The sequence below is a fragment of the Sapajus apella genome, unplaced genomic scaffold, assembly GCF_009761245.1.
Source record: "Sapajus apella isolate SASKATOON/1434 unplaced genomic scaffold, GSC_monkey_1.0 scaffold12, whole genome shotgun sequence".
Classification (NCBI taxonomy): Eukaryota; Metazoa; Chordata; class Mammalia; order Primates; family Cebidae; genus Sapajus; species Sapajus apella.
Genome location: NW_022436952.1, coordinates 652752 through 723044, shown reverse-complemented (window position 1 = coordinate 723044; position 70293 = coordinate 652752). Strand labels below are relative to the sequence as shown.

General features: G+C 47.6%; 4 protein-coding genes across 11 annotated transcripts in view; 1 reads left to right on the top strand and 3 right to left on the bottom strand.

Annotated features, from left to right (window-relative positions):
- Positions 1–24641: 24641 nt before the first annotated feature.
- On the bottom strand, positions 24642–31779 carry SOST (sclerostin). The gene is made up of 2 exons (XM_032279486.1): positions 29418–31779; positions 24642–26674 (listed from the first exon to the last, which is right to left on the bottom strand). Exons 1-2 carry the CDS (start codon positions 29635–29637, stop codon positions 26253–26255), a joined length of 642 nt encoding a protein of 213 aa, XP_032135377.1. The 5' UTR covers positions 29638–31779; the 3' UTR covers positions 24642–26252.
- Positions 31780–37171: 5392 nt separating this feature from the next.
- Positions 37172–50927, bottom strand: DUSP3 (dual specificity phosphatase 3). Of its 2 annotated transcripts, none has more exons than XM_032279483.1 (3): positions 50682–50907; positions 47203–47429; positions 37172–37471 (listed from the first exon to the last, which is right to left on the bottom strand). In XM_032279483.1, exons 1-3 carry the CDS (start codon positions 50804–50806, stop codon positions 37371–37373), a joined length of 453 nt encoding a protein of 150 aa, XP_032135374.1. In that variant the 5' UTR covers positions 50807–50907; the 3' UTR covers positions 37172–37370. The 2 variants fall into 2 exon arrangements, with proteins under 2 accessions (XP_032135374.1, XP_032135375.1); XM_032279484.1 differs by lacking the exon at positions 37172–37471 and adding an exon at positions 37556–40983 and having other exon boundaries at positions 50682–50927.
- Positions 50919–57191, top strand: CFAP97D1 (CFAP97 domain containing 1). The gene is made up of 6 exons (XM_032279485.1): positions 50919–52459; positions 53007–53077; positions 53663–53781; positions 55408–55531; positions 56208–56264; positions 56749–57191. Exons 1-5 carry the CDS (start codon positions 52336–52338, stop codon positions 56262–56264), a joined length of 495 nt encoding a protein of 164 aa, XP_032135376.1. The 5' UTR covers positions 50919–52335; the 3' UTR covers positions 56749–57191.
- A 12930-nt stretch (positions 57192–70121) lies between these two features.
- Positions 70122–70293, bottom strand: part of MPP3 (membrane palmitoylated protein 3) — a 40033-nt gene continuing 39861 nt past the window's right edge. For all 7 annotated transcript variants that reach the window (XM_032279476.1, XM_032279482.1, XM_032279481.1 and 4 more), the window contains one exon: positions 70122–70293. This exon is cut by the window's right edge and continues 271 nt beyond it. The gene's annotated coding sequence lies outside the window, so the exon portion shown is untranslated.

Sequence of the window (70293 nt, the reverse complement as noted above, 5' to 3'; positions counted from 1 at the left end):
TCTGGAAGTATCTTAGGGAAGTAAAGGAAGGGAATTAAGACTCATCAACAACAGACGCCATTCCTCGCCCTGCCCATCCTTATTCATTTATTCAACAAGGGGTCTTTGAGCAGCTACGAGGTGCCAGGCCCTGTTTTAAGATTCTGGGACATGGACACAGGACTGGCCCTAGTGGTTCTCTTAGTCCAGCTAGGTACAAACATTGAACAATGATTAATGCACATACTTGGAATGAAAAACTTGGAGTGTTCTGAGAGTGGGTAGAGACCTACTTAATCCTCATAATATCCTTCTGAGGTGGGAACCATCCTTTCTATTTTGCAGGGGAATACGGGGGCTCAGAGGGGTTAAGTGACCTTCCCAGGGTCACCCAGTGGGGGAGACACCAGATTGCAAAGAAGCAGCCCCCACCTGCCCAGTGCAGCCAGGAAAGCACAGGTACAAATGCCCAGCTCAGCAGGAGAGTGCTCGGGCTAACGGGTCCGGTGGGGTCAGCAGCCTCAGACTGGCAACCTCTGAGGGAACAGGATTAACCCCTGGAAAGCCAGGGTAGCTTGTTAATCCAGCAAACCTGCTCTTCCCAAGAAAAAATGGACTTCAACTGGGAAGGGATGATGGGGCTCCAATCATCCACCAGTCCCGGGGCAGCCACACTCACCATCTGTAAAATGAGGGCAGAAATAGAGGGGGAGGTGTGATAACCACCCCGAGGCAGTGGCTGGGACCCCTAACCCACTCCTTGATTCTGAGTCCCAAGGGCCAATGGAGGGGCATCGGGAGGTGAGACAGGACAGGCAGACAAACCCCTCCAAGAGATGTCAGAAGTGGGTTTCAGACCTTGGGGTGTGGAAGAAGCACCTGGAGAATAGGTTAAAATGCTGATGTGTGGCCCCCACCCTGAGAAATTTGGGTTCACTTGGTCTGGAGTGAAGCCCAGGCATCTGTGGGTTTTGTTTTTTGTTTTTGTTTTCGGGCAACAGGCTGGAGTGCACTGGTGCGCCCTCCGCTCACTGCAACCTCTGCCTCCTGGGTCCAAGCGATTCTCCCATCTTAGCCTTCTGAGTAGCTGGGATTACAGGCACCCACTACTACACCTGGCTAATTTTTGTATTTATAGTAGACACAGAGTTTCACCGTGTTAGCCATGCTGATCTCGAACTCTGAGACTCAAGTGATCTGTCAGCCTCGGCCTTCCAAAGTGCCGTGATGACAGGCATGAGCCACTGTGCTCAGCCAAAAATATTTATCTTTAGATGAGCTTTTAATGGAGTTCTTCAAATACTCAAAAAAGCAGGGAAAACTAGGATGCTAGAAGATGAAATAGGTGATTAGGCAAATAAATCATCAGGGAAATTGGCCCCAGGCTCATGGTCTTGTTCCCCGCATTGCTGGGCAATTTACTTGTCAATTCCAAGCTTCAGTTTCCCCACCTGAAAAACTGAGCTAATAAAATTGATTTCTCCGAATGCGGTGGCTCGTGCCTGCAATCTCAGCACTGTGGGAGGCTGACGTGGGTGGATCACCTGAGGTCAGGAGTTTAAGACCAGCCTGGCCAATGTGATAAAACTGCATCTCTACTAAAAAAAAAATACAAAAAATTAGCTGGTTATAGTGGCACGTGCCTATAGTCTCAGCTACTTGGGAGGCTGAGGCAGGAGAATTGCTTGAACTTGAGAGGCGGAGGTTGCAGTGAGCCAAGACTGCACTACTGCACTCCAACCTGGGCGACAGAGTGAGACTCTGCTTCGAAAAAAAAATGGATTTCACAGTGTAGTTATGAGGACGTTGTAAGAGGGTATGAGCTATGTGCCAGGTGGGTGGTAAACGTTCAATGGATGCTACTTTCCTTCCTTCCGGAGCATTTGGACCACATGGAGACCTCCCTGCTCTTGGCTTTGGCTTTAAGGAGCTTGTGGTCACTGAGAGGATTTCACACTGGAAGTACATGCATTCGAAATGGACACCTAAGTGTATGTTTTCTGGTGTAAACTATATGTCGACTCTAACTTTAGCCCAAGGGAGCTTTATGATTTGTCTCCTTTTCGTGAAAGCTATAATAGAGGAAGAGAAAACCCTGCCTCGTACATTCCAATTCCTAAATACACAATTTATAATTTTCTGGGATATTATTTACGTTTATTTTAGTTCTAGATACACACCATCCCTGTGGGGTGCTTATTTAAGTTTCGGGTGGGCTCTGGAAACGCCCGGAATGCCTTAGAAGGAGGGAAGAAGATTCTTTTCATTCATTAAACAGCAGGGCCTGGGGTCTTTGCAGGTTCTAGGGCTTAGAAGTTCCCTCAACACCAACTGAAAAGTCCCAGGGCGGGAGCTGAGCTCACACCAAGTTCTACTTCTCACGTCTGCAGCTTTGACAGTTGGACTTCTTTCTAGCTCTCTCATTCTCTGCTCATACTGAGGCCAACAGAGAGACAGGTTGGACCATGGTCTGGCCGGGGGCTCCAGCCTCCTCTTTTTTACTCAGTGGTCATCGGACCAGCAGCCCATACCTGGCACCCAGGTATGAAAAGAGACCTCTGGCTTTCACCAGGCTCTTGGAGGGTCAGGGACCTCCAAAAAGATAAAACCACTGGTCAGCTAGTCACCATCTACCTCCTTCCCACCCATTCCTTGCTCTCAAGCCCTGTTCTTACGAAGGCCTTCCCTGGCATTCAATGGTGGGTCCCCAAGGAAGGCCCCAGGCTTGCTGAGCATCCTTCAAGGAAGACTTCAGGCCCTGGCCCTGCAGTGAGTGCTGTTGTTAGCAGCAGATGGGCTGAGTGAGGCAGCGGGATGGAGTTCTTCTTTTTTATTCTGGTTGCAAATTATAAACTCCCAAATGCTGGCATTCCGTACTGAGGTTCACAAACTTTAGTATGGAAAACAGTCAAGTGTAATTTTAAAAGCACCCCAGGAGATGCTGATGCAGGTGGACACTTGAAGAAATACTGGTTGATAAAAAGTTCCTTTTTTTTTTTGAGATGGAGTTTCACTCTGTGGCCCAGGCTGGAGTGCAGTGGGGCCATCTCATCTCGCTGCAAACTCTACCTCCTGGGTTCAAGCAATTCTCCTGCCTCAGCCTCCCGAATAGCTGGGATTACAGGCGTGCGCCACCATACCCAGCTAATTATTGCATTTTTAGTAGAGATGGGGTTTTGCCATGATGTCCAGGCTAGTCTCGAACTCCTGACCTCAGGTGATCCATCCACCTCAGCCTCCTGAAGCGCTGGGATTACAGACATCAGCCACTGTGCCCACCAGTGATTTATAGTTTCTAGAAAGCTGTTCCAAGTTATTGGCTGTTTTTGAACTGTTCAAGTTTAAAAAAAAAGTAGGCACCCTTTAAGAAGGCCAATTGTGAAGTAGAAGTCCCATTCCAAGGAGGGCAGGCCTGTAGTGGCAGCTAATAAATACTTTTGTAGCCCTACTGTGCGCCAGATACTGTTCTAAACACACATAAACATTAAACCTCTCAACAGCTCCAAATGCCAGGACACCAGTTCCTCTATTCAGGAAAGGCCATCTGGACCCTTCAGGAGGCCAACAGGGAGAGGACAGAGTCCCGTAGGTGAAAAGGAGGAACGAGCGGCTGGAGAGGAATGGGGAGCATTAGAGGTCACAAAATGTGGTAGACAGAATAATGCCCCCCAGAAGATGTTCACATCCACATCCCCACAACCTGTGAATGTTACCTTACCTTATGTGGCAAAAGGGACTTTGCAGGTGTCATTAAGAATCCTGAGATGTGAAGATCATTTTGGATTATCCAGAATAATCCAGGTGGATTGGAGGGACCCAGTGTCATCACATTTAATGGTCCTTAGATGTGGAACAGAGGGCTAGAAAGGTGAGGCAAGGGGGTGCCATGAGAGAAGATGGAAGGGGACACAAGCCAAGGAATACAGGCCACTTCTGGGATCTGGAAAAAGCGAGGATACGTCGTCTGTCTAGATAGGAACACAGCCTTGCTGGAATCTGGCTTTTAGCCCCCTGAGGCCCGTCTTAATACTTGTGACCTTTAGAGCTGTAAGGTCGTAAATTTGTGTTGCTTTAAGCCTCTCGGTTCGTGATAATTTGTTGCAGCAGCCATAGAAAACTAGTAGAAGGAAGAAAAGGAGCATTAAGAGAGATTTCCCACTTTGCTTTGAAAAGTGCATGTAAATAAATGGGAAAACAGGGAGAAGATGGCCCAGAGTAGAACGGGGGAGAAAGTCTTCTTCTATGACTAAGGAAGAGTGAGGCTTCCAAATGGCCCTCAGGAAGGAGTTTGTGCCATGATGCTTTTCTATTATTTTTTTTTTTTTTTTTTTGGGACGGAGTTTCACTCTTGTTACCCAGGCTGGAGTGCAATGGCGCGATCTCGGCTCACCGCAACCTCCGCCCACCGCAACCTCCGCCTCCTGGGTTCAGGCAATTCTCCTGCCTCAGCCTCCTGAGTAGCTGGGATTACAGGCACGTGCCACCATGCCTAGCTAATTTTTTGTATTTTTAGTAGAGACGGGGTTTCACCATGTTGACCAGGATGGTCTCGATCTCTTGACCTCGTGATCCACCCGCCTCGGCCTCCCAAAGTGCTGGGATTACAGGCTTGAGCCACCGCGCCCGGCAACCATGATGCTTTTCAAGAGAGAGTAGAGATCAATCAATCTCTGTGCTATGTTCTCACACAAAATATTTGTGAGGGAAGGGTTGTGGTGAGTCACTTGTATTTTTAAAATACCTGCCACTCCCAGTTTTCCAGATAGCTGAGGAAAGGCTGGGGTTCAAATCCCATAAAAAACCAATATCAGGTCGGGCGCAGTGACTCAAGCCTGTAATCCCAGCACTTTGGGAGGCCGAGGCGGGTGGATCATGAGGTCAAGAGATCGAGACCATCCTGGTCAACATGGTGAAACCCCGTCTCTACTAAAAAATACAAAAAATCAGCTGGGCATGGTGGCGCGTGCCTGTAATCCCAGCTACTCAGGAGGCTGAGGCAGGAGAATTGCCTGAACCCAGGAGGCGGAGGTTGCGGTGAGCCGAGATCGCGCCATTGCACTCCAGCCTGGGTGACAAGACCGAAACTCCGTCTCAAAAAGAAAAAAAAACAATATCATTCAATTGGTACATGCTCCAAAATGTACATAAAACATCTAGGAGGACTTCATAACTTCAAAATTAAGAGCAATCAACTGCTAATGCACTGAGTGCTTATTTTTTGCCAGCCACTGTACCAGGCATGCTGCTTCATTTAAATTTTGCAGGGACCTTTGACTAGGTCCCACCTTGATTTCCATTCTGCAGATGAAAAGCATCACATTGGGATGCAGCCAAGGCTGTTGGTTGCCCTTCAGCCTTCGTGATTTGATATGGTTTGGCTCTGTGTCTCCACCCAAATCTCATCCTGAATTTCACTCCCATAATTCCCATGTGCTGTGGGAGAGACCACCTGGTAGGAGATAATTGAATCACGGGGGCAGTTTCCCCATACTGTTCTCGTGGTAGTGAGTAAGTCTCACGAGATCTGATGGTTTTATCAGGGGTTTCCGCTTTGGCGTCTTCCTCATTCTCTCTTTGCCTGCTGCCATTCACGTAAGACGGGACCTGCTTCTTTGCCTTCTGCCATGTTTGTGAGGCTTCCCCAGCCACGTAGAACTGTAAGTCCAATTAAACCTCTTTCTTTTGTAAAATGCCCAGTGTTGGATATGTCTTAATTAGCAGCATGAAAACAGACTAATATATCCTTCTTCCTCTTTGCTAAAATACCCTTTTGATAGTGATCATGAATTGGCCTTTGTGTGCAGTGAGTGTTGACTGGTCTGCCAATGCCTTGCCTTTCCAGCTATGATTGGTTTTAAAAAATATAAATGTGAAGGCCCCACCTCAGAACCGTTAAATACAAAGCTCTGGTATGGGCCCAGGTGTGTTCTTAAAAGTTCTCAGGTGATTCTAATGTTGCAGCCAGGGATGAGACCATTTATCCAAGGCAATCTGGATAATTCCTTTCACCTTAGCCAGGGGTTAGCCTGCGAACTATTCTGACTAAGGAGGCATGAAGTTTTCTGTTTCTGGCTGTTGTCATCTGCAGATGGCAGCGAGGAACCTGGGATCTGAAGATGCTGCTGAGCTGCCTGAGTAGGTCACCTGGATCCACGCTATTTCACACTATTTCTAGACTTGTTATATGATGAATAAATGTCCTCTTGATTTAAGACAGGGGTTGGCAAACTATGACCCAGGAGCCAAATCTGGCCCACTGCTTGATTTTGTAAATAAAGTTTTATTGGAATACAGCCATGCCCATTTGTTTATGTATTGCCTACATATTGTTTAGTGCTACAATGGCAAGGATGAGTAGTCATGACAGAGACCTTACGACCTGCAAAGCCTCAAATATTTACCCTCTGGCCCTTTTCCCTTTACAGAAAAAGTTTGCCAACTCCTGGTTTAAGGGTCTTTTTGTGGGCCTTTCTATTACTTGCAGTCGAGGGTACCTGTTAGTTTTGGAGTTTAGCTTCCCCAAGGTGCCATTGTTAGTGATGGCAGGTTTGCCCTCTTCAAGCCATTTTTTCATGAGAGAATAATTACAGAATAATCTTGCAGGGATTTCAATAATATCAGCCAACCTACTGCCCACGGGAATGCCAGATGATAGTGTGGGATCACATAGGTTGGGGCTTCAGACAGGCCTGGATTTATGTCCTGGTTTTATCATATAGAACCAATTGTCTTTGAAAAGTGACTTAATCTTCTAGTCCTCAACTTTCTCATCTGAAATGAGGACAGTTATATCTACACAAAGGATGGGTATCCTCATGGAGGCAATTCCAGACAAAGGAATCAGTGCAAGCAAAGGAAGTGAGGTGAAAAAACTCTCGGTCCACATGGAGAGGAGCAAGCTGCTCTACCTGACCTAAGCCAAAAACGTAGAAAAGAGGTCGCGGGCACACTGTAGTAAAGATAGGCTGGCACTTATTGCATAATAATTTGTCTGGTTGCCTTGGGTTTCTGAGAGGGAGCTTCTAAACACTTGGAATTTCCCAAGTGATAGGAATGTCTTTGTTATTCATAGCCACTGGAACCATACCTGAGTTTAGACTAACAATGTGTGTCGTCGTTGACCCCTAGATAGTTTCAGGGTGGGAACTAGCTATTAGGAACCAACCAGATGATAGAGGGTTGGGGTTTTGAGCCAGATGATATCAGTCTGACATCCAGGGAGGGAAGGAGGCTAGAGATTGAGCTTAATCACATGGCCAATTATTTGATCAATCATGCCTCATGATGAAACCCCAGTAAAAATTCTGGACATCAAAGCTCCTGGTGGGTGAACACTGATGTGCTAGGAGGGTGATGCATACTGACTCCATGGGGGGAAGATATGGAAGCTCTGTGTCTGGGATCGTCCCAGATCTCACCTTATGGATCTCTTCATTTGGCTGGTACTGATTTGTACCCTTGATAATAAAACTATAATGGTAGGTATAGCACTTTGCTGAGTTCTGTGAGTCATTGTAGCAAATTATCAAATATGAGGGGGTTGTGGGAACCCCCAAATTTGTAGTGCAGATGGCCTGGGAACCCCCATACTATGTGGGGTGTCTGAAGTGAGGGCAGTCTGCTGATGCCTATGTCCTTAACCTGTGGAGTCTGTACTAAGTCCAAGTAGTTGACAATGCACAAGTATATATTGCCGTATTGCAGAGCTGGATTCATGAATGCCTGTTTCCAGACTTGGATTTAATTTGGTTGGTGGTGGGAAGCCATAGGTTTATGAGCAGATGAATGACAGTATTGGTAACTGAGATTCTGGAAGAATAATTAGGCAGAGATTACGGCCAGCTAGAGCTCTCCCTGAGTCACAGGATCCCTTGGTCATGCACTTTCAACTTTGACATGAGATGCTGGTCACCGAAGATGCATCCTTTCAAAAATAAACAGCAGCTATAAGACAACTCACATATACTGGTAGAGTTGGAGCCATCCCAGGGCAGGCCAGGCCAAGGAGCTACAGGAAATCCTCACTTCTGGGGGCAGAAGGTCAGTTGCTGCTTCCTGGCCCACACCCTCTGCAGATACTAGAGCTCATGGAAGAGTCCTGGATGCATACACAGCCCAAGGCTTTGCTTTATAGCATAAGGGTATGGAAGCAGAATCTGGGTACAGCTTCCTCTTGGAGGCTTGGGGAACCTGGTGACATTCAGGAGCCCCCTTTTTTAAAACCTTTTGTACCTTCCAGTTTGCTACTTTCCAGCAACAGCTAGCCATTGGGGCATTGTATTTCAGCCTTTCTGGGGCATCCCCTGGAAGACAGGCACTGGCACTGCCTGCTGTCTCTCCCTGGATCTGATTTAGCCTTCACTGAAACCCTGCCCAAGGTGATGACTTAATCTCTGGGATGAGTGAATGCAGCCAAATGTGCAGATGGATTTTGCAAGAGAAAAGCTCAAATCTATTTTGTGGCTGCAGATACACATTCTGACTTTACCACATCCGTGGTCATTCCAATCACAAACACAAAGGATGCTATAAATTCTTTCCATGAAAAAGAATTTCCACCGGATTTTTTGTCATCATTCATTTCATGATAAGTCAGTCAAAACAGCCAGTCTGGCATTGATATCAAGGACCCCAGAGTAGTATCCTTAACTTACTGATGGCTTTAGGTCTTGTTAGTTGCAAAGTTTCTTTCCAGGAATTCTGTTTTCTCATCGACTTCGATGAGAAACAAAATTGAGAGAGATGCTAGCGAAAAAATTTAATTGCACTCAAAGAAGTAGCAGTCTTTTTTCTTTCGTATACATCATACATCAAGCAAAATCATTTTCTGAGAACTAGTTCCAGATTACGTTCAAAATCATGGGTTGTGTGTTTTATTTCTTTTCTTATTGAGATGTAATTCACATACCATAAAATTCCTTTTGTAAGTTTGGGGAACCTGGTGACATTCAGGAGTATACAGTTCAGTGGTTTTGGTATATTCAAAAGACTCTACAACCATCACCACTATCTAATTCCAGAACATTTTTATGACACAAAAAAAGAAATTTTGTACTCATTAGCAGTCACTCTCTACTCCTGCTGTCTTACTTTCCCTGACAACAACTAATCTCCCTTCCAATGTACTTGCCTAGTCTGGATGTTTCATATAAATGGAGTAATACAATCTGTGGCCTTTTGGTCTGGCTTCTTTCACTTAGCGTGTTTTCAAGGTTCATCCATGTGGTGGGATGTATCAGCTTCATTTCATCTCATGGCTGCATAATAACCTATTGTATGTGATGCAGGGCAGGTGAATCCCAAAGTGGGACTTAGCCCATGAGTGTTATTGGCTTTGCCCAGGGAAGAATTCAAGGGCAAGCAAGAGGTAGAAACCAGCTTTATTGAAACAGCAGTGTTACAGCTCCGTGACTGCTCCTGCAGGACAGGGCTACCCCACAGGCAAAGGGTAGCAGCTCAGGGCAGTTTTGCAGTCATATTTATACCGACGTTTAATTACGTATAGATTAAGGGGTGGTTTATGCAGAAATTTCCGGGGAAGTGGTAGTAACGTTTGGGTCGGCAGGTCATTGCCATGGAAAGGAGCGGTAACTCCCAAGTGTTGTTATGGCAATGGTAAACTGACAGGGCACACTGGTGGGCATGTCTTTTGGAAAGCTGCTTCTGCCCCTTCCTTGTTTTAGCTAGTTCTCAATTTGGTCTGGTGTCTGACCTTCGTCTCTGGAGTCAAGTCTCACTTCCTACCTCATATGGATATACCATCATGTGTAATCCATTTGTCAATTAATAGATATTGGATTGTTTCCCATTTTTGGCTATTGTGAATAATGCTGCTATGAACATTCATGTGCAAGTTTTTGAATTGACATATTTTCAAATCTCTTGGGTATATACCTAGGGGTGGAATTGACAGGTCATATAGTAAAGTCTATGTTTAACCTACTAAACTAGAATATCTGGGATTAGGGCCTGTTTTAACAACTCTCCAAGTGATTCTGTGATCACCAGAATTTGGGAAGCGCTGCCCTAGAGTAAGGGGCAGCAAAGAGCCCTATAGTAAATATTGGGGTTTGCAGACCAAGAGACAGAACTGAGGATGTTAGGTAGGTAGGTACTTACTTAATAAGCGTGTAAACACATATCCAAAAATTTTATTAAAAAATTTAAAACTATAATTATAATAATTGGTAACAGCGTTGGTTGGTTGTTGGTTTTTGGTTTTTTGAGACAGGGTCTCACTCTGTCTCCCAGACTCAAATGCATGGCTCACTACAGCCTTGACCTCCTGGGCTCAGGTGATCCTCCCAAGTAGCTTGGAGCTGCAGGCATGCACTAGCACACCCAGCTACTTTTTAAATTTTTTGTAGAGATAAGGTCTCACTATGTTGCCCAGGCTGGTCTCGAACTCCTGGGCTCATGCGACCCTCCCACCTCAGCCTCCCAAAGTGCTGGGATTACAGACGTTAGTCACTGTTTCCAGCCAGAAACGGTTTTTTGTAACGCAGGTTTACTAATTAGAAGAATGTGTTTCATTTTGTTTTGCTTTTTGCAGGTTTGGGAGGGCAACATTTTACTTAATTGAGATTCAAAGTTGGTGTTCCCTGTCATCAAATCAATCGTAGATAGTAATCTGTAAAAACCACTCTTCCAGCTGGGCATGGTGGCTCATGACTATAATCCCAGCACTTTGGGAGGCAGAGGTGGGCGGATCACCTGAGGTTGGGAGTTCGAGACCAGCCTGACCAACATGGAGAAACCCTGTCTCTACTAAAAATACAAAATTAGCCAAGCGTGGTGGTGCAGGCCTGTAATCCTATCTACTCGAGAGGCTGAGCAGGAGAATCGCTTGAACCCAGGAGGCAGAGATTGCAGTGAGCCAAGACAGCACCATTGTACTCCAACATGGGCAACAAGAGTAAAATATATATATATGTATATTCTTGTCTTATGGGCTGTAAAATAACAAGTCATGGACCAGATTTGGCCTGTGGCTCTACTGTGTCAACTAGTTCCGGTGCATAGCAGCCCCCGAGGTTTTAGCAGGGTGGTCAGTGAAGAGCTGTGGCTTCTGCCTCCATCTCAATTTTTCTTTGAGCAAATCACCTCTCTCCTGACAGTCCTGTTGGGGCTGTCAGTTGTGGGGTTCTGGCACCTCCCATCCCAGCCCCAGCTAGAACAGGCAGGCCCACAGGAATCTGAATCTGGAGGGAGTTCTCAGGGGTGGAGCGTAGAGGCTGCAGGAGCCTTCCGATGGCAGGGCCCTGAACTAAGTCCTGCCCTGAGAATCACACTGTTATGCCTAGGCCTTGTGGGATTCCTGAGAATTGTACCCCACCTGCCCTGCTCTGACATCTACTCAGCTTTAGCCATATCCATTTATCGATTCAGCTCAGCAACATCTACTCATGACACTTAAATCCTGCAAGTGTACTTGAAGTGGCCCCAGAGGTTAAAGATGTGGACGTTCTCCCTCCAGCATCAGCACCCCTGCCCCACAGCCTGGGGATTCTCTGTTCTGCCTGCTATTAATCACTTCTATATTGCATACTTATATGTGCCAAAAATAGGATCCTCTCTTGCCCTGTTTGGGTCATGAAATTGTCAAGTGGTACCTATCTTCTAGAAAGCAATCCAGCAGTATATGAGAAGAGCCGCAGAAATGTGCCGCCTTGGGAAAAAGAAATAATCCTAAGTACAGAAAAATGTATTTGAGCAAAGCATTCATGGCCACATTCTGCCTTTCCCTGTTCAGATATGGATTAAAGCTGAATCTACTGCCAGCAAGTACCCACCTCCACTTATTTGAGATGCAGAGGGTTCCCCGCCCTTTCCATTTTGTTGCCTTCCAGAAACAGCTCCCACCATGTCCCATAATCTCTGTTTCCCTTGATCTCTCTCTCTTTCTCCCTGTCTAACCTTCTTCTTTTAGAAAATAAGCTTTATCCACTTTGGTTAGTAGCCAGCAAATCTGGATTGTTCCCCATGACCCTTGTGCCCGAGGTAGATAGAACCACCTACTCCACATCCGCCCATCCTCTGAGTGGAAGATAATCTGCTTCTCTGCTTAGAGTGGATTCTCGATGTATCACTCTAATGATTTATGAGGTTAAAAGGCTCCCTCTTCAGTAGGGATTAGGTTAAAAGGTTCCTCTTCAGTAGGGATGAGCATAGAGAGGGGAAAGAGACTGACAGGGCCAGAGAATCTCATCCACCACATTTACAATAGTGAAAATATTAGAAGCCACCAGATGTTCCAAATACCCTCTTCTACTAGCCAAGGGGGCTGACCCAAAGCAGGATCCCAGGAACTAGGGTTGAGTGGGTGGGGGAGGTACTTCGGGCAAGAAGACATCAGATCTGAGGATGGGTGCTACAATCAGCCTGAGAAGGTAGGCCAAGGGCCAGTTATAGGGAAGCAGTCTGGACAGCCTGTTTTCTTTTGTCTTTAATTGGGTGCAGACACAAGGGGAGTATGAAGAGCCACTGGCTCGGGTCTCAATGGGTCTCAGATGTGGACTTCTGCTATTTTTTTCTTCAAACGCAATCACATATTTAGTCCCGGAGAGTGACTCTGACAAGACCAAAAGAGAACATTTGTCATTTGGCCTTGACCTTTTCTCCACATCTGGACAGCTGGTATCACCTGTGGTACCTTATGAATTTCTACATTTCTTGTGAGTTTCATAACAATGTTATGCCACATTACTAGGTGAAAGGAACATTAATTGTTCAGTGTAAACATTAAAATAGCTGTCATCTTTTTAAAATTTTAATCTATTTATTTGTTTCGAGACTGGGTTATGAGACTGGCTAATGTTCGTAAATTGGGTAGAGATGGGGTTTTACCATGTTGCCAAGGCTGGTCCTGAACTCTTGGGCTCAAGGGGTGCCCCTTGGCCTCCCAAAGTGCTGGGATTACAGGTGTGAGCCACCACACCCGGTCTAAAATAGCTGACAATCTTTATAACCCTCTTGAGGCATATTTACATTTTATAGTATGCAAGGAAGCTGGAAAATTGATGGTAATTCAGGTTCTTTTCAGTATTTGAGAAGGCATCTAAATCGTCAGATCTAGGGGTGGTTGGTGGTGAGTGTGATATACAAATTACATCAAAAAGTCTGGAGCAGGCAGAAGAATGCAGGAAGAGGTCAGGGAGTGAGGGACTGGATTGAGAGGGCCAAGATTTAGGGTCTGAACAGGGTTGACTTCAGGGTGTGGGAGTCTGGCCCCAGGTAAAACAGTGTCATTGTGTGGGTCAGAAGACAACAGAGGATTTTTAAGGAAATGATGGCCCATCATCTCAGTGGACCAGGCAGCCTTTGGAAATGATGGTCACAAAGACTCTGTGGCAACATAGAAAATGTGAATAGTGGCTGGGCGCAGTGGCTCACACCTGTAATCCCAGCATTTTGGGAGGCTGAAATGGGTGGATCACCTGATGTCGGGAGTTCAAGACCAGCCTGGCCAGCATGGTTGAAACCCCATCTCTACTAAAAATACAAAAATTAGCCAGGTGTGATGGCAGGCATCTATAATCCCAGCTACTCTGGAAGCTGAGGCAGGAGAATCACTTGAGCCTGGGAGATGGAGGTTGCAGTGAGCTGAGATCACGCCACTGCACTCCAGCCTTAGCAACAGAGCGAGACTCCATCTCAAAAAAAAATTTTTTTAAATGCTAATGATGTCATACAGAATACAGAACTTTATGGACTTATGGTACACACACACACACACACATACACACACGAAACAAGACTGGAAGGGGTTACACCTAAATGTAAGCAGCACTTGTATTCATGGGGTGGAGTGACGTTGTGGGTTTATTTTCTCTCTATTTTTGAATAAAACAATGGCCCAGTTTAGGAGATAACTGAGTCAGCGTCTCATCCAGCAGCTCCCAGGGCCCCTGGGAGAAGCCACCTCCCACCACCTGGCCAAGAAGATCTAGAGGCTGAGAGACTCCCCCTCCCCCTCCTGGGGTCCTGAATCTAAAGCCACATTCCTTGGGTGACCAGGCAGGGATTGGGGCAGATGTTGAAATTGGCAAGGCCCCGCTTTGGGGTAGACAGCCTGCCGTGGCTCCTATCCTAGCGCCAGCTCCTCTGCTGCCATCCCATCCCCACCCGACACATCCCCACTTCCCCAGCCAACCGGGCCCAAGGTGCCCTCACTGATGTGTTGAGGAAGCATCTGCTTCTCTCCAGCTCCTCAGGAGACCCACATGGGTGGTTTCCTGTGACAGGCTGCTGTGGCACATGCTCTGAGCCCCTCCAGAGCCCACCCACCATGGCTTAGCTCTTCCTACCCAGGACCTCTTCAGGGCTTCTCAGCATTCCAGAAAGACAAGGAGATTTTTTTGGGTCCAAGGCATTGCTGGGCCTCTCTGTCCCAGCCAGGCCCTTGTCAGGCTCCGTGCCTCAACTCTACTGCCTTCTCTCTGGTCCTCTCTGTCACCCTTCAGAGACATTTAAATCCCACAGTCCAGGCTTCAGGGCCTCCGATAAAAGCAGAATATGACCTCTAGGGACTTATAAATATGTTGACAGTAAGTATTATTAAGAAGCTATGTGGCCGGGTACAGTGGCTCACACCTATAATCCCAGCACTTTGGGAGGCTGAGGCGGGCGGATCATGAGGTCAGGAGGTAGAGACCATCCTGGCCAACACAGTGAAATCCCATCTCTACTAAAAATACAAAAATTAGCCGGGCATGGTGGCACATGCCCGTAGTCCCTACTCAGGAGACTGAGGCAGGAGAATCGCTTCAACCTGGAAGGTGGAGATTGCAGTGAGCGAAGATTACGCCACTGCCTTCCAGACTGGGCAACACAGTGAGACTTCATCTCAAAAAAAAAAAATGTAAAAATTATTTCTTTTTCTGTAAAAGAGATAGAATTTTATCTACAAAAGAGACAGACCTTCTAATCTAACTAGACACTAAGGTAAAAATGAAAAGAGTTAGACTTAAACTCTTAAAAACAAAAAAGATTCAGCCCTGTCAGAGTCAGCCTGATGTGGTGGACAAATTGCTCATGAATTACTCATGATATTTGCTAAAAAATGCAGGTTCCTGGGAGTCTCTGAGGCTACTCTGGCTTGAGAGGCTGCCTGATTAAAAAAAAAAAAAAAAGCAGCTTCCTGAGCCCAGCTCCAGAGCTACCACACCAAAATCTTGGGGAGATGAGGACTGGGAGTCTGAATGTAACATGTTCCCTAGGTGATCTGAAGCACACTGCACTGGTGGTTTAGTGGGTTCCATGCCAGGAGAGTGTCGCACCTTCCCTGGGAGCCTGCCTTCCCAGTACTAGCTGCCGGGAGGCTGGCCAGCACAGACACAGGCCTCCTTCGCAAGAGATCCCCAGACCCGGGAAGGAGGAAGGTGCAGTGGGTAACGGGAGTTGCAATATGACCTGGCGAGGAGGAAGGTGCAGTGGGTAACGGGAGTTGCAATATGACCTGGCGAGGAGGAAGGTGCAGTGGGTAACGGGAGTTGCAATATGAGTTTGTGTCCAGTTCTCTGTGAGCACACAGGAGAGGGGAAGTCTCAGGGCATGAGTCTCTAGGGCCAGATCATGAGGGCTCAGTAGAGTTGACCAGCTAAAGAAGGGAGCAAAGGTATCCCAAATTGAGGGCATAGCATGGGCAGAGGCACAATGTGGAGCTGTAAACAGTTTAGGGCCAGGGCACAGTGGAGAGTAGAGGGAGGAGGCCAGAGAGATGAGTGGGGCTGGTCCTTCTGCTGGTTTGTGTTTCATCCATTTGGCTAATCTGGGAATAATACTTCCCAGAATCCCCTTCTCCAAAGGGGTCTGGGGTAGATTTGGTCAAAAGAGGAGCTTGCATGAGATTTGGAAAATAAACGTAAAGCAGCACCATGACTCTCAGAGGGTTGTCAGGGTCACATGCTGTGGGTGGATCACAAGGTCAGGAGTTCAAGACCAGCCTGACCAACATGGTGAAACCCCGCCTCTACTAGAAATACAAAAATTAGCTGGGGTGGTGGCAGGTGTCTGTAATCCCAGCTACTCAGGAGGCTGGGGCAGGAGAATCACTTGAACCCGAGAGGCAGAGTTTGCAGTGAGCTGAGATCGTGCCACAGCACTCCAGCCTGGATGATAGAGCAAGACTCTGTCTCAAAACAAAGCAAAACAAACAAAAAACTAATGAAGTTGTGACTATTAGAAAAAAGGGAAATAAAGTGATTGAGGAAAGGAAAGTAACTTGTGCGTAAAGAAGCAAAGAACAAGCAACCGAAAGGCTCAAAACATTTTTCCAGGCCTGGGGGATGAGGTGGAGAGAGTCTGTTATACCCACTCCAGGAGGAGGGCTGCCTGGGACTAAAGCTGGTGTTTATGATCCAGTATTTCACTGGCATTCTTAGTGGTGGTGGTAGCGGTAGCAGAGCAAGTGTGCCAAGGCCCACTGGCCCCTTGCTGGTTCACTCAGTTGCCAACGTATGCTGAGCACCTGCTGCAGGCCAGGCTCTGTGGTCTCAGATCTCGAACAAGCCAGCTCAGTCCCTGCCTCACAGAGCTTGCAATTGGGCAGCAGAGGCAGACCTGATATGAGACAAATATAAAATGACAACTGGTGACAAGGGTTGGGAAAAAGAATAGTGGGATCCTGTTTCAGATGGGGTGGTCAGGGAAGGCCTCTGAGGAGGTGACGTTTGAGCCGAAATCAGATGGATGGCAGAGAATGTAAGAAGAGTGTCCCCAGTGGAGCGAACAGCATTGTCATCGTCGGGAGCCAGTACTTTCGAGGAACTAGCGGACAGGCAGGGTGGGTGGAGGGTGGGAGCCAGGGCCGGGCTGGGGGTATGAGGACATTGACAAGGGACCAGCTGGAGAGGGGCGGGGCTGACCGTGCAGGAATTGGTATCTTTCAGTAAAGGCACAACCAAATGATTCTTCAGGGTCCTTGTTCCCCCAGGTTTCAGTGGCATTTTAAAGGTGCTGTCATAAAAGGCCGGGGAGTCTGTTTCCACCACCCCATCTCATTTAAGAAGGGGGCATCCAGGGCATCGTTGAACAGGTGACCTAGAAGCTGTTCCTTGGTCCAGTTCCTGCAAATTGCCCCGCAGCATTTTTAGAAAATGTTCCCTTTTAGATTCGATTTATCTTAGCCAAATTGACCAGGGAAAATAAGTCCCTACAAATAGCAATCACTGGCAAACAAGGAGAGTTATTATCTTAAATTGAGGCTGGTTTCTAAGGAAAAAAATAAAGACCACCAAATGCCACAGGGCCACCCACCCCCCGCACCCTGATCCCCAGCCCATACGTGAGGATGATGGCTCCATCGCCCTCCCTGTAAGTGCCAGGCTGAACACCGGCCTCTGTGCAAAGGGAAGGAAACAAACAGAGGAAGGAAGGCAAGAGATTAGAGAAGCTGACAGATGTAAATAGCCTCTCAGGAGCCACACTGTCCCGGCATTTCTCCCCAGGGAGCCTTTTGTACCAAGGAATCTGGTTGTCTGAATGAAACATGATATCATTTATTTCTTTAGTCAGAGCTGAGCTGTTTTCTTCAAACAGGGAAATAACGCCACAACACCAAATTGTTGGCCAAATGACAGAGATATCTGTAACGTGGGCGCTTCATATTGTCCAGGGTAAACAACCACGGACTTGGTTCCTTGGGAAGGGCCCTGTTGCCCCCATGGTTGCAAAGCTACAGAGGGACTTGAATGAAAGAAATGCTTTGGAAAAGTTGTCCCAAAGCCCTTGCCTGCCGCCGAGCTGGGAGGAAGCTGGGCATTTCATTCCTGCTGCTCAAATCATGCTCTGGCAGCCAAATGTCCATTAATTCAACAAATATTTATGGAGCCCAGATTCTGGCCAAGCCCTGTGCAAAAGCACTGAGGCTACAGATGTGCAAAGGCCCGGATCCTGTCCCCGGCAGCCTCATAGTCCAGAGGAGACAGCTAACTTCAGCCTGTGTGGCAACCTTGTAACGCAGCCTGGATATGGCATGGTGGTCAGCTCTATGGGGAAGGCAGTCTCCTCAAAAGGAGACTCGAAGGGGAATTTCCTGGCCAGAGGAGCTGGAGGAAGGGATCCTAGGCAGACTGAGGAAAACGTGCAAAAGCAAAGAGGCTTGAAACCCCCGGGAGATTCGGAAATTAAGAGAAATATGATATTGCAGAGAACAAAGTGCTAAGAAAGTCACCTGTCCAGTGGCTGGACAGGTAGGCAGATACCAGATCATGTACCTGTAAGCTAAGGAGTTCAGAGTTGAGCTTTTAGGTGATAAATTCCATGGAGGAATTGGAGCAGGGAAGTGGCATGATTAGACTTTTATATTAGAACACTCATTCATCTCTGTCCTGAAGAAACTCTACCATATGTCATATCAGGAGACAAACACAGGCATCTTCCTTAGTGCATTGCTTTTGATGGTGAAAACACTGGAAACAAACCAAATGTCCATCAGTAGAAAAATAGATAAGCAGGCCAGGCATGGTGGCTCATGCCTGTAATCCCAATACTTTGGGAGGCTGAGGCAGGCAATCGCCTGAGGTCAGGAGTTTGAGACCAGCCTGGCCAACACGGTGAAACCCTATCTCTACTAAAAATATAAAAAATTAGCTAGGTCTGGTGGAGCACGCCTGTAGTTCCAGCTACTTGGGAGGCAGAGGCAGGAGAATTGCTTGAACTCCGGGGGCAGAAGTTGTTTGAGCCTAGATTACACTACTGTACTCCAGCCTAGGCAATAGAGTGAGACTCTGTCTCAAAAAACGAAAAAATAGATAAGCAAATAGTGGAATAGTCACAAATTATAATACCATTCATTCAAGATTTTAAAATAATCCTATGTGGCTAGATCTTAAAAGCATAATTTTGGGTAAGAAATAAGGTGAATTTCAGAATATGTGTGGTGTGATAAAATGCATGTGAAATTTAAAAACACACATTTGTATATTGATTATAAATAATATATGTAGGACCCTATAAAAGCATGGATTGTTGTCTTTGGAAATGAAGGGAAAGGCATGGAAAGAGAGAAAGGCAAAGAGAACTTTAGAATTTTTCTATTGATTTTATATAAAAAAGAAATACTAGTGGGGCATGGTGGCTTCCACCTATAATCCCAGCACTTTGGGAGGCCAAGGCAGGAGGATCACTTGAGCTGATGAGTTCAAGACCAGTCTGAGAAACATAGTGAGACCTCACCTCTAATACAAATAAAAAACATTGGCCAGGTGTGGTGGTGTACACCTGTAGTCTCAACTTCTTGGGAGGCTGAGATGGGCGGATCAGTTGAGCCCAGGAGATAGAGGCTGCAGTGAGCTATGATCATGCCACTGCACTGCAGCCTGGACAACAGAGTGAAACCCTGTCTAAAAAATAAATAGATGGAACCAAAATGTTAACGTATTCAATTTCCTGTATTTAAAATATATTTTGAACTTTGCTTTTTTAAAAAAAACAGAGAAAGCAAGTCCATCTGACAGTGGCAGGGCAGATGGAAGGGAGGGGACTGGGGAAAGGGGCCCCAAGCCAGTCTCTGTCCCCACACAGCTTCTCCTGGGCGGAGGAGAGCTGGAGGCGGATCTTGGGGACCTAGACCTAGACCTCACCTTCTTGGGCTGCTTTTGGCCTCTGGGCAGAGCAGAGGCGTGGTCCTGGCATCTTGTCTGGTGTCCCTGGAAGATACGGGGCTCTGCCTTGATCCGAACCGGCACCATTCTAACTCGGGATGTCAGTACCATTTTTGGACACCTGCCAACCAAGGGGTAGAAACAGGCGGCTTTTAGAATACCTAGGAAAGCTTGACATTGTATTTTCAGAGTAAAGATGGTGTGAATGTGTGAGCGTGCACATGTGAGCACATGTGCAAATCCAGGACCGTAATGAAAGAGAATCTTCCCCAAGGGGGTTTGCAGTGGATGCTGTGACTAATACATTCACTGATGAAGATGCTCTTCCACAGTTCAGACAAGTAAGAACGAATTATGAATCTTTCCAGAAGGAATTCATTTCTAGACCCCTCCTTACCCTTCAGATCTCCATCGCCTGCCCTAGAGTCTTAGCTGAATAGCATGAACCTGTATCCATCCACATATATTTATACATCTGGCTTAGAGCCACAACAGGGAAGAATGTACAGCAGGAAAGTACTTGCACTTTCTCAGGCCGAGATAGTCCTTTGCCTCCATCCAGCCTGGATCTTACAGGCATCCATTAAAGAAAACTGCAGGCATTTCTGCACCTACATAGGAATTGTGTCACATCTGTATGTGCTAGAAGGAGTTCAAGGGCATCAATATTCCTATTGTAATACATCTGCCCAGTGCTAGCAGCCTTACTTAAACCTATCAAGAGCCTAAGGAATAAAGATATGCACCAGCCTGGGCAACAAGGTGACGCCCCGTCTCTACAAAAAATACGAAAATTAGCGAGGCATGGTGGCAACTGCCTGTAGGCTACTCTGGAGGCTGAGACAGAAGGATGGCTTGAGCCTGGGAGGCAGAGGATGCAGTGAGCTGTGATCGCTGCACTGCACTCCAGTCTGGGTGACAGAGCAACACCCTGTCTCAAAAAAATAAAAATGTGCATAGCTACATAACAATATGCAAATATTCTTCTTTAGGGCCACTTGGTCTTTAACGTAGAGAGCCAAGAGAACATACAGAGACTCATTCTCTCTCTTTTCATCACACACACACGCACACACACACACCCGTCTCCACTATAATTATAATTACTATGTTGGCTTCCAGATCAGGGTTTAGAGCCTTGGCATAGAGACGCCTGAAAGGCACCCAAGGCAATTAGTGGTGTCCCTCCTCCACCCCCTACATACCTTCAGGGGCTTTGCACTTGCTGCTCCCCCTCCCAGAGCACACACCCCCAGATCCTGTGTGGCTGACTCTCCCATCACATTTAAGTCTTAGCTCAAATGCCACCTCCTCAGAAATGCCTCGCCTGGCTGCCTCCAGGGCTGTCTATATGCTCACCAGCTTTATTTTTCTTTAGGAAACTTTCCATCCCCAGGCATTGTGCTAAACGTTTATTTGTTATCCATCCATGCCGGCACTCACCCCTTGCCGGCGCTCACTGTGAGCTCCATGAGGCTCCAAGATTACAGCCACATGCCCAGAGCTAGGGTGGTGACTAGCTCACAGCTGGCATCCAGTCAGTAGCAATGGAATGAATGAATGATCACCCTCCCTTCCTCTCCATCCCCGCCCTCTCCTTTCTCTCACTTCCTCTCCCGCCACATCTCCCCTGCTTCCGCCTTAAGTCTGCTGGCAGAACCAGCCTCAGGAAGTTGTCAGGCAGGGGAGGTATGTGCTCTGTGCCTCTCTCCTTCCATCTCTCTTTCCTGCCTCCCTTATGGGTACCTATCTCTCCTACCTGCAGCTGCCCACTCCAGCTCTGGCCTTCTTGGTGGGCAGAAGCTTAGGCACCCCAGACAATCGTAGAGAAATTGGGCATTGGAGGGTAGCAGTAGGAAAGGATTCAGTACATGTCAAGGAATGATGAATTGAATCTTTCCCACCCACGCATAACCATGCTCTTGCAGAGCTTGGGTTCCATCTTTAAAGCAGAACGCCATTCCCAGCACCCTTTAGCACGCATGACTCAGGAGTTGGTGCTGCCACTATGGGGACTCAGCCCCTCTCTTCTCATGATTAATTACCTAGGTTCTTCCTGCAGTGATTTGCAGTATCTATTTTATTTTATTTTATTTTATTTTTTTTGAGATGACGTCTTACTCTGTCGCCCTGGCTGGAGAACAATGGCATGATCTCAGCTCACTGCAACCTCCACCTCCCAGGTTCAAGCAATTCTTCTGTCTCAGCCTCCCAGTACCTGGGATCACAGGCATGCACCACCATGCCCTGCTAATTTTTGTAGTTTTAGTAAAGATGGGGTTTCGCCATGTTGGCCAGGCTGGTCTTGAACTCCTGACCTCATGTGATCCACCTGCCTCAGCCTCCCAAAGCGCTGGGATTACAGGTGTGAGCCACTGCTCCCAGCCAACTGTATCTGGCTCTACCCCCAGTCTCGCTTGTGTAATCAGCTTAGACAGAGAGAGTTGCTATGTGCCAGCCCCATGCATGCACCACCTCCCCCACCCGACCCCACCCCACCCGGCGTGCTCTCCTCTTGCTTCCTCTCCTTCTGCTGTCTCTCCTTACTGCCCTTCCATATCCTAGGCAGCCTTCAAAGCTCCCTTCTCACTTCCCAGGGCCCCACAGATGCCCTCCATCCCCTCTGGTCTCTCCATTCTGGTGGCAAAACATCACATACTCCACACTGATACCTCTTTCACTCATTTCCCACTTGACTCCCCAGCAAGATTATAAACTGCTTGAGAGTGGGAGCTTTGTCTTATCCTCAGAGAGCTAGTGTGTGTGTGTGGCGGTGGGGGGTGATAGTAGGGGGGAGGAGTTGGGGGGTACCTATTTCCTTCTATCCTTCTGTCTTACTCTCAGACTATTAATACAAGCCCTGAGTCTGGCTGTACCCCTGGAACAGGTGCCCCGCCCCCTACAACAAAATGCTGCCCCTCCCAGCTAGGTCTGTTGTTTGTTCCTTTTCTGATTGGCGCCAGGCTCATAGACCCCATATAAGTAGAATATAACTTTCCATAAATAACCTCTAACCTGACCTACAATTTAGCCTTTGGGTTTTTTTTCCCCCTGGTGGTAATGGGATTGCAGCCTGGGCTGATCCATCCTGTACCTTCAGGTTTCAGAAAGCAGACCCCAGGTCTGGGCATGGCTTGGAATTCCTGGTCCCCCCATGTTGCCTTGTACACGGCGAGTACTCGGACTCTCTTCCACCTTTCTACATGAGCAGCCGTGCACTTGCAGTCTTTGCTTGGGCTGTGCCTTCTCTACCCGGAAAATCTCTAAGCAGCAGCCGCTTGGTGAATCCTTCCCTAACCACTATCCCTCATCCCCTCCACAGAGCAAATTACTCCTGTCTTGAGTTCACATAACACTTCATACAGAACAGTGTGACCTGATTATTGCCCATGCACCCACCAGGATCTGAGCAGCTCAAGTGAGGGGCAGGGCCAGGTACTGAGCCCAAGTGTGGCTGTGGGCGAAATACTGAACCCCTTGGTGCTTCAGTCTCCTCAGATTCAAACACCAACCTGGGGCTGGGCGCAGTGGCTCATGCCTGTAATTCCAACACTTTGGGAGGCTCAGATGGGTGGAACACTTGAGGTCAGGAGTTTGAGACCAGCCTGGCCAACATGGAGAAACCTGTCTCTACTAAAAATACAAAAATTAGCCAGTTGTGACACTATACACCTGTAATCCCAGCTACTTGGGAGGCTGAGGCAGGAGAATCACTTGAACCTGGGAAGGCAGAAGTTGCAGTGAGCCGAGATCATGCCACTGCACTCCACAGTGAGGCTCTTTCTCAAAAAAAAAAAAAAAAACAACAAACCTGACCCAGAGCCTGTGTCCCCACCCACTCGACTGCACTGCCTCTCAGGGCTGGAAGATGTCTCTGCTTCCTACCTGCCCTCATATTCCAAGGCCTGAGACACTCATGATGCATGGAATTTCTGCAGGTGCTCCCTGAGGCCTCCTCGGGGGCTGGAGCCACAGGAAGGAACTGGCCACTGATACCCACTCATACCTACCAAAGACTTGATGATGATGATGAATTCAAGTAGCTTATTGGGAGTTAAACAGTCAAGTCATGAGGAGGGACCTCAGCTTTCTTTGGGAAGTGGGTTCCCCAAGGTAGGCTGGACTTAATTTAAAGCTTTCCAGCTGACCAGCCCATCTTAGGGCAACTAAAGAGTGACTTTGAAGTTACTCTTTATCTGATGATGCTAACTCAGCTAGCATCCAGCACTATGAGACACTCTGGGGAGGTGAGACTTTGAGAGAAGTTCAGGACGCTGGCCCTGCTTTTGAAGATCCTACGTTTTCACCCGAGAGGCATAAAATCCATACTTGGAGGAAGACGAAGCTGCCTTTGAGTTGGTCCTGAATCGTACTTGGCTTCATGTTATCTATGCCAGTGCTAAGCAGGGGTTGGCCAGGCTGGTCCTCCGTGAATGATTGTCAAATGGAAAACAGAATTAGGAACCAAAGTCCTGGTGTGGACAAAAGGGGCTGGAACCTCAGAGGAGAGAGGATCATGGGAGATGGAAAATCTCCGGAACATTGGGGGACAAGGTAACAAGTAATGTGAATCCTGAAGAAAGAGGATTAGTTATTGGGGGTGCTGAGTGTAGATGGCGAACTAAGGAAGCAGGGACCTGCATGACCATTTGGAGTTGGTAGGAAGCTTGGCAGAGCAGGAGGTGGGAGTCAAGCAGGAAAGGCCTCCGTGTCAGACTGGGAAACCTGCACTTGATCCTGGGCAAGGGAGAGCTATTGAAGGCTCTTGAGCAGGGGAGTGATACAAAGAGAACAGCATTTTTGGAAGCCAGCATGGAGGGCAGGCTGCTAAAAGGAGACAAGGCTGAGGTTATGACAATGCCCTGGGTGACGAAATGAGGTCTGGGTTTGGAAAGGAAGGGACAAACATGACTTTTCAAAGGAAGACATAATTGCCACAAGGGCCACCAGAGAGCCGTCAAAGGTGTGTCCAAGGTTTGAGCCCTAGTGACCAACAGAAGGGTGTCAACTTTGACATAAATGACATTGTGTGTGGTCAACAAAATGAGACCACATCCGTTCGGTCATGATTCATCGTCTTTATTAACAATGTCTCTGGCCTGGAAGAAAAGACTGTTATTTCATAAGCAATATTAACATTGCCATTCTCTACAAGAAAAACTTTTGCATAAATAACTTAAGTGAGAAAATAAATATGTAACTTAACTCTTTAAAAACCACTACTTTCATTCTTGTGGACAAGTCCCACGTGGAAGGATTATAAGAACCGACCAGTCCTGCAGGCTTTCGTACGGCATGTGCTTCTGTTTAAAACATTTTTTAAAAAAACAAAAACTACACAGAAAGTAAGAGGTTGTCTGGAAATGATTTTCAAAAAGATTTTTGGGTGGCAGCTATTATGCTCTGCAGTCGCTCAGCATATGTACAGCACCTGTGATTTTTCTCCCAATAATATTCTTTTAGTGTAAGAAATGCCGTCACATGTAAGAGGAGGAGGGAGCTATTTTCTAGGCAGAAATGTGTCTGTGAGCGGTGGGCAGAAGGTGGCATCTCAGAAGGGATGTGCTGGTCTGGGAGGGTGTGATGGCTGCTCTCTCGGGCCTGCTAGACCACTGTCCTGGGACCTTGAACTTCTCTTCAGAAGGTGACAGTAAAATATGGCTGTGGGTCGGGGCAGGGATGCTGCTCTTTGAGAAGTTGCGGGGGGGATGTGATTTCTATTCCTCCCACCACCTTCAGGACCCTCTCCTTCTCTACCCCAGTGGATGATGTTATTCCTTTGAGATGGAGGGGTGGAGGTAGCCAAACATCTGGGGAGGCCAGGCTGGGAAGCAACATAGCTTCTTCCAGGGGTTTGTCAGCCATAAATATGTCAGCCAGAAATAGACTCTTTACTCTTTTTTTTTTTTTTTTTTTTCTGTTTGTTTTTCATCTTTGGCTGTCAGATGAGAGCATCACAACTCTGAATTCTGAATCCTGGAAGTGACATTGGCATTGAGTCAATGCAACCTCATTCATTTATTCTCTCTCTCTCTCTCATCTCTGCCCATTCAAAAGGCACTGGAGTGCTTGGACTCATATGCCAGTAGACCCCTCGAGATCCTAAACACACCTGCACCCTCATTTTACAAAGTGGAAATCGAGGTCCCAAATGAGAATTGTGGAGTTCAAGGTTACACAGCAAGTTAGTGGCAGAGCCAGGACTAGAAACCACATCTACAGATGCCCCTAGTCTTGTGCTCTGGGCACGCCACAGGCTTTCTGATGGGCAGTGAGGTGCAGGGGGAATCCTATCCAACTTTCTTAACCAGTCCCTGGACTTGTCACACTCCCATACGGCTCCCTTAAACCCCCAGGGCCGTGAAAACGCTTCCATTTCTGCCTCCTCTGAAGTGGGACCAGCAAAGGTAGGCGACCCCGGAGGCGGGGCTGCGTGGCTCAGTGTCTGTGACTCTCAACTCCCTCCCCTACCCCGCGGGACCCCTCAGCTGGCCGGCCGAGGTGGGCCTTGCCGGTGCCCGGGATGCCACAAGGCCTGGAAGGTCTGGGCCCCCTGCCCTGGGTTGCAGGCATTTACAATGAAATATAAACAATCGAACCACGCGCAGAGGACAGAAACGTGGGGCACAGGGCCGGGTCGCCCGCCACAGGGTGGGGTGCGGGTGGACTCTAGTAGGCGTTCTCCAGCTCAGCCTGGTTGGCTTTGGTGCCCCGGGCGCGGGGCCGAGGCTTCCGGCCCTTCTGCGGCCTCGCGGCCTCGGGCCCGAAGTCCTTGAGCTCTGACTGGTTGTGGAAGCGGGTGAGGCGCTTGCACTTGCACGAGGCCACTAGGCGCACCTTGCGCGCGCGCGGGGCCGCACCGCCGGGACACAGCAGCTGCACGCGCTGCGCGCGGTAGCGATCGGGGATGCAGCGAAAGTCAGGCCCGCTCGGGCGCCACCACTTGCCACGGCCGATGGCGTTGGGCAGCAGGCGCGCGGGGCCGCACTGGCCGGAGCACACCAGCTCGGTGACCGGCTTGGCGCTGCGGCACGGCCCGTCGGTCACGTAGCGGGTGAAGTGCAGCTCGCGGCAGCTGTACTCGGACGCGTCTGCGGAGAGAGACACGCGTGAGGGTGGCCGCCCACCCGGCCACCACCACCCTGGCCCGGCCCGGCCCCCTCCACCCCAGTCCTGCTTTTGCAAAGCCTGCCTCTCCCGGTCTCCAGAGGCTTTTGCCCCTGGACACCTGTTGCATGAATGTCCCAGATCCTCTAGAGCTGGTGGAAAGCTCTCCTGCACACCCTGTCTCCTCAGAGCCAAATGACTGCTGGGGTGCAAACACCAGAGCTCCATCGCTCACTGCAGGTGTCATCTTGGGCAAGTTCCTTAACCCCTCTCTTCCACTCTGTAAAATGGGCCGTCCCAAGCATTGTGAGTTAATCCATTAGGCAGGCAATGCAGAGAATACCACTTGGCACATACAGCTGGAAGCATCAGCTGTTATGATGTATTATTATTACTATTATTTTTCTCCTCGGGATCCTCTTATGATTTAAGCCACACTTATGCCGCAGGGACCCTGGCCTGGGCAGCGTAAGTAAGTACCCGCCACACCTTCTCCCTGGGTCTGGTTTTCCCCAAATTCCTTTTCCAGCCACTTGGGAGGGGTGAACAGGAGATGGAGAAAGGAGTAGAGGTTAATTGAAGGTAATAAATCAGGGCAGCTGCTGTGGAGGTGACAGAAGGGGAGGTGATCAGGACAGGAATTCATTAGACTTGAAAGGAATCAAAGGCACAGTGTCCAACCCCCTTATTATCAATGAGAATACTGAGGCCCAGCCACAGAAAAGAACGTGCCCAGAAGGCAGGGCTGCACAATCCAGACCTCACTTCCCTGGGGTTGCAGCACCTTTTGGCTCCCATAAGAGGGGAGGCTCTGTGTTGGAGCACCAGTTGGAAGCTGGGCTGGGGGTCGGAGCCGAGGGCTGCTTTTTACTCTAAGGCCTGAGCTCTGACCAAAACCTACAGGTTCAGCTGCCACATACATTTACCCAGCTGTCTGCTGGGCACATTTCTTGCTCTGTATTATTTGGATGGGCACCTCATGGTGATACTCCCTGTGCAGGCGGAGATTGGGTTCAGAGGAATGACCTCATCCCCTGCGCACACCTTGACCGTGTCTCTTACGGTGGACTTAGATGTGTGGGAGCTTTTTAAATAGCTGGTCCTTGTGTGAGTACCAGTCCACCCCCAGAGGTTTCATAGGGATAGTTGCAATGTGACACGGAAGAATGAAAAATAGTCTTCAGACCAAACCAGAGAGGGGGCAGAGAAGGCCACCCCCACCCTACCCCCACTCTGGAGAGCAAGCACAGCAGGGGAGATGTGGCCGCTGCCATTGTCTGGGGTTGCTTTCTGGTTTGTGGGCTGGTTTGCATCCTCACCTCTGTAGGGCTGGGATGTGTATTGGGGGGGCATTTGCCCAGGGAAGGGGGCATTTGGGAGCTTTCCAAGAATAGTGCCCCTAGGTCAGTCACTTCCTCTGCAGATTGTGACTTTGTTTTGAGCATGTGGCTTCCTCAGGGGCTGTGGTCCCTCACAGGAGCCCAGTAAGGTGGACAGCTTGTGTTTGGGTTCCCTACAGCCCTTCAGGCAGTCACTGGAGCCCAGCTGGCCTTGCCTGGAAAGGGGGCTGTGGGAGGAGGCACCTTTGTCCTCCATTTCAAAGGCACAGGGTCCTGGCTGGCCTCCCAGGTGGTGGCCCTTTTTAGCACTCCATAACCCCAACAGGTTGTGAGGCAGGGAAGGCTGGGGTGCAGGAGCCTGGGCAGTCGGCTTCTCTGCCACCTGGATAATGGCCAGAGTGCAGTGAAGCCCTTAGTCTGAAGTGTCACTCCCGTCCCCACCCACGGCCCTGTGATCCCTGCCAACCATAGAAGCAAACGTGCACACTGTGCAGGCCTGACCAGGAGCCTAGGGTCTCCTTTCCTTCTCCCTCCCCTGGAATGAGGGAAGGCTGGGACTGGGGTGGCCACTGAGGACAGATGTGCCTACTCTGGCACAGAGGATGCTATGTGCCCTCTAGGACCTGGACACAGCTGCACCCATGTCAGAGGCTAAACCTGTGCCGACAGTGCCCATTCCTTCAAACGCCAGCTCCGTGGGCAGGCCATGGGCAATGCACACTGCAGGGGTGCCTCTCTGGCCTTCCTCTTGCACTGCCTTGTGGGGATCTGTCCCCAACACCCCCCCCCACACACACACCAGGACTGTCTTGCAGTTGAATCAAACCAGGTTCAAACCTCAGCTCTTCTCCTCACTACCAAGTTACTGAGTGCCTAGAGCCTGTTTCTTTCCCTTCGAGCTGGGGGCTCACCTCCTGGGGTTCCATGACGTGGATCTGTGTGGTGGGGACAGCCACAGGCAGCATAGTGTCTGGCACCCCACAGGCGCTGTTCTGTGGATGGGAGGCTCCCTCACCTAGTTCCCTCCCCAGTGGTACCAGCAATTGGATGTGGTTCATATATTCCCAGGAGGAGATTCTTTGAAACCTTTTCTGAGCCCCTGAGCCTGTTCTGATGCCCTGATGCCATACCCTCACCACCCCAGCCTCCTCCCTGCCCTGGGCTCTCACTGACAGACTCCACCTGGCCTCGTGCCCCTGCACCTGAATTCGAAGGCTGCACCAGAGCCATCCTTCCCCTGCCTCCAGTCAAAGCTGTTCTTCCACCAGTGCTGGCAGAGGCCAGCGGTCTTCTCTGGGTCTACCCCAGTCTTCAAAGCCTCCCAAAAAGAAGTTTCTAAAACCTCCCCAGGACCCTTTTACTAAGAATTCCCTCCTCCACCCCATACCTTTGGTCTCAAAAGGGTGGTGGGGAGGCCGCCCTCCGTTCTCCGCCCGGTTCATGGTCTTGTTGTTCTCCAGCTCTGGTGGAGGCTCGGGGTACTCTCCCAGCTCAGGGATGATTTCCGTGGCATCGTTCTTGAAGGCCTGCCACCCCTGGCCCTCCACCACGCGGAAGGCTGTGTGCACCAGCAGGCAAACGAGACACAGGGCTAGAGGGAACTGCATGGTGCCAGCCAGAGGAGGGCACGCAGCCTTCCAGTAGCACAGGCTCTGGTCCCCAGCCGAGACACGGTCGCCTTTTTAAAGCCCCCCTCTGCCTCATGCCAGCCAATGAGGACAGGCTGGGGCAGGGCTGGTCCCCTGTTTCCCTCAGCCCCGGGGGGCGGGGGGGGGAGAGAAAGGGGTGTGCTCAGAGCAAACCCTCCCTAAAGACTTCTCCTCTAGCTCAGCAAACTTCCAAATTGCTACTGGCACTCCCAGGTGACCCAGAGAGAGGGGGCGTGTGAGGCTTGGCCCAAGCCTGCTCTCCGGCACCTCCCACGTGCTGGCGGCTGTGGTTTTCAGATATCAAAATGAGCTCCGGCTTTTAATTGTCCCTGGGCCCTCGGGCATTCTCAAAACAAACTGTGGACCCATTCAACAAAGAAGTATGCAGTTCCGAGTGCTTTGCAGGGCTGAGCCCAGCCTATTCCATTTCTCAAGCCAAGTTCATTTGTCACCCCACCAACAAATGGCCCAAGGGGTGTCTGTTTGACCCCCATAGACCCAGCCAGAGGCAGAAAGATGCTTTTTAAGAAATCCCATTGGCCCCAACTCCACGAGTCTCAGCATTGACTGTCCTGACCAAGGAAGCCCCTCTCTTGGCATTTTCTAGAAGGCAAGAGAGAGAACTAGAGGGCCAGAGTAAGGGTGGCCACTTGGGAGAGGGGACAGGACTCTGGTTACAAGTGGAGGATGTGCTGGTCATTCAGGCTCCCATGATGCGGCTCACAGAGGAAATCCCAGCTCATGCTCCTCGGGGATTCTGTGTACCGTGACAGGCACTTCCGAGCCAGGACACTCACTGTGGCTCGCAGTGGGATGGGCTGAAGACAGTCATTTCCCAACCAGGCTGTGGGTGCGAGCAGATAACACCAAATTCCTTTCCTCAGCAAAAGCTATGGCCAGCATTTCTAGTGCTGACATTTTTTTTTCTCGCCTTGTAGCCGCTTACATTTTTCAAAAACAGTTTGAGTCCTACATGGAAAGTTTCATTGGTGCATACCACAGGTTGTGTTCCATGAAGCCATCCCAGGACCAACGAGTCACAAAGAAGCTAAGAGAAATTGCCACCTTGGCTCTGCATAGAATGAAGGGCACAGGGCTGCGGGGCAGGTAGAGGCAGTGGGGAGAAAGGTTCACACCTGAGGTGCAAGAAGAGAAAGGAGGGTTGGAGGAGGCCTTCATTGAAGACAGATTGTTTGAGGATGAGCAGCTCCTGGGAAGAGACTGCCCAGATCCTCCTGGTATTTTAACTGGGCAATGAATCGGTTTCATTGATTCATTGAAATCACCTGCAGACCCTCTGCAAGGCCTTTGCCACCTGCCTCAGCTTGCAAGTGGCTGTGTCCATCTGCAGCTGACTGTCCTTTCCATCATCCATCACCCGACACATGAATGCAGCTGCTCTGACAGTTTTACAAGCCAGACAGAAGCCCCCTCAGGAAGGGCCCTCTCTGATACCTGCTTCCTAAGTCAGTTTCCTTTGGGGCAGATGAAAACAGCTGTGGCCATTGTTGGGGGTGATCTATCTCTCCCAGCAGAGCCGGTAGTGTTGTGAGAAGCTGGCCCTCCACACCCCCTCTCCTTGTCTGACCATCCAGCCTCCTTTTCCCTTGCTCTGGAATGTGCACTGTTAACCCTCTCGTGGCCAGACAACTGCCTTCTTGCAATGGACTTGGGAGAGAGCAGTTCTGATGCCTGGGTTCCTTGAGCAGATAGGATGGGTGCTTATAGCCCCACCTGCTGTTGGGAGCAGCTGGACCATTTGCATTAGAGACAGCAGGATCTATCCCTGGAACACGTCTGCCACCTGCTGGAAACAAAAGGAAGGGCGATTCTTCAGTCATAAGGATGGTAAGGCCCAGGACTGGGCATGATTTCCTTTCCTTATTTTATTTGGAAGTGAACTAATATTAAATGAAAAAAGAAGACTCCAGTGGAGTCTTTGAACCTCTAAATGACCTCCACCCCTCTGAATGGCTCAGCAAGAACCTGCTGTGATATCTTGTGCCTTTTCGTTTAACGTGAAGTCATCGACAGCCGTTCGGTCTTAGTCCACAAACTTGGCATTGTTCACAGTATTCCCTGGAATTATTTAGCTGATTCCTATTGTGAATAGTTTGGGTTATTTCCAGTTTTTTCTTATTTTCAGCAAGGCTACTATGAGCATCCTTGTATGGTTTATTTTTTATTTTTTGAGACAGACTCTCGCTCTGTCACCTAAGCTGGGATGCAATGGCACAATCTCAGCTCACTGCAACCTCCACCTCCTGGGCTCAAGGATTCTCTTGCCTTAGCTTCCCAAGTAGCTGAGACTACAGGGGCGCACCACCACACCCAGCTAATTTTTGTATTTTTAGTAGAGACACGGTTTCGCCATGTTGGCCAGGCTGGTCTTGAACTGCTGACTTCAGGTGATCCGCCTGCCTCTGCCTCACAAAGTGCTGGGATTACAGGCGTGAGCCACCGTGCCCAGCCTCAGTAACTTTTTAAATTAAAATTTTAAATTTGAATATAATTGTATGTTTTAAATATAAGAAATAAATACAAACCTGGGCAGCATGGTGAGACCTAATCTCTACAAAAAATGTAAAAATTAGCTAGGCATGGGGTCACATACCTGTGGTCCCAGCTACTCAGGAGGCTGAGGTGAGAGGATCACTTGAGGTTGAGGTTGAGGCTGCAGTGAGCCACAATTGTGCCACTGCACTCCAGCCTGGATAACAGAGTGAGACCCTGTCTCAAAAAAGAAAGAAAGAATACAGACTCCATGTATTCATATCCAGTTTTCCTCAACAATAATGCCTCACAAAACTACAGGACAATATCACAACTAGGATATTGACATTGACACAATTTGCCAATCTTATCCACATCTCCCACAGTGTTACCTGGACTCTGTGCATGCACACGCATTCACATGTGTGTATACTTAGTTCTTATGCAATCTTGTCACGTGTAAATTTGGGGATCCACCAATATAAACCACAGCTCTGTGACCACAAGTCTTTCTCTGTTACCCATCTCCCTCCCTCCCACAACTAACCCCTGGCAACTACTAATCTAATCGCCATTTCTGTCATTTTTTTTCACTTCAAAAATGATACATATATGCGCCCACGCACAGTGGCTCACGCCTGTAATCCCAGCACTTTGGGAGACTGAGGCAGGTGAATCACTTGAGGTCAGGAGTTCAAGACCAGCCTGGCCAACATGGCGCAAAACCCTGTCTCTACTAAAAATACAAAAATTAGCTTGGTGTGGTGGCACGCACCTGTAGTCCCAGCTACTTGGGAAGCTAAGGCAAGAGAATCGCTTGAACCCAGGAGGCAGAGGTTGCAGTGAGCTGAGACTGAGCCACTGCACTCTACCCTGGGTGACAGAGTGAGACTGTTAAAAAAAAAAAAAAAAGTTATATAAATGGAATAAATTTGCATGTAGCCTTTGGGGATTTTTTTTTACTCAGCATAATTTCCTAGAGGGTTATCCAAGTTGTACATATCAGTAACATGTTCCTTTTTTTCCTTTTTTTGGCTGAGTAGTATTCCACAAAGTAAAACAAAACAAAACAAGAAAACTTTAGATTTATTTCTAGAAGTGAATGCTGTGTCTGAGGGAGTGAAGAGTTGGTGGGTCTGATGAGGGTATTGCAGGGCTGTTTTCCAGAAAACCCAGCCAGGTCCCCGCCCTCACCCACAAAACAGAGGCCCCCATAGGTGGCACTTTGCTGAGTCTGCCGTCAGTCAGTACCACACACTGGGTGGAATAAGCAACAGAAGCCGTCTCAGAGCTGGAGGTTAAGAGTGCGAGTTCAAGATGCTGGCAGAGTTGGCTCCTTCGAGGACAGTGAGGAAGGCCTTGCACTTGCCTTCCGCTGGCTGCTGAGAAGCTTTGGCATTCACTGGCTTGCAGAAGCGTTACCCCCAATCTCTGTTTTCATCTTCACATGGCATTCTCTGTGTATTTGAATTTTCCCCTTTTTCTAAGGACGCCAGGCAGATTAGGCCCAGCCTAATGACCTCATCTTAACAAATCACATCTGTAACAGCCCTGTTTCCAAATAAAGTCACATTCTCAGGTACTGTGCCTTATGACTTCAATACATGCATTTGGGAGAAATGCAGTTCAACCCATAAATCAGACTATTGATACTGGGTTTGGGCTGTTGACTTTTTTTTTTTTTTTTTTTTAACAGAGTCTCATTCTGTCACCCAGGCTGGAGTGCAGTGGCCTGATCACGGCTCACGCAACTTCCTCCTCCTGGGTTCATGCAATTCTCCCTGCCCCAGCCTCCCAAGTAGCTGGGACTACAGGCTCCCACTACCACGCCCGGCTAATTTTTGTACTTTTTTTTAGTAGAAACAGGGTTTCGCCATGTTGGCCAGGCTGATCTTGAACTCCTAACCTCAGATGATCCACCTGCCTTGGCCTCCTGAAGTGCTGGGCTTACGGGTGGGAGCCACTGCACTCAGCCGATTTTTAAAAAAATTGAATAGTTGCACCTCAATTTCTAGAAAAGCTGTTTTTCCATGTGATGATTTACTATCTTTTGTTTCTATCAAGTTGCTTCTTCCTATGTTCACTTGCCAAACATTTAATAAATCAAGGGAGACATGCACTCCCTCTCCAGGAGCTCGCATATCGGGGAAGAAATAAAATCTGCATCCAAACCACACTATGAGGTGGAAGTTGGTCAATGCCACTGAAAAAAGGTTCAGATGCTTTTTTCTAAAAGGACTTTATTTTTTTTCTGGAGCAGTTTTAGCTTCATAGCAAAATTGAGGGGACAGTACAGCGACTTCTCACGTACCTCCTGTGCTCACACATGTACAGCCACCCCCATTATTGACATCCCGCCACCAGAGTGGCGCATTTGCTGATTGATCAACCTATGTGACACATCATTATCCTCTGAAGTCCGTGGTTTACATCCCAGCATTAGTGTTATATGTCCTGTGGCTTTGGACAAATGTATAATGAATGACATACACCTACCATTACAGTGTCACACGGATGGTCGGTATTTTCATTGTCCAAAATATGTGCTCTGCCTGTTCATCCCTCCCCAACTTTCCCCAACCCCTGGCAACCACTGATCTTCTTCCTGTACCTTCCTTTCTGCTTTTTCTAGGATGTCATATAGAGTTGGAATCATACCTACACACGGTCTTTTCAGATTGGTGTCTTTCACTTAGTAAAAGGCATTTGAGGCTCCTCTATGTCCTTTCATGGCATCAACAGCTTATTTCTTTTTAGCACTGAGTAATAGTCCAACCTTTTGGCATACCACGGTTTCTCTAGTCTGTCACCTTCTGAAGGACATCTTAGTTGCTTTCAAGTTCTGGCAATTATGAATAAAGGTGGTATAAACATTTTGTGCAGGGTTTATTTTTTGTTTTTTGTTTTGTTTGAAGACGGAGTCTCGCTGTGTCTCCCAGGCTGGAGTGCAGTGCCACAATCTGTTTACTGCAACCTCCGCCTCCTGGGTTCCAGTGATTCTTCCTGCCTCGGCTTCCTAAGCAGGTGGGGTTACAGGTGACCACCACCACACTTGGCTAATTTTTGTATTTTTAGTAGAGAAGGGGTTTCCCCATGTTGGCCAGGCTGGTCTCAAACCTCAAATGATCTGCCCACCTCAGCCTCCCAAAGTGCTGGGATTACAAGCGTGAGCCATCACGCCTGGCTGTGTGCACGTTTTTGTATAGACATAAGTTTTCAAATCATTTGGATAAATACCTAGGAGCATGACTGCTGGATTGTGCAGTAAAAGTATGTTTCGTTTTGCAGGAAACTAACCTGCAAACTGTCCTCCAAAGGGGCTGTACTATTCTGCGTTCCCCACTAAAACAAAGAGTTCCTGCGGTTCCACATCTTCACCAGACGCATTTTTTTATAAAGACAATTTTCTTATGGGTCTTCAAAGGAGAGAACAGTCTTTCTCCCCTGGGGGGGGGTCTGGGATCCTCATGGTAAGATGTGGTGGCATGTGGACCAGACTTTGAAAGACAGGCCAAATTTGGAAAGTGTATGATGCTCCTTTGACTTCTTGGGATTATAGAATCTTTGATCTGGAAGGAACCTCAAAGGTCATCTGGTTTCATTCTCTACTCAGTTCTGGAGGAGGCCCTCATCTCTAATTAATGGAAACTGAGGATTCTCTTTACTGGCTGCATTTTAAAACAGATTTTGCTCCCACTGGTAGGTGATAAAAAGGAAATATCTGGATTGGGAAGGCAAACTTCTGCTTTTAGGCAGTAGCCTGCATTGAAGGATGTCCAAATCACCTTGTCTTTATTTGCATATCCATACATAATGGAATGCTATGTAACTGTTAAGATGAATGGGGTAGAACTATAAAAACAATAACTAAAATATAAGCTAAGCAAAACAACGAAGCACAGGTATCTCTGTATACACACGTGTATGCACGTGTGTATGCTTATATATGCTTGAGATTTTTCTGGAAAGATACTTATGAGAGAGAAATTGAAGGTTTGGAACAAGTGACTTTCCCTTATAAGCCTTTTGCATTAAGTGTATTACTATGTACATACAGTATTATTTGTAACAAAAATGGTTTTAAAAACACTTTTACCTGTTTTATATTTTAGTGCTCTAAGATTTCACATAGAACCATAAAGATTACGTTGTCAGAGGTCTGACAGTGAGTGAGTCCAGTCGCTTCATGTGATAGATGGGAGCGGGAACCTCGAGGGGCTTTCTCTGCACAGACTTCTTCTGTCTGAGGGAAAAGGCACCCACTTTCTCTACGATTTTTTATTCAAAGGAACATAGCATCAATAGTAGAATTTAAGGCATCTGGGGGAAGGGGCTATGTGTGGGGACTGCACATTTGCAGGATCACTCAAATCCCAAAATGCCACCGAGTCATCACGTGAGGCTACCTTGAGATGAACACCCCAGCCCCCTGCTTTCTTAGGAGGACAAATTTTTTTTTTTGAGATTTTCAGTCGTTGCCCAGGCTGGAATTCAATGGTGTGATCTCAGCTCACTGCAACCTCCGCTTCCTGGGTTCAAGCGATTCTCCTGCCTCAGCCTCCCAAATAGCTGGAATTCCAGGCATGTGCCACCATGCCTGGCTAATTTTTTGTATCTTTAGTAGAAACGGGGTTTCTTAGGCTGGTCTTGAATTCCCAACCTCAGGTGAACCACCCTCCTCAGCCTCCCAAAGTGCTGGCATTACTGGCATGAGCCACCGCACCTGGCCGGGAGCACAGAGCTTACCTCTCTCATGCAGGTGGGCCATTCTACCTAAGAATATTCCTAAAAGAACATTTCTGGTACTGGACAGATGTTCATCAATATCTGCTGCATAAACAGGACCATCATGGAACCTGTAACTAACTCAGGATGCAGCTATGTTTTAGATGATTGTTTTTAAAAAGTTAGAAAAAGCAAATATAAAAGCTAAGCACACATACAAAAAACTAAGCCTAAAAACGTAAAAGAAAATCCAACTATAAGGACAAAAAAACAATACCTTTGTAATGTAAGACATTTATTTTGGCTACAGTTTTTGTGTTTTAACACTGATTTGTGATACAATGGACATTAAACTTCCTTTAAAAAAACAATTTGGTAACTCTCCCTTTTGTGTCTAGAAAATCCATTCTTTCACAAACTACCCCAAAATCTGGCAGAGGTAAGAGGCAACCAAAGTTAAGTTTCCAGCCAATCTATTCTCTCAACATGAAATGTCCTCTATTTCCAATCAGGATGAAACCTTGACTTGGAAGGATCATCACTGTTGGGTCTTCAGTGATTCTTGACACCAGTTCTGTGAAAAAGAAAATTTCCTTCAAGAAAAGCTCATATCTTCATATTTAAGGTCGGTGCTTGTTTTTTGTTTGTTTGTTTTTTCCCATTAAAACAGTAGCACAAAAGGCACCAACATTCCCTTTCCGAACCATCCATCACCATAGGTAGAAGGCAGCGCCACCTGCTGGCCATCATATTATGACTCACATTACCCATAATTTCCGGACAGTGCTGAATTCCACGTGGGGATTATTAGAGACCCCTCAGAGCCAAAAGAGACCTTAGAGGTCTTCTAGATGAATCCCCTTATTTGTAGGTGGCGGTTTCTGGATAACTCAGAGTAGCAGGGAGACAGGCCAGCCTGTGGAAAGGTATACTGCTTTAAGATTGAGAAGAAACCTATTTGGCGCTCTAATTTTGCCTGGATGGTGCTGTCAGTCAAAGAAAGGGATCAGGTCTGGGGAGGGGGTAGGGGCACCCTGAGTTCCTGTTCCACCACTTCCCAGGGGGTAGAAGGCTGTCCAGGGACAGCTCCCATCCACAACTGGGCATGTGTTGGCGCTTACACAAGAGACTTTTACTTGAAGAACTAGGAGCTAAATTTCGTTAAGCAAATATGGGTTTGGGGGGGTGAAGGACTATCAAGAAATCCCAAGTTATCAGCATAAAAGTAGTTCCAAAGTAAAGGCAGTAATTTTCCCAATGGCCTTTTCTCCCTCATGCCCCCACAGAGGCTTTTGAATGGTCCTAATTAGCCAGCCACACCAACCTGCTGTGTTCGCCTAAGCAGCTGTGGCTGTCCCGTGGGGCGAACACTGCCTGGGCATGGGAGGGGCGCCCCAGCCCCAGCTCCCTAGCCTCTTCCAGGAGCGTAGCAGAAAGCTCTGACTTAGGGGTGCTACATCCCACCGGAGAAAGAGCTGCACATTCGAGCCTATGAGGGACCCACCCTCTTTACTTGCGTCTCTGGAGCTGGATCAAGGGCATGTGCAGTGCACCTGGAAATGCCAGGGAGCCCCTTTCTTGAGAGAGTATCATATGAAAGAATCCAGCCTCAGGGAGCAGTCAACCTGAAATCTCACCTTATAGAGCTGGACAACCCAGGGAGAGGGGAGGGGAGGAGAAGGGAGGGGAGGAAAGAGGAAGGGAAGGGAGGAGGAGGAGGGAGGGGAGGGGAGGAAGCAAGCTAGCTAGCTGTTGCAAACATTCTGAACAACCAAAGTTAAAGAAATGTTGCTAAAGTATTATCATTATAGTCACTCCTCTGCTTCACCAAGGGTTCTGTTCTGAACCTCCTCAATTCCTTTTTTTTTTTTTTTTTTTAGGCCACGATACAAGAACAAGCTCTACTAACTTTCCTGGGTTACTGTGAGGCTCAGGTCTGATGAGGCTGGAAGGCTACCTGGAAGCTGTGTAGCGAGGCACCCAGTTTAGAGGACGACCGTGTCGCTCAGGTGGGTCTATCTGGACGCTCTTTTCACTATCTGGAGAAGACACATCCTAGTTGTTCAGGGTTGTTGTGGTCACAGAGAAAAGGGGACAGCAAATGACCAGGCTGGGCAGGGCTGCTCTTGTGTGATCAGAGACCTTCACAGCTGGGAGTGGGGCCTTACGGCCCACGTGCTTCTCCATGACCCAGCCAGGAGCTCCTGGCCAACTCTGAACAAGGCACATTCCCACCTTGGCATGTTAACACTGCCTGAACTTAAATGTAAAACTGAGTTGTAAGTAGTCAACAAAAGTCCCTGATATTTCCTTCATGTTAGGTAAGACTCCTTCACAAGGCCTTGCAAGTGATCCTACCTTGAATTCAGGCTTCTGGGAGCGTGAAACACCCACCAGAACAATGCCCTATATATATTTGGTGCTCAAAAAGCATTTAATTTCTTCAACTTTTATCAGACATCTATATGCTCGGTGCTGGGGGCATGGCTGAGGACCTTCTCTTTGCCCAAAGTGACCCCGAAGATAAATAGCATCACAATCATTTTCCATAACAATAACGTAAAATCCTAACAAGACTGTGTTTAAAACAAAACTCTTATATTCTGGCAAATGTGCAGACACAGGTGAGGGCTAGTGCATTCCAATATCATCCTTAAAAAGTATTTTAAAAGGTTGCTTGTGGTTTTTTGCTCTGCCACCAATAAAGGATCCATGTAGACACTCCGCCATGTCTCATGCCTGCCTGGCTGAGTCACTCCAGGGATCCTGTGCTGGCAGCAGAGAGCCAGAAGAGCCGCCTGCAATGGCCCGGGGGTGTGCCTGGGACCTTTCACTTCCCTGCTTGTCCTCTGGCCGAGTTTCTGAGAGGCACACCCCACACACACCCATGCACACACGATGTAATTGGCCAACTTCCTCCTTCTGTCCTTGGAATAGCAAGGACAGAAAGCAGTTAGCACAGTGGCTTGGGCTTGCCAACAGTATCATTCAGGACAAAACCCTTGTAATTCTCCAAATGATGGGGTTTTTTAATAGGCTGGACTTCAACACCCTGTTTTCTAAAAAAAGAAAGAAAAAAGCATGCCAAAGGCATCGCTCTTCTCAAAAATGAAGTGACTGAGATAAGGTCCGAGGGAAATACGCCACAGTGGCGGATTCTGAACTCACGGCTTCCAAAGATTCACATTTTGAAAACTCTATGGATTTAGGAGGGTTCTCCAGGAGAATCTGTTTGCCCACTGAAGGGTCTCTTTGCATAGGGACCATTCATCCTAAGGAAATCATTCAAATGCAGCCTTGCTCTGGGAATCTCCATCCACTCATAACTGACGGACGCCCCAGCCCCAGCTTCGGACCTTAAGACGTGAGAGCACTGCCTATGCACAGGGTGTGGAAGGCCGTGGGGACGCTGGGGAACACAGACGTGGTGGGGATAGTGGCCTGCATTTGCATAGTTCCTTTCCTAGGGTTCAAGGTGTTGAGGTCCCCACTTGAGAGGATTTGGGGGTGGGGGAGGAAAGGTCGTAAGGGCCCTCTGTGAGTGTCCCAGGCCTGATGCATCCGCACGCCTCCTGCCCTGGGCCGTCGGGAAGCATGCAGGCCACAGGCCTTCCCCCGCTGAGCCCCCATCTCAGGGAAAAGACATCATAAGTTACAGAAACAGGACAACCAGGGAGCAAGGATGCCCCCCTCGGCAAGCTTCTTTATGTGCTCCCCAGGGTGGGGGAAGTGGCCCAGGGCTGAGTTGGGGCAGACTCGTAAACAGGTGCCTTGTGATGCTGGGAGTAGGGACAGTGTGTTTCCTAAACATGGCAGCTCGGGACACCTTTGCCCAGGGCCTCCCCCCGCGGACCTCGAGAGCAGAGGCAGCCGGGGTGCCCTAGGGTTTCAACTTCCCCTCCTTGGCGAGTCTGTCATTGAGCTGGCAGAGCTGGGCCAGGAAACCGTCGTTGGGGCCAATCTCACGGTTCTGCCTCACGATGCTCAGGGCAGACTTGACGTCCATCTTCTGCCGCATCATGAGGTAGGCGATAACTAGCGTTGGGGAGCGGCTGTAACCTTCCCGGCAGTGGACCAGCACCCGGCCTGGAAGAAACAGGGGAGATGTGGTGAGCTGGGAAACGGGAGACCACGTCTGTGTCCCCTACTGTTGGGTGGGTGCAGTGGCTCATGCCTGTAATCCCCACCGAGGCAGACAGATCACCTGAGGTCGGGCGTTCAAGACCAGCCTGACCAACATGGAGAAACCCTGTCTCTACCTAAAAGTACAAAATTAGCCAGGCATGGCGGTGCATGCCTGTAATCCCAGCTACTTGGGAGGCTGAGGCAGGAGAATTGCTTGAACCTAGGAGGCGGACGTTGTGGTGAGCTGAGATCATGCCACTGCACTCCAGCCTGAGCAGTAAGAGCAAAACTCTGTTTCAGGGAGAAAAAAAAAAAAACCTCCTCCGTGAAGTGCAACTGAAAAGCATAATGTCATGCCACTGTGTGCCTGCCAGAATGGCTAAAATGAAAAGGACGGAAAACCCAAAGTGCTGGTGAGGATATGGGGCAACTGGAACTCTTCCGCGGGGCTGGGGGAGGTGAGGCATGAATTGGCGCAACCACTTTGGAAAGCTTGTGCGGCACGGCAGTGTCTCCTCAAGCTGAACACATGTATCCCCTCTGGCCCAGCAATCCCACCCCCGGGCCCAGGTCCAACAGAGCGCGCATTCACATTCACCCACACACACAGGCCGGAATGTTCATAGGCAGCACTGTACATCACAGCTCCAGCTAGAACCCCTAAAGGCCCATCCCAGTAGAAAGGATAAATACAAAGAATGAGCAGAATGACACAGAGCAGCACTCAGATAGGGGGCGGATGAGCCCACAGAGCAGGAGAGCAAGCGAAACCATCTGTGCTGTCAGAAGCCTGCATGGGGCTAGGCACGGTGGCTCTCACCCGTAATCCCAGCACTTTGGGAGGCTGAAGTGGGTGGATCATGAGGTCAGGAGTTCGAGACCTGCCTAGCCAACATGGTGAAACCCCATCTCTACTAAAGATAAAAAATTATCTGGGTGTGGTGGCGCATGCCTGTAATCCCAGCAACTCGAGAGGCTGAGGCAGGAGAATCACTTGAACCTGGGAGTCGAAGGTTTCAGTGAGCCAGCCTCGGCAACACAGCAAGACTCTATCTCAAAGAAAAAAAAGCCTGCATGGCAGAGGCCCTGGGAGCTGGGGATGACGGCAGTGGAGCACAGAGACTGGGGGTGCTTTCCAGGGTGCTGGTAGTGTTTTCTTTTTTTTGAGACAGAGTTTTGCTCTTGTCGCCCAGACTGGAATGCAATGGCACAATCTCGGCTGAGATTTAGTTCAACTGCTTTGATGAACTACATTATATATTGTAATTATATATTTTTATATGTTACATATTTTATATAATTGTAATATATAATTACATATTTATATTTATATTGTATTTATATAATTTATATATTTATAAAATATGTATATTATACTTATGTTTATTTTTATAAAAATATGTATATATAACATTTTAATAGTGTGTATATGTGTATATATGCATATACACATATATGTCTATATGTGTGCATATGTCTATATATACACATGTATATATACATACAGAGGTATGTGTGTATACATATACACGTGTATGCATACATATATACATGTATGTATATATACACGTGTGTATGCATATGCATCTGCGTGCATGTACACATGTATACATACACATGTGCATATACATACATGTACATGCATGGGTGCATGCATATAGACATGCATGTATGTTTATGCATGTGTACGCGTATACACGTACATGTGTGTATGCACACACACGTATGTGCGTGTGCACACGTGTATGCATGTGTGCACTCGTGTATGCACGTATGTGCATGCATGTGTGCACTCGTGTATGCACGTATGTGCATGCATGTGTGCATGTGTGTGCATGTGCACATGCACGTACATGCATGTGTGTACGTGTGTGCGTATACATATACATGTGTGTATATGTGTATACATGTATGTATACATATATGTATATATACACACATGTATATACATGTGTATATGTATATGTATGTGTGTGTGTGTAGAGAGAGAGAGACAATCTCTCAAAACCTACCAGGGAGATTGGTTCTAGGACCTCCTGCAGATATATAATCATATAATTTTATCAATTATAATTATATATTATGTAACAATTATAAAATTAGATATTAGATGTTTATATTAAATATATCTTATATAAATTATACAATTATATAATTATGTATATATTTGTAAAATATGTATATTATATATGATATATAGAAATATATTTTTATAAAATAAACCTATATATAAATACATAACATCTTTTAATATGGCATGTGTGTGTGTATATATATATAAATAGACACCATCTCTCAATATCCACTGAGAAAATTAGTTCCAGGACCTCCTGCAGATGCCCAAACCCACAGATGCTCAAGTTCCTGATATAAAATAACACATGCAAGCAACCTGTGCACACACTCCCTTATACTTGAAATCATCTCCAGATGACTTATGATACCCGATGCAATGTACACAGTTGTACTGTATCAGCTAGAGAATGACAAGAACAAAAAGTCGGTACATGTTCAGTACAGACATAACATCCTTTTATGCCGTTTTTAATATTTTCAGTCTGCGGTTGGTTGAATCCACAGATGTGGAACCCATGGGTATGGAGGACCAACTATATATTCTATTAGTTCTGTTTTTTCTAGAGAATCCTGACCAATACACTGTTTATTAACTTGTGAGCCACCTAACCTCAACGTGCCTCAGTTTTCTTATCTGGACAATAGTACCCATTGCACAGGTGGTTGGAAGATTAAAGGAAACGACACATGAATCCCCTAGGCTAGCACCTGGCATCTATGAGCACTCAATAAACATTACCCAGTACTCTCTGGTGGCACCTAGTCCTTCCTCAACTATAGCAGCCCTGGTCCTGTGTCACTGCCAGCCATGCACAGATCGACTCTCCTCTCCCAGAGGATGAATTCCTTAAGAGCAAGAAATCACATAGGCACAGTGGCTCATACCTATGATCCCAGCACTTTAGGAGGCTGAGGTGGGTGGATCACCTGAGGTCAGGAGTTCAAGACCAGCCTAGCCAACGTGGCGAAACCCTGTCTCTACTAAAATTACAAAAATTAGCCGGGCGTGGTGGCACATGCCTGTAATCCCAGCTACTCAGGAGGCTGAGACAGAATTGCTTGAACCCGGGAGGTGGAGGTTGCAGGGAGCCGAGATCGAGTCACTGCACTCCAGCCTGGGCCTGGGTGACAAGAGCGAGACTATGTCCAAAAAAAAAAAACCCACAAGAAATGTGGGGCACTGATTTTTGGATGCATTACAATCTCTAGCATACACTATGTGCTCAATAAATATTTGCTGACTAGCTGAGGGAATTATTACCTACTAACACCTCTATAAGGGCATTGTTTGGCAAGAAATCTGCTAGCCCAGAGTCCAACAGAGTCTTTTCTGCTCCCATCACCCAACCCTCAAAACACCACTCTGTTTTCCCAGTGCCTTCCAAATCAAGAAGCAGGAGTCCTCCCCTTTCCTGCCCATTCACCCTCCAGCCTATATGCCCAAAATATTCAGAGTGGGGCCTCGGCTGCCCCGCCCTAGGAATGAGACCCTCTGCAGAGCAGCCACCTCACCATCTAGAACATACTTTGCATGTAGGCCCCAGTGCACACAGAGCCTACTGGGAAAGGGGACAATTCAACCTCTCATTACCCTAGGCTCAGCCCAGATGCCACCTCCTCCATGAAGCCTCCCTTGATTTTCCCAGCTGGAAGTGACTCCTCCCTCTTGAGCACCCTCAGCCACCCCACCCAGCTCTCTGTGATGAGTCCCTGGGTCCCACACACTGTCAGAGGCCAGCATATTTCTGTTAACTCGGCCTCTCATTCTTAGAAGCATTTATACTTGGCATTAGAGCCCGTGGAATTCGTCATCACTTGCTCATTAATCATCTGCAGTGTACATACTGTGTACCTGATGCTACATCAAGGGCTAAGAAGACAGACAAGGAACAAAGTGGACCCAGGCTGAGGGTAGGCTTCATGGAAGAGAGGCCACCGTGCCAAGGACGAGGTGGAGTTTGCCAGAGGATATGGTAGGAAGAGGCAGAGAGAACTTTTCAGACTGAAAACCCAGCACACCTGGACTGAGACAGGAGGTGAAAAAAGGCATATTCCTAGTTGTTTGGAAAGAGGAAACAAAGTCGGAGAGCTCAAAATTCCACGAATGAATGACCAATTGGTATTACCCAAGAATAGCAAAATCCTTCCCCTTGGGCCGGCCCGTGTCTACACAGGGTGAGGAGCTCAGTGCAGCTGGAGTGGAGGGGGCAACCTGGAAGGACCATCAGGGGCCTGTCAGCAAAGTCTGCAGATTCTCCCACAGTGAAGCTTCTCTCTCAGCCCTGAGCATGCACTGTCCAGTGGTATAGAACATTCTGTGTACCGGAAATCATTCTGACACGAGGCTACTAGGCCCAAGAAGCATCAGTGTAGTAGAGGCAAGGCTGATCACACCTCATGGGGTCCTTTCCCTGGGAGGGTGTGGGGTGCAGAGGGAGGGAAAGGTAAAGGAAGGAGCTGAGAAAAACAGCTAAAAGCAGAAAGGAAGAAAGGGCAAGTGGCCCAGCCTGCTCAGCTGATGTCTGCTCTGTGGCCTTCTAGGGTTTCTTGCCGGAATGCCTTGGTGACTGCCAGCGCCTTGCTAGTTCTCCTTCAGTCTTACCTTATATTTGGAGGCTGCAGGAAGTATTTTTTAAGCGGCTGGAAGATTTGCCCGGGGCGGGGGGGGGCTGTGCTTTGCTGACTGCCAACTTAAGCTGACCACAGCTACCCTGTTTCCCCTTGCCAGGCAGTCACGTGAATCCCTAGCCAGTGAGATGTGAGGGGGGGTTCCAGGGAATGTTTTACTTGCTCTTAGAAAAAGACAGAGGCCAGGCATGGTGGCGCCTGCTTGTAGTCCCAGCTACTTGGAAGGCTGAGGTGAGAGGATTGCTTGAGCCCAGGAGTTGGAGATGACCAGTCTAGGCAACACAGCAAGACTCTGTCTCCTTAAAAAAGAGAAGAGTGGCTAGGCAAGGTGGCTCACGCCATAATCCCAGCACTTTGGGAGGCCAAGATGGGTGGATCACCTGAGGTTGGGAGTTTGAGACCAGCCTGGCCAATATGGAGAAGTCCCATCTCTACTAAAAATAGAAAAATTAGCCAGATGGTGGTGCTCGCCATAGTCCCAGCTACTTGTGAGGCTGCGGCAGGAGAATCGCTTGAACACGGGAGGCGGAGGTTGCGATGAGCAGAGATACTGCCGTTGCATTCCAGCCTGGGCAACAAGAGTGAAACTCTGGCTTAATAAAAAAAATGGAGAGGAGAAAAACGTGGGAAGAGATGGCTGCAGTGCCTCATCTGCTTCCCTTTGTCCTATTGGGATGTGATAACCTGATACCATCTTGGGACCATGAGAGGAGCACCCAACACTGAGGTGGCAGAAGAGAGAGAGGGAAAGGACCCCCTGGCGCAGTGGCTCATGCCTACTGTAATCCTAGCACTTTGGGAGACCGAGGTGGGCAGAACAGGAGGTCAAGAGATCGAGACCATCCTGGCCAATATGGTGAAACCCTATCTCTACTAAAAATATAAAAATTAGCCAGGTGTGGTGGCACGTGCCTGTACAATCAGCTACTTGGGAGGCTGAGGCAGGAGAACGCTTGAACCCAGGAGGCAGAGGTTGCAGTGAGCTGAGGTCACACCACTACACTCCAGCCTGGGCAACAGAGGGAGAGTCTGTCTCAAAAAAAGAAAAGAAAGAAAAGAAGGGGGAAGGGCCTGGTCCATATGCCACCCCAGAGCTGCTGAATCAACCAGCCCAGATCAACCAGCCCCTTGCTCCTTCACCTCAGGCCTTCTCACCATGCACATTACCACCTTTTCCTCATCATTACAGCTGTTTAAATGGGGGATGTGTAAGCAGCTGGAAACCAAGCCCCAGCCAAAGTGCAATCAAATGCAAGGACCCTGGGGCTGCCATTGCGTGAATGAGTTACACATCCTGACACCTGGGTCCACTGGACAGGCAGCCAGGTGAGCAGAGAGAGCCCCACAGCTCTGTCTCTGACCACAGAAGATAGGAAATGAGGGGATTTCCCAGAAGACACCAGTTGTGGGCCTGTTTTCCAGAGGGATGGTCCTTCAAAGCTGCCTCCCATCTTTTCCTGGCAGCAGGTCTCTTACCGTTCTTTTGCGCCAAAGCCTGGTCAATGAAGTCAGCAGCCCTTTCAAAGTAAGCGCTGAGGTTGAACTCCTGTGTGTCGTTGGCCTTAATACCCAGGTAGGTGATGCCGGAGTCCTTATAGAAGTTGGCATTTGTGTTGACGTGCATGAAGGACCTGCCCTCAGCCGCGTTCAGGACGTGGGTGATGCCCAGTTTCTGCAGCTTGGGGATATCCTGAGCCACAGACCTGGATGGGAGACAATTGGGGGGATGACTAACCAACCAAATGGCAGCCCCAGCAGGAGGAAGATGGAGAGGGATCTAAGCTGCTTGGCAAAGCAAGGAACCCCTCCATGCTCTGGCCCCTGCCAGCTTCTCCCGCCTCATCTTATGACCTCTTCCCTCACTCGGGCCATATCGAATTGCCAGCAGCTTCCCCAAATAGACTGGTGGTTTCATAGCCACACCGTCCCCTCTGTCTGGAATGCTCTTTCCCGCCCTCTCTGGAGACATGCGCCCTCTTGTCTTTCACACCCTCCGCAGCGTTTCTCTCCCCTCCATTCCATGTGGCCCCATGCTCCCTAAGCTGTGGCGTGGGTGTACATAGCCAACTGGCTAAAAATGGACTCTGGAACCAGAATAACTGGGTCTGCCTCCAGCCCAGTTACTAGCCAGGCAACCTTAAGCCTTCTGTGCCTCAGTTTCCCTCTCTGTAAAATGGGGTAACAGTGCTTTCTCCCTGAGGTTGTTATGAGTATTAAGTGGCCTTTTCCGTGGACAGAGCCTGACACCGTAGTTAACACTATGATTCTAATGCTTGACTGTGCTTCTGTGTTTACACATCCAGGCTGTGAGCTCCTTGAGAGAGGACCCATGTCTGCTTCAAGTCTGTTTCCCTGCCACCTGCTACAGTACCTGCTACATAGTAGGTGCTGGATAAATAAGCGGTGAATGAGTGCAGAAGAATAAATCCATCCCATGCCAGGGAGCCCCCTCCCTGCCTCCTAGAGGGATCCTACCTGCCACATTCCACTGGCCACATTTCCAAAGCTGTCTTGGATGATTTAGTACTTGGAGAGCAGGTGGCCCTAAGAGAACTATGGGAAGTTACAAAATAATTTACCTAAGGCTGGGTGTGGTGGCTCACGCCTGTAATCCCAGCACTTTGGGAGGCCAAGGCGGGTGGATCACCTAAGGTTGGGAGTTCGAGACAGGGCTGGCCAACATGGTGAAACCCCATCTCTACTAAAATTACAGGTATGATGGCACACGCCTGTAATCCCAGCTACTTGGAAGGCTGAGACAGGAGAATCGCTTGAACCCAGGAGGTACAGGTTGCAATAAGCCAAGATTGTGCCATTGCACTACAGCCTGGGTGACAGAGCGAGACTCCATCTCTAAAAATGAAAAAAAAAAAAGTTTTAAAATAATAATAATAATTGATCTGAATGGTGAAAAGGCCCCTTTATTTCATCTGGCAAAACATCCCAGTCCAAACGGCAGTTTATAAAATGCCACCTCCTATGTGATCTTGTTGCCCACTATGAGTAGCCCTGTGAGGAACAAGGATGGCAGTATCCCCACTGAACAGAGTTTGAACTCTGACCCAACAGGATGGGCAGAGGGATGGGCACGTGCCCCACACGCTGCTGGCGGCAGGGCTGGGAGAAGACCTCCTTTCTTCCGACACCCAGCCCTGCGCTATCTTCCACCTCACTCTGTCTCTCATGCCCACATCTGCTGCAAAACCCCCAAAGCCTGGCAAATGTGGCTTACACAGGCTCTTTCTCTGCCTTGTGAAGACACGGCTGCAGCCCTGATTTTGTTAAGGAGATGGTGCCTAAGGATCTTGGTGCCCGGTGCCCACTGACCCTCCCTGCTGAGCAGCCCTCATACCCCCGGCCAAGTCAAGGTCAGGTGTGCTTAGAGGGCAAGGGATGTATTTTCTACAATGGCCATCAGCAGTTGCCACGCGGGCTACACCAGGTGTGCACAACCTTGGTTTCCACTTGGGAAGTGGTGACAGCTGAATGGCCCAGCTGCCCAAGCAGGCAGCGTTCCTGAGGCTAACAAGGCCCACCTGCTGCCTGGGGCAGGTGGAAGGGTGTCTCCAGAGCTTTGCAATTCTCTGTTTTATCTATTTCTGCTTAGGACACTGCGCAAGACTGTAAAGCAGCGGCTAATAGGAAAAAAAAAAACCACTTTGAAGAGTCACTCCTGTTCATCTCCCTTCTCTAATACTATTAATAATTCAACATTCAACCAATTTACCATTATCATTATTACTATCTCTACTATGAATGAACACTGCACAGTGCCTGTCACACAGTAGGTGCTCAGACTAGTGAAGGAATGATGGAACGGATGGGAACTCTAGTTCCCCAGGGACCCCCATTTTCGTTGCAGTCCTTGGCAGGCTAAGCAGCAGGTCCTAACGGAGGTCAGGGAATACAGACACAAACAAGACATTGACCCTGTCCTCGTACTCCCTCAGACACTGAACCACCATTTCTTCCTCTGAAATGAGAGGAGAGTGGGTTTTGAGTTTTCAACATGCCATCCTTGGGCTGAGGCATGGAGCTTAGGATTTTGGTAACTGGGTCCTCAGAGTCTCATGAAAATCCTGCCTGAGCCTTTCCGAGGCTGTCCTGGCATGCTGATCTGTTCTTTCTCGTAGGTCCTATTTCACATCTCAGAATGTTAACACCGGTTCCCTCCTGCTGATTAGACATTCTCATTAGAAAAAAAATTTAAATTTAAATAAAAAAATTCTTACTAGTAGTTTGAGTAATAGAGAATGGGGTAATCAATCTGGTAGGAAGAACCCATAAATGATCAAGAATAAATGCATTTCCTGGGGATGAAACGTCAAGAGCCTTTTCTAGGTAGTGGCTCAGGTCATTAGGAGGCTTATCACTGGACCCTTCTAGAATCTCATGCAAATCAAACCACATCTGGAAGGTGGGAGAAGAGGCCTGGAAATCCCGGCCCAGCAACCCGGACTCCCTCGTTTGGGGTGTTTAGGTTCCCCGATTCGGGACTGCCCGGCCGGAAAAATTCCACGCCCGAACTGTGACGTCGGCCCGTTGCCATGGCGGCGAAGGCAGACATTCCGCGGTGACCTCACTGCAGAACCAGGCAGCTGTCACATGACGCGCGGGCAGGAGACCGGCCGGGCGACCGAGGGCCACCTGTTAAGTGAACTTGGTAGCCCCGACCCCGCCCAAGGCCAAGCCCCAACAGCGCGCCCCCCGGGCTCCGTGCACCAGCGACGGGGAAGGGCCGCGCCCGGCCGGCTGGGCAGGTTTCCGGTCCCTCGGCCCCACGCGCGGGGGTGGACGTCAACTCCAGCTCCCTCCCAAGCCCCCCTTTGGCTCCCGGAGGGGCAATAGCGCCCCTGCTCCCCCGACCCACGCCTCGCGACGCCCCCACCCCAGCCTCGAGTGGGCGGGGCGTCCCGGGGGGGGGCGGCGGGGCCCGGACCGCGAGGGGGACTCACGCGTTGCCCACGTAGACCCGCGGGGTGACCTCGTTGCAGGGCTGGCTCGGGAGGCTGTAGCAGCCGCTGCCATCTGAGAGCAGGTCGTTGAGATCCTGCACCGAGAGCTCGAACGAGCCCGACATGGCGGCGGCGGGGCCCTGCACGCCCGGCGGAGCGAGCGAGGGGGAGAGCGGCGGGTCAGCTGGGCGGGGGCTCGCGCCGGGAGCCGCCCCGTTCCGCCCCGGGGGCGGGCCCGCCGGGCTCCGGGAGTGCGGAGCGCCGGCGCTGTGACGCGGGGGCCCCGCGCGCCACTCCTGGGCGCGTCCCCGGGGGGAGACGCCACCGCCTTCGAGTCTCGGGGGTCCTCGCCCCACCCCGGTCCAGGCCGTTGGTGTATCTTTGTAAACTGGGAAGCGCGGTCACTTCCTTCCCTGAACAAAATGCAGGGCCCAATAAACGTTTCCAAACTGCCGGGTACACCTAGGGGTCGCTTCAGTCTTTCTGGATTACAGGGACTGCCGGGCTCGGCTCGCGAGCGGCTGCGGAGGCCTCTCCCGGGCCCTCGCCAGAACCCCCGCAGCCCAGCCCTGCTGGATCAGAGTGGACATTGCACTGACCCCAGGAGGTCCCTAGGAAGATCAAAGTCTGAGAAGCTCTACTCTGGGGCGCGTCTGCTGTCAACATTCATTGAAAGCGTGGTGCTTAAAAGCAATCAGCCTGGGAATTCCGAGGAATTACCTAACCTGAGCCTATTTGCTTAAAAAAAAAAAAAAAAAAAAAAGGAGGGGGCAGTAATAGTACCTAATTCTTAGGGTTGCTGGGAGGGTTAAATGTGACATTCAAGGAAGGCACCCAGCACTGCACATCGCGAGCGCTCAATAAGTGTTGGTCCTTCATCAGCAAATGCGCTGAGCACCCAGTGGGTGCCACACCCTGTGCTGGCGTGGAGATAAATCAGACTCCTGCAGTCCTTCCTGGAGCAGATGCCAGCCCACCACAAGCCACTCAGCATTTCCTGAACTCCCACTAAGTACAAAAGACAGTCTCTGTCCTGCAGGAAAGCCACCCTCCCCCACTGCCATGAAAAACTGGCAGTTTCCTTCTTGCAAAAGAGCAAATTTGGCCTTGAATTCAGGAAACCCACATCCTGATCCCAGCCCTGCCACCAACGTGGTTCTTGAGTTGCACTGTGGTCTTCAGTTTCCTCATCTGCAAAAGAAATTGCATCAGATTATCATTAGGGTCAACTTTCTTCTCCCTCAAAAACCTGTGGTCTTGCACCTTCAGGGGAGCTATTGCAGTGGAGACCACTTAGCTGATAGCCCAAGATGTGTAACCAAGGCTGGAGTTTCTGTAACCCTCACTCCACCCCGTGCCTGCCCGCCCCTCCCGGAGCACCACTCCTTCCCTTCTGATGTTGTCTGGCAGTATCTGCATTCTAATCAGGGGAAAACTTTTCAAGTCCCTTGACCTTCATCTTGACTTGAGCCTAGGTTAGCATCAAACACAGAAGCCCAGAGGCAGCCAGCCATGCCCACTGCTCCTACTCCTTTCCTGAGACCCATCCCTGATGTCATAACTGGGTAACTATGACAACTTGTCAGGGGAACAGCTAGGCACCTCACAGAGGAGTCTGGATGCCTCATTTCGGAAGTGAGACTAGGAAGAGAAGATGAACAATTCCCTGGATTATCTGGCCTACCCTGTCATCGTCTCTAATCACAGGCAAAGCACAACCTTCAGAAAGAAACTGGACTTTGGCCACTATCTGTCTCACAAGAATAGAGTACAAATAGGTATGTGGGCAGTCTGGGCTAGACACTGCTATTAGGGATTTTGGAATGGTACCCCCTAGAGAGATGGAAAGTAAATCAGACCAGGTCACAGCTCTGGGATGGTCTGGCCTTCTCTGCTGAGTTTGGGCAAGAGGGCATTAGCACCAATAACAAAATTTATCTTCCACCAGGGAGCTCACTGGATGGAAATACTTCTTTAAACTCTTTAAAGCCAAAGTAAGTTAGAAAGAGGATAGGACTTCAGAAGCCAATAGACAGGCGAGTAATAGCGGAAAAAGGTTGGAAGAGAGGCTCTTTCATCGGATTAAAAGGACATTTATCTCTGTAAATTTTACTTTTCCTAGCTCTCACTGTTCTTTTGTTTCTGTTCAAACCTCCTCAGAGATGTCCATCTGATAAATTAAACCAAACAAAACTTCCTGAGCCACATTCAGGTCCTAATTCGCAATTGTTCCTTAGTCAAGGACATTGTCTAGTGCTGGTTTTTTGAGGCTGCTACTGGAATTCCTGTGATGTAACGTTGCTGTCTTTCATCTCCCTTCTCTAGTGAAGCCTACTGTTGATACCAAACCTCCAGTGGCGCACACACATCACCTTTTAAAACTGAGCAAACTACAGGTATTTGTTCTTGCTGCCTGCAGATGTATTTTATTGACTTCCAGTCTATGTCCTAAAGAGGTTCAATTTCCCAGAGCCTTCTAATACCCATCTACTCAAAGATTTGTTAATTTTCTTCCTCCCCAAACACGACAACCCCAGTTGTTGTTGTTGTTGTTGCTGTTTGAGACTGTCCCCCAGGCTGGAGTACAGTGGCTCGATCTCAGCTCACTGCAATCTCTGCCTTCTGGGGTTCAAGCCATTCGTTCTCCTGCCTCAGCCTCCTGAGTAGCCGGGACTACAGGCGCATGCCACCACGCCCAGCTAATTTTTTGTATTTTTAGTAGAGATAGGGTTTTACCGTGTTAGCCAGGATGGTCTTGATCTCCTGACCTCATGATCTGCCCACGTCGGACTCCCAAAGTGCTGGGAATACAGGTGTGAGCCATTGCGCCCAGCCCCCAAGTCTTTTAAGTTCTGCTCCCAGTCTTCCCTGTGGCCCTCAATGCACCCCTTTCCCAGGATCTCAGAGGAGGGGGAAGCCAAGTCATTGTGTGTTGGGGTGGTGTACTGATGGTGTCACGTGGTGGCGTGGTTTCTTACCAGGGTGAACAAAAGAGAATCAACAAAATCGAGTATGAAAACAAGCAACTCTGTCAGAAGATCGCAAATGCCCATCGCGGCCCTGCCAAGGTGGATTGCTGGAATGAATATTTTTCTAAGAGGTAATGTCCTTTGTCTTCATTTCAGTTTTGGAAAGTCAAAATTGACTTTCCTCTTGGGTTTTAGTGTGTGGTTTTCCCAAGCCAGAGGAGTACTTAAGGGAAGTTATCTTGAGGGAGAACCAAAGAGACCATGTTATAGAGAATGAAAACCTTAAAAATGGGGAGCTTTCTCTAGCATTAAAGCACTAACTTTTCTTTCATCTAAGAGACTTTCAGAGTCCTATTCAGTTTGTCACAAGAATGCACTGCCCACTTTTATAAAATGGTGGCCGTGTGTCTTAGTACATCATAGGATGTTATAGCAAAATGCTATAAACTGTTGGCTTATAAACAACAAAAATTTATTTCTCATAGTTCTAGAGGCAAGGAATTCCAAAGATCAAGGTGCCAGTAAATTTGGCGTCTCATCACCATTTGATGAGGTCCTGCTTCCTGCTTCATGGGCAGCTATGTTTTCACTGTAACCTCACGTGGCAGAAGGAGCAAGGGGTTTCTCTCAGGCTTCTTTCATAAGGACACTAATTCCATTAGGGTGATGGAATCTCTCAAAGGCCTCACCTCCTAATACCGTCACTCAGGGGTTAGGATTTGAACATAAGAATTTTGGGGAACACAGACATCTGGACCATAGCACTATGGCTGGGGCTATGATGTGGCATTCTTAAAATTGATTCCAGAAATCTTTCCTGAGCAACTACTATGTGCTAGGTACCGGGAATAACAGAGATGAAATGAGATGTTTATTTCTTAACTTGAAAGAACTCAAGGTCTTGTAGGGGAGACATTTATGTAAATAATGACAATGCAGTGTGATTAGGGATACAAAAGAAGCACATGTGAGCGAAAGAATACGGTGAGGGGTGGGGGCCGGCCGCGGAGGCTCACGCCTGTAATCCCAGCCCTTTGGGAGGCTGAGGCGGGCAGATCACGAGATCAGGAGATAGAGACCATCCTAACACAGTGAAACCTCGTCTCTACCAAAAATAGAAACAAACAAAAAAATAGCTGGTCCTGGTTGTAAGGGCCTGTAGTCCCAGCTACTTGGGAGGCTGAGACAGGAGAATTGCTTGAACCGGGAGGCAGAGGTTTCAGTGAGCTGAGATCGAGCCACCACACTCCAGCCTGGGTGACAAGAGCAAGACTCCGTCTCAAAAAAAAAAAAAAAAGAATTTTGTTGGAGGAAAGAGATGGTCAAGATGCTGTTCCTATATCCTGGAATATTCTGGTGTAAATTGAAAGCTGAGAGGAGTGAGGTGACCCAAAACTTGTCGCCAGCCATCTGTGATTTATCCACAGGGAGACTTTCCCCCAATCCTGGTTTTACATTATAATCCTTGGGGAATTTTAACAAAATGCTAGTGCCCAAGGTTCACCTCAGACCAATGAAGTAGAATCTTCTCATGGCCAACAGGGCTGAGGACCACTGATATAAACCTGCAAATGCTGTCACATTTCCCAGAGTGTAGTGCAGATCAACGGGCTGCCCCAGGAGGCCGTGGGCTCAGCAGGACAGTTTACTGCCTGCACTTAGGCAGCCTGGCATTTATAATCTCATGACTTCATCTCCCCCACTCGTGAGGATGAACATTTCCTTCTTCACCCATCTCCGGGTTTTGTGTTTTTCAGCTTAAACAGGGAAACAAGGAACCGCGAGCTACTGAGAATCACCATGGAAAACCAGGGCATTCTGAAGAGGCTTGTTGATCGCAAACCCCACTATGACCACAGGGCATCGGAGATAGACTGGCAGGTACATCGGTACTCATGTTATATTCCCAGACACAAACAGAGTTCATCCGTGTTCAGCCTAGAGAGAGTATCAGAAAGATCCCTAAACAGCACCTGAAATGTAACAGTCATTAAAAGAAAAACCAACCAGTCTGGGCATGGTGGCTCACGCCTGTAATCCCAACACTTTGGGAGGCCAAGGCAGGTGTATCACGAGGTCAGGAGTTTGAGACCAGCATGGCCAACATGATGAAACCCCGTCTCTACTAAAAATACAAAAAATTAACCAGGCATGGTGGCAGGCACCTGTAGTCCCAGCCACTCGGGAGGCTAAGGCAGGAGAATTGCTTGAGCCTGGGAGATGGAGATTGCAGTGATCCAAGATCCTGCCACTGCACTCCAGCCTGGTCGGCAGAGCGAGACTCTGTCTCAAAAAAAAAAAAAAAGAAAAGGAAGAGAGAAAGAAAGGCCGAATGTGCAGGGATGAAGGGTATAAGATTCAGCATGTGGTTGGTTTGCTTCATTTAGGAATGAGCCTTAAAAAGGTGGGGGGAGGGGAAGCCATCTGTGGTGTTTTAAAAAACCTCCACTTACTGGCTTTGGTCTTTAGACCTTTTCTAAGTCATCCCTAAGATTTAGAACTTCAGTAGTAACACCAGTGCCCTGGCATTGACATAAACCAATTTTTTTCCTTCAAGAATTCAAGGCGCTATATCAGAAATACCACGAGATATCTTCTCTCCCAAAACGAATAGGTATGTCTCCTTAACTATGGAACATGGTGACCACAGCTGATACCAAAGCCCTGAGAACCCCATAAATGGTGAACGAGGGGCCCAGTTAAGGAGATGAATTTTGCTCTTCTCATATAATATTGACTAGTCATCCATTCAGGAAACTTAGGACTCTCTGACTTTATTTCTTCTCTCCATAAAAGGAGGAAATGACACTGTCTTTTGTTATCATCTTTGAGGCTTTATGGGAATCTAAGGGGAAGTGATTAGTTCCAATAAGACATAAACTGGAGGACTTGTGGCTTTAAAATTGTGCCTACGTTACATTACAGTCTCTGTCAGTATTCGGAAGTACCAGTATGTTGGCATTTTGTATTATTTAACATTATCAGTAAGGACTAAGTAGTTTCCCCCACCCAAGAGAGAGGATAAATGGACATTCAGGCCTTCCAAAGAATAGTTCTGTATAATTGATGTGTCTCCTCTCTTCTCCACTGAATACAAGGTTACTCGCCATGGAAAAGATACAAGAGAAGGTCCTAGGATTTCCTGGCTGCTTAGGATCTTAAGACACTCCTGAGTGGCTGAATGCTCAATCTTCAGATGCTTCAATAAAGCTTGGAACATAAAATGCATAAGTTACATTCAGGGGACCCAAAGGCTTTACGTTCTCATTCCAAAATGGGGCAGGTAAAAGGAAAGATGCAATGAGCATTTTTATTTGGGGCTATGAAGAGAAGTTTTAATGAGAGAGAGAGAGAGAAATCGGAGAGAACTCTTTTAAACATACACCATCATCACCATCCCACGGAAGAAGAAAAGCTGGGGTGAGATCATCCAGCCACAAGTACGGCACTTCACAATGGATAACACAATCACATGACAACATCAAGGTTCAGAAAACACGAAGAACAAATGCCGTTAGTTCCTCTGTGAATACACACAATCAGCAAAGAATGCCTTATTGAAGTTTCCATGGACTCTGTTCATTTATAGGGAGCAGCAGCAGTGAAAATGTCTCAGAACATATGGTGAGACAATGTTGCAGGGCTTCTATGACTGGTCATGCTGGTTTTCAGCCCAACTATATTAGTCAGCATTTTCCAAAGAGACAGACTCAATAGGATCGGGGGTGGCGGGGGCCGGGGGGTGTAGATTTATATGGGGAATTGACTCACAAGATCATGGAAGCTGAAGTCCCACCACAGGCCAGCTGGAGACCCTGGTGCAGCAGGGCAGACAACTCCCAAAGTGGGGCTTAGCCTGTGAGGGTTCTTGGCGTCACCGAGGAAAGAATTTAAGGGTGAGCCAGTCGTGGGGTAGAAGAAGACAGTTTTATTGAAGCGGCAGTGTTACAGCTCCATGACTGCTCCTGCAGAACAGGGCTACCCCATAGGCAGAGAGTTGTAGCTCAGGGCAGCTTTGCAGTCGTATTTATACTTACTTTTAATTACATATAGATTAAGGGGTGGTTTGTGCAGAAATTTTAGGGAAGGGGTAGTGATTTTTGGGTCCTTGGGTCATTGTGCTGGAAAGGGGTGGTAACGCCTACGTGTTGCCATGGTAATGGAAAACTGACAGGGCACACTGGTAGGAAAGCTGCTTCCCTATTTTAGCTAGTCCTCAATTGGATCCTATGTCCAAGCCCCGCCTCTGGCGTCAAGTCCTGCCTCCCACCTCACTGGGATGCTGGTAGCATGGCTTGGTCCAAGTCTGAAAGCCTCAGAACCAAGAAGAAGGTGGTGTAACTCTCAGTTCAAGGCCAAAGGCCTGAGAACCCAGCAGGTGTGTATCTTAAAGTCCAAAGGCCAAGGAGCCTGGAGTTATTGTCCCAGGACAAAAGAGGAAGACTGTATTCTAATTCCAGCAGATAGATTGATATATTCACCTCTTCTCTGTTTTTGTTCTCTCTGAACTCACAGCAAGTTGGATGATGCCTATCCACATTGAGAGTGGATCTTCCCACATGCTTCACTCAGACTTACATGCCAATCTCCCCTGGAAACACTCTCACAGAAACACCCAAAAATAATGCTTTACCAAGTTTCTAGATATTCCTTAATTCAGTCAAGTTGGCACCTAAAACGAACCATTGCACTAACTTTTTAAACTTTCTATTTTGAAATAATGACAGATTCACAGGCAGTTGGAAATAAAGGTACAGGGAGGCCTCCTGCACCCTTCATCCAGCCTCCGCCAGTGTTAGCATCTTGCGTAACTGGAGTACAATATCAAAACCAGGAAACTGACACTGGGGTGATGCATGGAGCCTATGCAGATATCATCAGTTACACATGCACTCATTTGTGTACATATGTGTATAGCTCTATGTGGTTTTTGTCACCTGTATAGCTTTGTGTAACCACAGCCACATTCGAGATACTTAAAAGTACTAATCAAAAGACACTCTTGTGCCACCCTTTTAGCTACAGCCATCCTAGACCCTCAAGCCTAACTGCTGGCGATCACAATCTGTTTTCCACATGTCTGTTAGTTCATGAGTATTACATAAATAGCCTCATGCAGTATATGTCCATCCCTTAAGACTGGCTTTTTTCACTCAGGATAACTTCCTTGATGTTCAACCGAGTTGTGTGTGCCTTTTTATTGCTGAGTAATATTCCATGGTATGGACATACTACAATTTGTTTAACTGTACATCCATCAAAGGACATTGGGATAGTTTCTAGTTTTTTAAATATTATAAATGAAACCGCTCTGAACATTTGTGTACAAATTTTTGCATGAAAATATGTTTTCCCTGGAACAAATGTCCAAGAGTATAATTGCTGGGTTGTATGGTAAGTCCATTTTTAGTTTTAAAAGGAATTACAAAACAATTTTCCAGAGTGGCTGCACCATTTTATATTCCCACCAACAATGGATGAGTGATCCAGTCTCACCAACATTTGATGTTATCACCTTTTTCTACTTTAGCCATCCTCATATGTGTGTAGTGAAATCTCATTTGTATATCCTCTTCGGTGAAAGGTCTGTGAAAGTCTTTTGCTCATTTCCTGATTTTTTTTTTTTTTTTTTTTTAGACAGAGTCTCGCTCTGTCGCCCAGGCTGGAGTGCAGTGGCACGATCTTGGCTCACTGCAACCTTTGCCTCCCAGGTTCAAGTGATTCTCCTGCCTCAGCCTCCCGAGTAGCTGGGATTACAAGCATGAGCCACCACACATGGCTAATTTTTGCATTTTTAGACGAGGTTTCACCATGATGATGGCCAACTCCTGACCTCAGGTGATCCGCCCACCTCAGCCTCCCAAAGTGCTGGGATTACAGGCATGAGCCACTGCATCTGGCCTGATTTTTTTAATAGCAAATTTTGAAAGTCATTTATATATTCTAGATATGTCCTTTGCCGCTGTGTGCTTTGCACTTATTTTCTCCCAGTCTGTAAGTTGGCTTTTCATCCTCAGAGTCTTTCACAGAGCAAAATATTTTGTTTTGATGACATCCAATGTATCAATGATGAAACTGTTCTGATTCTTGACTGAATCAATGCCAGTGTCCTTGTTGTGATACCGTACCATATGGTTTTGTAACAAGCTACCACTGGGGGAATCTGGTAAGGAGTTTATAGGATCTCTCTGTATTATTTCTTACGTGCATGTGAATCTACAGTTATCTCAAAAAGCTTAAAGAAAAAATCAACATGCCTAAATAACAAATTCATTATTAACTGATTCCAGTTAATCTCAGTTTTGAGGAGCAACCATTCTTCTAGACACCCAGGTTAAAATCCTGAGGTCATCTTTTACTTCATTCTCTCTCTTTCCTCCTATCCACCTCCCTAATTTTTTTTTTTTAAGACAGAGTCACTCTGTTGCCCAGGCTATGGTCTCTTCGGGTGATCTTAAACCTACAAGCCTTTATTTCTTAATCTCTATATGAGCTACTGCCCATATTTCAGGCACCTGTGATTTACAACTTGTATTACTAATGCAAAAATATGCCCATATCACTTTCTAGCTTAATGGCTTCAGTGATTTGCTACTCTTGCATAATGGGCTGGAGATTTAAATAGAGCAGACCAGGCCTTTCATGATCCAGCCCATGAACTGCTCAGGTTATATTAGCTATACTTTCAAATGTTTGGCAATTTTCCTGTTATCTTTCTGTTGTTAATTTTTAATTTGATGCCATTATGTCCAGAGAACATACTCTATAATTTCAATTATTTTAAATTTGTTAAGGTTTTTTAAATCAAGGTGAATGTTTTCTGGACATTTCAAAAGAATGTGTATTGCACTGTTACTGGGCAAAGTGTTCTATAAATATCGGTTAGGTCCTGTTGGTTGACAGTGTCCAGTTCTTCTATATCCTGATGATTTTCTATCTAGTAGTTTGATCAATTGCTGAGGGTGGGCTGTTAAAATCCCCAACTGTAATTGTGGATTTGTCTATTTCTCTTTTTAACTCTGTTTTTGCTTCATATATTTTGAAGCCATGGTGTCTGGTACATACACATTAAAGATCGCTATGTATTTTTGATGGATTGATTTTTTAATTTTTTTTTTTTTTTTTTTTTTTTTTTTTTTTTTTTTTGAGACGGAGTTTCACTCGTGTTGCCCAGGCTGGAGTGCGATGGCGCGATCTCGGCTCACCGCAACCTCCGCCTCCTGGGTTCAGGCAATTCTCCTGCCTCAGCCTCCCGAGTAGCTGGGATTACAGGCACGCACCACCATGCCCAGCTAATTTTTTGTATTTTTAGTAGAGACGGGGTTTCACCATGTTGACCAGGATGGTCTCGATCTCTTGACCTCGTGATCCACCCGCCTCGGCCTCCCAAAGTGCTGGGATTACAGGCTTGAGCCACCGCGCCCGGCCGATTTTTTAATTTTTTTATTTTATTTTTTTATTTTTTTGAGACAAGGTCTCGCTCTGTCACACAGGCTGGAGTGCAGTGGTGTGATCTCAGGTCACTGCAACTTTCACCTCCCAGGCTCAAGCAATCCTCCCACCTCAGTATCCCGAGTAGCTGGGATTACAGGCACACACCACCGTGCCCAGCTAATTTTTGTATTTTTTTTTTTTTTTTGGTAGAGATGGGTTTTCATCATGTTGCCCAGGCTGGTCTGGAACTCCTGGACTCAAGTGATCCACCCACCTCAGCCTTCCAAAGTGCTGAGATTACAGATGTGAGATCTCTTTAATATTATACAATGTCCCTCTTTGTCCCTAGTAATTTTCTTTCTCTGAACTTACTTTATCTGATATTAACATACTCAGTACTGCTTTCTTAAAATTAGTGTTTCCATGATATATTACTCTTTATCCTTTTACTTTGTCTACGTGTGTCATTATGTTTGAAGGAACATATACTTGCAGACAGCAGATACAGACAGTCCCTGACTTACAATGATTTGACTTAAATGATTTTTTGTTACTTTACGATGGTTCAAAAGCAATACACATTCAGTAGATATCATACTTTAAGTACCCATATAACCATTTCCATTTTTCACTTTCAGTACGTGTTCAACAGATTACATGACATATTCAAACTTCATTATAAAATAGGCTTTATGTTAGATAATTTTGCCCAACTATAGGCTAATGTAGGTGTTCTGAACACATTTAAATTAGGCCTGGCTACGCTGTAATGTTTGACAGGTTAGGTATATTAAATGTATTCAACTTAGAATCAACTTACCATGGATTTATTGGGAACATAACCCCATCATAAGTCAAGGAGCATCTGTACTTCTATTTTTATGTATTGTGTTGTTTCTGTCTTTTCCTTCCCTCCATTCTTCCCTCTCTCCTTCCCTCCCTCCTTCCTTCCTTCCTTTTTTCCTCTACCTTCTTTCCCTTAGGTCCCAGCCTTCTTCTGTTAATTTCTTTCTGTTTGGAGAGCTTCCTTTAGCCATTCTTTAAGGGTAGGTCTCAATAAACTCTGTTTCTTGTCATCTGAGAATGTCTTTATTTTCCCCTTCATTCTTGAAGGCTAGTTTCAGCTGATACAGGATTCAAGGTTGACGGTTTTGTTTTCAGCACTTCATAAGTTTTGGGCCACTCCTAGATAGCCTCCATCATTTCTTTCACAGGTAATGCAGAAATACAGTTTGAATTAGCATTCCTTCCTGGTTGTTTCTCCCTGATTGTTTTAAAGATTTCTTTTTTTCCTCAATCTCCAGTTTTTAGAAGATTAATTATGACATGTCAGTTTGGCTTGGGACCGTTTTTCCTATTTGGAACTCAGTCAACTTCTTGAATCTGTAGGTTTTTGTCTTTCACCAGATTTGGGAAATTTCAGCCATTATTTCTCTGAATACTTTTCAGTCTCACACTTTCTCTTTTCTTGCAAAGACTCTTATGATACACGTGTTAGTAGCTCTATCACAGGATCCTTGGGGTGTCACTTTGCCAGCCAGAAACCTCTGTGGCTAGTGGCACCTTCTGCCTGAGTATGGCTTGTGCCCACTGGGCTTGTTCCACCCACTCAGCCCAGCAGGCTGTGTTCGGCTCACACTACTGGCCCAGATCCCACACCTGCCAGGGGTGAGCCAGGCATGGAGTGGCAAGGGGTGTGTGGGCAAGTGAGCCCAGGGCCTGTCTACTATGTCTACCAGGGCCAGGCATGCTGATTGCTGTGGTGGGGCAGGCAGCTCAGGTGCTGGCACAGGTGCCACCTTCTTGCAAGACTGTAGCTGGACCAGATATACTACACACAGCTTCCACTGAAGGCATCCATGTCTAGATGAGGGGAATGCATTGGAACCCGGAAGCTTGGAGACCCCAGAAACTGCAGAGCACCAAAGAGGGTGTCACGGCCCTAGCTCAGGGAGCTGCAGCTTGTCCCTCCTTCTCGTCACCCACAACATGGAGAGCGAGTGTTGGCAGGGACATGTTTCAGCCCTATTTGTGTTACGGCTCTTTTAGCCCTGCCATTTGGCAGATCCCAAGTTCTGGTCCTGTGTCCAGGAAGAACAAGGTACGTGCATGGATAACTGAAAGATGAGAAAGACAAAGAGGTGCTTTATTGAGTGGCAGTACAGCTCTCAGGAGACCCAGAGTAGGTAACTCTATCCACAGCCAGGTAGGTCATCCCGACATCATGAGTCCGGCTGATTCTGGAGTTTTTATAGGCTCCAGAAGGGAGGAAGTACGTGCTGATTGGTCCATGGGTGGCCATGGGTGAGCCTGGAAAAAGCACCATAAGTTCTCACTCTCTGATGAGGACTCCACCTGGAGCTGACAGCCCAGTCCCGATGCTTCAGGCTACCCCTGGCTTGAAGGTGTGGCTTTACCAGGGACCTACCCCTTTCTGTCCAGGAGCCTGTCTGCCTTCTGCTGCCATCTTCATGTCATTCATGGCATCCAGGCTGTTTGTGCCAAGGGATGCCTGCAGGCCCATGCTGAAACACCCTCAGTACCCCCTTAGCCTTCCTCCCATACTCATCAGTGCCCAAAGTCTGGAGGGAGCAGAGGTGGCAGGGGGCTGGCATGTCAGCGCTGCCCCAAGTGTGCTCACACCTGGCCAGGTCACAACACCACCCAGGCTCAGCCACAACTTTGCTGCAAAATCAAAGCAGACGCTGGAAGTGGGAAGAAGCCAGGCAGTGAGAGTAGGCACTTCCAAGCCTATGGAGGGAGGGGGTTCCCTGGGCCCCTGAGAGCACAGGGATGCCGAGTCTGCAGCTGCAGCTGGGCAGCTGGAAGAGCAACATCCTAGGAGCCTGTGACAGATATTTTGTTACTGTCTCACAGGTCCCTGAGGCTCTTTTAAAAAAATCAGTAAGTTAATTATATTGATCTGTCCTAAAGTGCACTGATTTTACCTTTTATTTTCTTCACTCTACTATTGAGTTTATCTGGGTTTTTTTTTTTTTTTTTCCTTATTGTATTTTTCATTCCCATAATTTCCATTTAGTTCTTTTTCCTATCTTCTATTTCATTGCTAAGGTTTTCCATTTTTTTAATTTGTTTCAAAAGACACTACAATTGTTATAGTATTTTTATTATAACTGCTTTAAAATCTTTGACAGATAAATTCCAACATCTGAATCACGTTGGTACTGCTACCAGCTGATTGTCTTTTCTGATTTCGACTGTGGTTCTCTATTGCTTCCTGGCCTTTTGGCTAAGATCAAGCATAGACTGTGGTTCTTCTGGTTTTAGGTATACTTATTTCCTATTGCATCCCAAACATTTGAGCTACAATATTATTTTTTCCTATTTACTTATTTATTTTTGAGATAGAGTTTTGCTCTTGTTGCCCAGGCTGGAGGGCAATGGTGTGATCTCAGCTCACCACAACCTCTGCCACCTGGGTTCAAGCGATTCTCTGGCCTCAGCCTCCCGAGTAGCTGGGATTACAGGCATGCACCACCATGCCCTGCTATCCTATTTAAATCTTCTATTTTAGCAAGCAGTAGTCCTGTTAAGGTGCAGTGTATAGGTTCTTACCTTTTGTTGTTTTTAATTCCATTGAAAGTTGTTTTCAGAGCCCTCGCAGTGCTATTCTGGTCTGCTTTGCTCTTGGGGAGCTGCTGGGACTCCCATCCAATCCCTGCTGATGTCTTCTACGGAATCAAAAGGTGCTTCCCTGGGGTGCAAGGTGTCACTGGGCCACCTTCTGCTGAACCTAGGTCTCCTTGTGCCACTGGGTGGAAGGTAGAGACACACGGGATCCCACTGCTGCTACTAATGAATTGAGAAACCTGCTAGTGACCCAGTTTAGAGCCAGGGCTGGGATCTTCACCTGGGTCTCCACTGGGCTTCCTCTTTCCCACCCTTTGGCAGAGAAAGCAAACTTTTTTGTTTGTTGTTGTTGTTGTTGTTGTTTGTCTAGGACAAAAAATTGGCAGTTGTGGGTTGCAGAACTCCCTCCAGTGTTCAGTGCGGTATACAGAGATAAAGAAAACCCAGTGAACTCACCGCATGGCTTTTCCGCAAGTCCTGACGTCCCTAGTCAGCTCATCATCTTCTTTCCAGCTTTCAGAGTCCTTTTATCATAGTCTGTTGACTACTTTCCAAGGTATTTTGTTGTATTTAGAGGAGAAGAGGAGGAACAAGTGATTTTATACCATCTTGTTCTGAAACCATAAGCCCTTGACTTTTAAAGGAAGCAGTGGTTAGTGACTTATTCGAAAGGCAGGAAAAATGGAGTAAGAAACTGATCAGTGGCCAGGTGCAATGGCTCACACCTGTAATCCCAGCGCTTTGGGAGGCCAAGTCAGGGGGATTGCTTGAAGTCAGGAGTTCAAGACCAACCTGACCAACATGGTGAAACCCTGTCTCTACTAAAAATACAAAAATTAGCCGGGCATGGTGGCGGGCGCCTGTAATCCCAGCTACTCGGGAAGCTGAGGCAGGAGAACCACTTGAACCCAGGGGGCAGAGGCTGTAGTGAGCTGAGATCGTGCCATTGCACCCCAGCCTGGGCAACAGAGTGAGACTCCATCTCAAAAAAAAGAAAGAAAGAAAGAAACCAATCAGTATTAACTCCACCAAAGAGAGAAATGCTACTTACTGGTTCTTAACTATCTGATTAAAAATGGGCTTTGTGCATACGCTGAGCTCTGCAGTTATTAAAGAAATCAAGTGTTATCATTGTTTGGATGCATGGTCCTGTGATTGGTAGCATAAATGATGTGATGCTGGATAAGTGGATACAGAATTTCATTGGCCACATGTTTTAAAGCATGTATGTATTTGAATATACAATTGGCTAATATATCTGAGCACTGCCTGTAAATGACAGATGGCTCTAACTTTCTTAAACCCATCTTCCTAGGGGAGTGAAGTGGATAGCCGGGAAGTTTACAAATCAGTGGATTGAAAATGGCAAACAGGAATAACTCACTATCTAATTCTGCCCAGCTGATACCAAACACTGTCCTGAAAGAGCCAAAGACATTACTAATTGAATCTAAATTCAATAGAAGAGTGCTGTGATCAATTAGTAATGTCTTCCACAGTGCAGGAATGGGCATTGGCTGCACATATGCCATCTATTAACAGGTCTGACCTAGAAAATTCCTCCAGAGAGCACATCCTCTCCGGTTGTAGATACAGGCAGCCAACTTATCTATGTTTGAAGACCCAAGGATTTAAAAAGGTCCGTCTTGAGGGGGTTGTAATAAGGAGATTTATTAGTGTTGGGCCCAGAGTGATGGACTTTTTCCAAAATTTTGCCCAGGGGCTCAGAACATATGGACTGCTAGTTGAAATTGGGTTTGGAATTGCATTTACACACATTCCGCCAATAAATATTTGAACACAGGTGCATTTTTTAACAATAGTTTTCTGCATGAACTGCAAAAATGCCTTCCAAATAACCTCTGTCTCTGGGGCCCTCCCTTCCTACTCCCATAAATCTGGTAGCTGACAAACAGCTGTAGACACAGCTTGTCTTGGGGGTGGGGGTGCTGCCTTAACAGGAAATAAAGCAAGGATCACTCTTTTTTGTTTTTTGAGACAGGGTCTCAATCTGTTGCTCAGACTGGAGTGCAGTGGTGCAATCAGAGCTCACTGCAGCCTCCACCTTCCTCGGCTCAAGCGATTCTCCCACTTCAGCTTCCCGAGTAGCTGGGACCACAGGGGCATGCCACCATGCCCAGCTAATTTTAAAATTTTATTGTTATTTTTTGAGACACAGTCTCACTCTGTCGCCAGGCTGAAGTGCAGTGGTGCGATCTTGGTTCACTGCAACCTCCGCCTCCCAGGTTCAAGCGATTCTCCTGCCTCAGCCTCCCGAGTAGCTGGGATTACAGGCGCCCGCCACCATGCCCGGCTAATTTTTGTATTTTTAGTAGAGATGAGCTTTCACGTTGGCTAGGATGGTCTTGATCTCTTGACCTCGTGATCCACCTGCCTCGGCCTCCCAAAGTGCTGGGATTACAGGGTGAGCCACTGCGCCCTATTTTTATTTAATTAATTAATTAATTAATATATTTGAGACAGTCTTGCTCTGTTGCCCAGGCTGGAGTGCAGTGGCACAATCTTGGCTCACTGCAACCTCTGCCTCCCAGGTTCAAGTGATTCTCATGCCTCAGCCTCCCGAGTAGCTGGGAATATAGGCGTGTACCACCACACCTGGCTAATTTTTGTATTTTTAGTAGAGACAGGATTTTGCCATATTGGCCAGACTGGTCTTGACCTTCTGGCCTCAAGTGATCCACCTGCCTTGGCCTCCCAAAGTGCTGGGATTACAGGCATGAGCCAATACTCCGAGCCCTAATTTTATGTTTAATAGAGACAATGTCTCACTATGTTGCCTAGGCTGGTCTTTAATTCCTAAGCCCAAAAGTGATCCTCCTATCTCGGCCTCCCAAAGTGCTGGGATTACAGGTGTGTCACCACACTTGGCGAAGGATCACTTTTTAATACTCTGCTTCACGATACATATAAGGACAATAGCATCATTTCATCTGACAATTGTGTAAAAATATTATATAAGCAGCAGGAAATGTCTGTCGAGTGGCATAAAATGCAGAAAGAATGTCATCGGGTGCCCAAGCACTGTGTTCCCACACTGGAGGGAAAACCACCTAGAGGGAACTTGAAGAGCGGACTGGGATCTCCACCATGGTGCCTCCCCAGGGGGTCTTCAGGAGTAATTTTTAATGTATGTGGGTTTTTGTTTTTGCCTGTGAGCAGACTTCAGACCCCACCTCTCCTGCATAACAACCTTTTTTTTTGAAACAGTCTCACTTGTCGCCCAGGCAGGAGTGCGGTGGTGTGATCTTGGCTCACTACAACCTCTGCCTCCCAGGTTTAAGTGATTCTCCTGCCTCAGCCTCCCAAGCAGCTGGGATTACAGGCGCCTGCCACCATGCCCGGCTTTATTTTTAGTAGAGTCGGGGTTTCACCATGTTGGCCAGGCTGGTCTCGAAGGTGATCCACCTGCCTAGGCCTCCCAAAGTGCTGGGATTACAGGCGTTATCCTGCATAACAACTTTGCATGTGCTAGTCTCACTTCAGGGGCAGCTGCCCTCCCTGGCCTGGCTCTCTGTGTGGATCAGCTCAAGACCAATTTCACTTGATAAGAATCCAGTACTCTCCATCTTTTTGCTAGAAAGTTCTGAAGAAGGTGATCCTGTTAGGTGAATCCACCAGGTTCATGAGCTAGAGAGTTGCAAAGGCATCCTTGTGTAGGAAGGTAAAATGGAAATTTCTAAATGGGTGGCAAACCTCCCTCGTGCTTCACCTTCGACCTGGCCACCTTTTCCTCTCATGAATGAAAGAACTTGAAAATGTACACATGTGTATGTAGACTCTTTTCAGTCTTAGAAGTTATGGCCACACTTTACATTTGAAACTCTAGCTGTGAACACATTCATCACTTATAAGTGAGTTATATTAATGGGTAGCCTCGATTATCGGACCACAAAAGAATGAGGTAGTATAGTATAGTATGGTGGTTAATGATCGTCTCTGGTATTTGGAAGATATAGGCTTAAATACCATAGTTCTGCATTTTATTTTTGAGGTAGGGTCACTCTGTCACTCAGGCTAGAGTGCAGTGGCACAATCATGGCTCACTGCAGCCTCAACCACCTGGATCCTCCCACTTCAGCCTCCTGAGTAGCTGGGACTACAGGCGCACACCACCACACCTGGCTAGTTTTTGTATTTTTTGTAGAAATGGGGTTTCGACACGTAGCCCAGACTGGTCTCGAACTCCTGAGCTCTAGTGATGTGCCCACCTCGGGCTCCCAAAGTGCTAGGATTACAGGCCTGCACCACGGTGACTGGCCTGCAATTTTTTTAAATCTGTGCAAGCTTGGGTACATTATTTAAACTAAGCTTTATATTTTTCTCATTTGTACAATGGGATAAGAATCCTACCTCACTGGCTTGGTGTATTTATCAGGATAATGTACATAAAGGCCTTAGTGTAGCATCCAGCACAGAATAAAGGCTGTTGTTGGCTATTAATAGTAAATAACATTCTCTGAGCCACTAAGATATATCAAGAATCCTGGGTGACAATCATTTTTGCTCAGAGACAACCCATTAGGCCGGAAATAGTTTATGGTGGTGTAGCCATAGCTTTGACAGGGAGAGTCATCTGATTTCCCAAGATCTAGCTCAACAGGAACCCCTATGACATCATGGCAGAGACAGGCTAGGAACACGCAACTGTCAATAACAAAAAGGACAATGGATGGAATAAAACAAATCCAACAAAGCAAGGGCTCGATGTCAGGAATCTGAGGGTATTTAGAAAGGGGAAAGGCAGGCCGGGTACGGTGGCTCACGCCTGTAATCCCAGCACTTTGGGAGGCTGAATTGGGTGGATCATGAGGTCAGGAGTTCAAGACCAGCCTGACCAACATGGTGAAACTGTCTCTACTAAAAATACAAAAAAAAAATTAGCTGAGTGTGGTGGTATGCGCCTATAATCCCAGCTACTCAGGAGGCTGAAGCAGGAGAATCGCTTGAATCCACGAGGTGGAGGTTGCAGTGAGCCAAGATCGCGCCACTGCACTCCAGCCTGCGTGACAGAGCAAGACTGTCTCAAAAACAAAAAAAAAAGAAAAGCAAGGAAGGGGAAAGGCAACCTTACATTCCTCGAGTCCCTGAAGGCACCACTGCAGTACAGAATAGTACAGTAATTCATGTTGATGGTGAAGTGTGCCTCAGCCTTCCAGAGAAAATTCTCATATACTCAGCATATAGGCAGAGAACCAGTTTTCTACTATCAGGCAAGCACTTCAAAAAAGGTTAAGATCAACATTTTAGTGCTTGAAGACAGGGAAACTTCAGTCACATGGAAAATCCCCTTAGATAAAACAAATTAGCATCTGAAAAACTACTAAGCGTCACTATGTTTAAAAAGCTTAAACATTCTGCAAATCAGTGCTGTATAAATTAACCACTACCACCTGCAAAAGTGGCTACTTAACTTTGGTACAAAGAATCAGGGTCAGCTTGCCTGTGATACTTTAATGAGTGAAATGTGTTTTCTGATACGCCCCTTTCAAATCATGATCCAAAGAGGTGCAGTGAAAAACAACAGACAAAACCCAACAACAAACAAGACTTCCCACTTATGCTCTTCTCAATGATGGAATTTGTGGAGAATCCTGCCC

Excerpts from the sequence above, each read along its gene's own strand:
- SOST (XM_032279486.1), bottom strand. The coding sequence starts at position 29,637 with ATGCAGTTCCCTCTAGCCCTGTGTCTCGTTTGCCTGCTGGTGCACACA. Across the intron at positions 26,675-29,417 it reads CCACCCTTTTGAGACCAAAG|ACGCGTCCGAGTACAGCTGC; the intron begins GTATGGGGTGGA and ends CTCTCTCCGCAG.
- CFAP97D1 (XM_032279485.1), top strand. The coding sequence starts at position 52,336 with ATGAACAATTCCCTGGATTATCTGGCCTACCCTGTCATCGTCTCTAAT. Across the intron at positions 52,460-53,006 it reads CAAGAATAGAGTACAAATAG|TGAAGCCTACTGTTGATACC; the intron begins GTATGTGGGCAG and ends TCCCTTCTCTAG. Across the intron at positions 53,078-53,662 it reads TAAAACTGAGCAAACTACAG|GGTGAACAAAAGAGAATCAA; the intron begins GTATTTGTTCTT and ends GTTTCTTACCAG.
- DUSP3 (XM_032279484.1), bottom strand. The coding sequence starts at position 50,806 with ATGTCGGGCTCGTTCGAGCTCTCGGTGCAGGATCTCAACGACCTGCTC. Across the intron at positions 47,430-50,681 it reads CGGGTCTACGTGGGCAACGC|GTCTGTGGCTCAGGATATCC; the intron begins GTGAGTCCCCCT and ends TCTCCCATCCAG. Across the intron at positions 40,984-47,202 it reads GGCTTTGGCGCAAAAGAACG|GCCGGGTGCTGGTCCACTGC; the intron begins GTAAGAGACCTG and ends TGTTTCTTCCAG.